The sequence below is a fragment of the Pyrus communis genome, chromosome 1 (assembly GCF_963583255.1).
Source record: "Pyrus communis chromosome 1, drPyrComm1.1, whole genome shotgun sequence".
Lineage (NCBI taxonomy): Eukaryota > Viridiplantae > Streptophyta > Magnoliopsida > Rosales > Rosaceae > Pyrus > Pyrus communis.
Window position 1 is genome coordinate 24,146,235 of NC_084803.1, and position 72,089 is coordinate 24,218,323.

A 72,089-nucleotide genomic window follows, 5' to 3' on the forward strand; every position below is an offset into this window, starting at 1 on the left:
TGTTGCGTGAGTATAACTTTTAAAAAGCTTTAGTTGCTTGACTTAATGGTTTTTCATGGCGTGTTGGCTTGGCATGGTTGCAGAAACATTGAACCATTTAGCAATTGGCTTAGCATTGATTTTGCATGGATAGGCTTTGGCATGTTGCGTGAGTATAGCTTTGAAAAAGCTTTAGTCACTTTACTCAATGGTTTTGCATGGCATGTTGGCTTGGCATGTTTGCATGAGCATTGAACCATTGAGCAACTGGCTTAACATTGATAGGCTTTGGCATTTTGCATAAGTATAGCTCTGAAAAAGCTTTAGTTGCATGACTTAATAGTTTTGCATGGCGTGTTGGCTTGGCATGTTGCATAAGCATTAAACCATTGAGCAACTTGCATAACATTGATAGGTTTGGCATGTTGCATAAGTATAGCTTTGAAAAAGCTTTATTTGCTTGACTCAATGAGTTTTGCATGGCGTGTTGCCTTGGCATGTTGCATGACCATTGAACCATTAAGCAGCTTGCATGGCATTGATAGGCTTGGCATGTTGCATAAGTATAGCTTTGAAAAACTTTATTTGCTTGACTCAATGGTTTTGCATGGCATGTTGACTTGGCATGTTGCATGAGCATTGAACCACTGAGCAGCTTGCATGTCATTGATAGACTTGGAGGTTGCATTAATATCTTTAGCATGATTTGCCCTTTAGGGCAACTTGCTTGGCGTGGGCTTTCCTTATAGCCTTGTCATGATTACTGCTATAGCTTGTTTAGAAGTAATCCTTCTAGTCACTCTTGCCTATGTAAAGAAACTAATGTACTAAAGATTTTGACAAAACACTCATTTATGTCATTAAAATTTGGGGTACATCAATCGTTGCATGGCTTTACAAGGCCTCATAGAGTAAGCAAAATGATCATTGCATAGAAGGAGCTTGTTCCTCTAAAATAAGCATGAGCCTTTTAGCCGTAATATGACTTTAGCCACTTTGCATTGACAGGTTTTGTTAGCATACATTCCTTGACCGAAGTCAAGTAGTAGTAACCGCTTCGAAGATCTCCTTCCTTGAGGTTGCGTGGCTTGACTGTGCAGTTGTAGAATTTGGTAACTTGGTGGTATAGAGCTGCTTTCCTAGCTGCTTTTGCCACTTGTTTTCCCCGAGTAACTCAAGGTCTTTCCACCTCTAACTTGCACATGTAGCAGCATCCTATTCTATATCGCTAAATGTTGAAACTTTTGCCATAGGCATCCTCATTTCCACAGGGAAAATAGCTTTGGACCCATACACCAAAGAGTAGGGAGAAAAACCCATAGTGTTCTTTGGAGATGTGTGATAGGCCTATAGGACATCTGGAAGATGCGTGCTCTAGCCCCCACTGTAGTTATGTACCATCTTGCTTAGGATTCTTAACAATGTCTTGTTTGTGGCTTCGGCTTGATTGTTTCCCTGAGGATAGTATGATGTGGAGAAGTGGTGCTTGATCCCGTAAGCATCAAGTGTGGCACTTACTTGTTTGTTTACAAAATGTGTGCCGTTGTCACTCACTATCTTATAAGGTATCTCGAAGTGGCAAACGATGCATTCCTATGAAATTGGATAATGCTACCTGTTGTTTTCTTGAGGAGGATTGCTTCCACCTACTTTGTGAAGTACTCCGTGCTAAGATCCATATGTAACCCTCGGAAGCTGGGTTCATGGTTCCTATCAAATTGAGCTCCCAAATATGGAATGGCTATAGAGTGCGCATGTCTTGCAATAACGTTGGAAGCTTGTGGATTAAGTTTCCATGAACTTGGCATGCATGGCATCGCTTGACCATGTTGTGCGTGTCTTCCCTTATGGTTGGCCAATAGTATGGTTGTGTAGCTTCTTCCTTCCTTAGTGCTCACTGCACTCTCCAACATGTATTTCTTGCATGACTTGTGATGATTTAGATGACCCAAGGCATCTCAATGGTTCCTTATTGAATCATTTTCTGTATAAAGTGCCCTATCCACGAAGTACCTCTTGGTTGTCCCTTTTAGCTTGCGTGCATCCCTGACATTGCTTGGCAGTGTTCCATGGATAAAGAAGCTCAGGTATAGGGACTTTTAATCATCAATGATGGAAAACTGCAAATGCCTCTGACAGACCTCGATCCGGAATGTCCACCTGGACTCCGAATCAAGCTGTGTTGGCCAACACTAGAAGGGTGACAAAGCCATAAAGTGTAGTGATGTGGAAAATGTGAGTAAATTTAAATCCTAAAAGTGCCTAAATGTAATAGTGCACTTGTGAATAGGAATAGGAATGAACCAATTTTATACGTGATGTTAGAGCATAAGTGAAGTATGGTAAGGTAGGATAAGATTTATAAGGGGCAAAAAATAAGAATGTGTGAGCCTGAAAATAAAGTTTTGTAAAATATTTTCGAAAACGTATAACCCCTCACCGTAAAACAAGTATAATTTCCAAATATATACACTACGTATAGTATGAAAATACTTACCGTAGCCTGCAATATGACTGGTGACACCTGTACCACACTCTATGGCACACACCCCTCGTTGTAGTAGACGAACTGGAAACTTTCAATTGCGTATAGAAAGACATGGAAGATGAGAGCTAGTCATCAGAGGACGAAGGCTTGACTGAATGCCATCCCTTATTTCTCATAAATTTTTTTATAAAATAATAAAAATCTCAAAATATTTAATTCTATTTTTTATTATTTTTATTATTTTTTTCTTATTTCTTATTAATTTAATAAAAAATAAGAATTCAATACGTCACAATGTTTCATAAATAAACAGCTAGTATTCGGTAATCACATAAACTCGCATAACGAACATATCATAACGAGTGCTCATCGACATATGCTGGCACATGAGTTTATGCAAAGATATTTTGACATGAACAAGACTAGGTGTAATACTGATATACGCTCTAGTACTACAATCACGTGAAGACTGGAGCTTTGAGCATCACATACGAGTCCTAATTGCCTATAGCAGTCTAGGACATGACTGACACCTACAATGGATCCAAAGTGAGCATACGGTGCGATGTGAACATGCATGTGAAAGATTGGCTCTGGCTCGGGTGAGTATTAACACCGGTGCAGCAATGATGAGCAGATCATGTAAATAAATTCATACAGCGGTAAATCAATAATTTACATCAACCTAGTACTATTCACTGTTGTAATATAAATAAGGTATCTCGTAATAATATGCGTACTTGTGCATCTCATGAGATTCGTAATAATCTCACAATTTTCATAATTGTAACAATTCTTATAACGTCAATTTAATTATGACATCACTTAGAAAATGCATTATTAACCTATATGAAAGAAAAGACACACTCACATATACTTGTGAAGTCGTAGCCATTTGGATGAGTAAATAAAGATTGCCGATGCTAATCATACCGAAATGGGACTTAGCCATGGTCGAAGTTGGCTGCAAAATGGCTCGAAAGTTGCTAGATGTTTGTAGAAAAATTGGGTAAAAACTTCCCGAGGTGTTTCTCCGTGTTAAACATCATAATGAGGCCAAAAACAACATGAAATTGTGATCGAATCATACTAGAAAAGAGTTCGTTGAGAACTCATCTGGGAAGACAATGAATAGTAGCCTAGCCATTGTTGGGACTCCATGGTCTTGGCATGGGTTCAAGACGTGGAAGATCAGACGATGGTGCAGGTTTGCTTGGGTGGTACGGTTTACTGGAAATGGCAAGGCAAGGTATGGGTGTTCGTGAAGGTCTCGGCATAAGATGTTGCAGACGGAGGAGTGTGAGAGATGAGATAGGGAGCTGAGAGAGATGAGAGAGAGAGAGAGAGAGGAAAAGAAGCTGAGAGTTTGGAGAGGGGGACATATAGCAAGAGATGAGAGGAGAAATGGGTGAGTGTGGGCCCCACGGGCCAGAAATATTAATAAAATAATAAAAATATCTCTAAAAGTTATTAAAATAATGATATAATAATACAAATTTTGAATAAATGTATCAAATATAAAATAGTAATTCTTACGAAAGTATTTTTCGGATTTGTAGTTCTGTAAAATTTTCGTCGTAACTCCGAATTCAATTTCACTTACTCCTATGTGTTCGTACCATCAAATATTTCGAGAATACAGTAAAATAATAGCTCATACGTGTCACAAAATGACAGTCAACAAAAGTCAACGATCTCGCCACTAAGGGTATTTTTGTCAATTCACTCTTTTAAAATTAATAAAATCATAAAATTAGGGATGGGTTGTTACAGCCTTTCCTGGGGAAAGCATTCTGTTACACTTTGGACATTTGACTTGGATGCATGTGGCTTGTTGCTTCATCTCTGGATAGTAGTGCAATTTTCTTTGTAGTCGGCGGTAGATACTCACAGCTTGGTCAACTTTGCTTGTGGTATCATAGATCTCGTGCAACTGCCTTTATGATTCTTTTGGTTTGAGGCATCGGATTAGCATTCCTCCAGGCAGATAGAATGTCCCAGTAACATTTATGTACTCTTTAAGGCATTTGATGCTGAATTCTCCACTATTCTTGGAAAGTTCTCTTTTGATAGTTTCCCTTCAATCGTCATCTTTTGACGTTTCCTTTAGAAAGACTGCATCAATGGTTGGGGCCTCCTTTCTGATCACAACAATGTTACAATCCACCCCTCTTAGGGGCCTGATGTATTCGTCGGCACACTTTCGGCCAGGGATTGGCTCTGATACCAAATTGTCACATCCTGGCCTGGGCCCCCACCATATCCCGAGCTCGACTCACCGTAGCACGATATTGTTTGTTTTGGGCCCCGACCATACCCTCACGGTTTTGTTTTTGGGAACTCACATGAGAACTTCCCAGTGGTTCACCTATCCTGGGATTGCTCTCGTGCGAACTCGCTTAACTTCGGAGTTCCTACGAAACTCGAAGCCAGTAAGCTCCCAAAAGGCCTCATGCTAGGTAGATATGGGAATATACATATAAGGCTTATAAGATCCACTCCCCTGGACGATGTGGGATGTTACAATCAAGGCTTGAACATGTAGTTGGCGTCAGGGGAATGGCCCATATTAATGAAACTAAAACTACTAATAAAATTTGAGGTTAAGTGAGGAATGAGAGTTAACTTTTATTTTATGGTGTTCAGAACCAAGTGGTATAATCATGGTATGGGATGTGCGGGTTTGGATGCCATAAATATAGGTTAGCGGGATTAGAAAGGAGTCATATCATTTGTATTTTACCATATTGTTTGATGCATGGCACTTTGATTAACTGTGATAAATGAACTTGAAGGGTATATGGTTCTTATTGGGCATGAAATGCTCACACCCTATTAGCTATTGCAGGTACCTTAGCGGGATTAGAAATGAGTGAATTCATATGTACTTCTTTGTCATATCATTTGTATTTTACCATATTGTTTGATGCATGGCACTTTGATTAACTGTGATAAATGAACTTGAAGGGCATATGGTTCCTATTGGGCATGAAATGCTCACACCCGATTAGCTATTGCAGGTACCAGTATGGAGGAACTTGATGATGACCTGTCTCTAAATGGATAGCCATATCATGTGTGTGCTTGTTTCCTAGTTGTACTTAGAATAAAGTGTGTTAGTATCTTAAGAGTATGTTGTAAGAGTTGAACTCTTTAAACTCATGATGTAGTAGATAAATAGGTTTAAGTGAACTTTTAGATGGCTTTAGTTCCATCATACTTTTGTTGTATGTGTGTGTGTATATATATATATATATTTTTTTTTTCTAAGATACAATTCATGCCCTAATTCGATTAACATCTTTATTCTCGAATTTTGGGTGTGACAAATAGCGAATTCGGAAAGTTGGTGCAACCAACGAGCCAAACGACCAGATAGTATAGATCTAGTGAGCAACTACCTTACAGGTTAGACTTTACTATAAAGTGCAACTTGTAAGCTAGGAAATAGTGGCCCAATCGCTGTGATGCATAGACGAGGGCTAGGCAAAGGCGTATCGTCTTCTCATAGCGAGTTTCGGTGCCTCATAGCTGTCTGCTGACATAGTAGATTAGTGCTTTTTCCTTGGCTGGATTGTACTGGGTAAGCAGGGTTCCTATAGTAGTGTTTGTTGCGGCTAGGTAGAGTTTGAGCGGAATGCCTGGGATTGGTGCCTTCATGGTAGAAATGTTGGTGACTAGTTGTTGGACCCATTGATAGGCTTTATCGCATTCCTTGGTCCATACGAATTCCTTCATTTTCCTGAGTAGCGGGGCGAAGGCTCCCGTTGCTGATGCTAATCCTGGGATGAAGTGCTGAATGTAGGATATCTTCCCCATTAATGTTTTTAGTTTATTTACTTTTGTTGAGGGTATGAGAGTTCTGATGGTGCACATCTTGTTTGGATCTACATCATGCCGCGCTAGTGTATCAGGAAACCTAAGAACTTGCTCGAGGAAACACCAAAGGCACATTTCTTGGGGCTCATGTTCAACCCATTTGCTCGGCATCTTTTCAGCACTTTCCTTAGCACTTCCTAGTGCCCTTCCTTGGTATTGGATTTCACGACGAGGTCGTCCACATAGTCTTCCACTTCATTCCTCATCGTGTCGTGAAAGACTGCTGTCATTGCTCGTTGATAGATGGCACTAACATTTTTCAGTCCGAATGGCATGACCGTGTAGTAATATTTTCCAAATGGCATGCGAAAATGTATCTTTTCAACGTCTTTGGTAGACATTTTGATTTAATTGTACCCATTGAAGCCATCCATGAATGACATCAAGCATTGCCCTAAGGTTGAATCGATCATGATCTCCATGTTAGGCAATGGAAACTCATCCTTTAGGCATGTTGTATTGAGATCTTGGTAGTTGATGCATATCCAAATTTGGGCGGTGTTCTTCTTCTTTACTAGGACGATGTTGGCTAGCCAAAAAGGGTGCTTTATAGGCTTGATAAAATTGGTCACCAAGAGCTTTTCTACCTAGACCTTGATTTTAGCCTCAATTTTCGGGTGGAAATTCCTCTTTTGCTGCACTACAGGCTTGATCCCAAGCTATGTATTTAGCGTGTGGCACACTAAATTCGAATCAAGGTCTGGCTTCTCTTCATAGCTCCAGGCAAAGACGTCTTTGGTCTCCTTCAACAGGCTGACTAGTTCTTTCTTTTCCTCAGCAGTTAAGTAAACACTAATAGAAATCATTTTTTGCATAGAAGGATTATCACTTAGGTTTACCTCTTCAAGCTTTTCTACCACTGCAATGGATCTATCTTGTATGAATTTTGGCTCATGCATGATATTCTATATGGATCTGTCCTTAGGAGCAGGTGCAGGCATGTCTTCAGTTTTCTTGGGAACCTCATTTGCTTAACATGCAGTGCCTCCATACTCGGGGCTTTCCCACACAATGTGGTCAGGCTTCCTAACCCGTAATAAGTGGTAAACAACATCGGGAAGCACGACTCTGGAACATTGAAGTGGAGTGTAGGCAAAGATATTAGCCTCTGCCTATATGCGTTTTCCTTTTTCCATAATGGCTAGGAATTCTTGGTCACTGAGATCTCAAACTTGTGATATCCCACCGCTGGCAGTTAAGAAATCATTATAGAACTCAACATTGGAATAGTGAACTTCATCTAGGTTGAATGACATTTCGTTTCTCAGGATGCAAAAGGCCTCAGACCAATCATTCCCTTGATGCACTGGTGGTAGGTGGAGGCCACTAGGCTGTGCTTGTTTATCCACGGCATTCCTAGTAGAGCGTGGTAAGCTACATTGATGTCCATCACATAAAACTTAGTAAAAGACCTGATAGAGCCGATCTTCAAGTCGATCTCAATGTATCCAACAGTTTCCTCACTGCTATTCCTAGACCTATTGATAGAGATTTGAGACCTTACTACCTTTGATGTTAGGACATCTACTGCAGTGAGTATTGATAAGGGCAAAATGTTGACAGAGGAACCAATGTCAACCAAAGCTTGCCTGATGAAGACGTCGTTGATTTGTCTTTCTAGTTATAGTGGCATCCGGTGGTCAGGGAAAGCTACTTCCATGTCTTCAGCAGTGAAGATGATGACATTGTTCTCAAGGAAAAACCTCTACGGTTGGGCAGCATAGCATTGAAGGCTACAGTTATCAGAAACATGCATGAAAGGTTTAGGAGTAGCAGTTCTTACTTCTGGGCTATATTCAAGCTGGTCAAAGAGGGATTTGAACTTCGGGTTTTCCTGGAGGACTTGCATTGAAGTTGGCCCTTGCCCTTGGGAAGGCTATACAAAGTCATAGCCGTCATTTCCTAGTTGAACAATTACTTTTTCGATGTTCCCTCGTTGTATTCTTGTGGCATATCAATGGTGGAGGCTTTGTCACTTAGGATTAGGGAAAAATCTACGAGATTTGCATCATCATCTCCTCATCCCTCAGCTTGAGGCCATGAAGTATCATACCTCTGCTGCTTGGAGTATTTGCACCAGTAAGCCTTCTCCAATTCCCGGAAGATTCGCAAATAGCTTCCAATGGCTTTGGATCATTGATTCATGAGTGGTAGGCATTGTCATCTCCGAAGCATATGGTGACAGCTGCTACCTCTTTCCTTTAGCGTTTCGATAGAGGGTCAGTGTCTATGGCTTGCATCTTGCATGGTAGCTCTAGCGTCTATTCACAGATTTTCACATAGAGAATTTTTCACAAAGCTTGCATACAATAGAGGGATGTCCCACATACTGATGGTAGCAATAGTACCTGGGATTTCTTCTATCTACCTTGGAAGGGGTTTTGTACGACTGGGCCAGCTTGATGACCTCATCTGTGAATATGGTATCGATGATGGCTTGAAATTCCTTATTGCTGCACACTAGTGGAGGATAGGTTTCCATATTACTCTCAATTTCCTTCATTTTTTGTGGCTTAAAATTCCTCATCGTTGCACGCTAGTAGAAGATGAGCTTCCTTCTTGTCAGTCTTCTAGCATTTCCTCTTGGAAGGCTTGATTATTAAGTTGGTCTTCATCACTACTTCCAGAAGCCTCGAGAATTGGCTAATTCTGATGTTCTCTAACTACACCATGTAGTCAGCGAAAATGTTGCTGATACAGATCTCCATAAGTGCTTTATCGTCATTCTCGTTATAGCAGTCAAGGGCGAGGTCTAGGAAATGTCTGACAAAAGTCACCAGATCTTCCTTGTGTTTTTGACGCGTATTGTTGAGCTGAGTTGTCGTGACCTTTTCCTTGAGCTGGAAGTATTTTTTTACAAAACTTACCGGCTATCTCTTCCCAGGTTCAGATGAAACCTGGTGCGAGGGTGGTGTACTAAGTATAGACGTGATCAGTTAGGCTTTTCAAGAACTCCCTCAGACAAAGATTGCAATCGTCGACATGAAGACCTAAAGCGTCAATGAAACGGCTTGTATATTGCTTAGGGATGCTGTTCCTCTTATAAAAGAGAACAAGGTTAGTGGTCTCGTATCTCTTAGGATATGGCATGTGGAGAACGCTAGTAGGATATGGTGGCTTAGGAACATTTTTCCAATCTTTCGAAATCCTGTGCAGCTTCTTTTCGAGCGTGGCTATGACGTATTCTTGAGTGACGAATGATGGTGCTTCTCAGAACCTTTCCTAGCAACAATAGCTAACTTCTCCTGAAAAGCATTTTCCCTAGGCGTGCAGTCCTTGTTACTGGCTTTCTCGCTTAGCTTCGGGATTGAGTTTTTCAACTATTTCACAAATGCAGCAATTTCTTTTTGGGCTTCACCCAAGGCATGAATGGTTGCGGTGATGTTTAGCATTTCATATTTGTCCAGGTTTTCCTGGCTCTCTTGGCATTGGCGTTCACGTTAAGACTCATCGAGCCGGGAAGTAGCCTCGCCTATGTCTGAGGCGTTGCCACTCCTGGTAGTGTTCCTTCTGGATCTTGGAGCCATTGAAGGAAGATTGCAACATGTCTTTATGTTGGGGGATTTTTAGGTCGAGGTGGACTTGGGCTTTAAGAATGTCCTCGTCTCTCTTGGTATGGATTTGTAACAAGTCCCAGGATATCTCAAAAGAATTAGCTTGTCTTCGAAAATACCTTAGTAACATCAACGACTCAAAGATAGCATGAATCATCAAGATAATGACTTGCTCAAGCGAAGCATGGTATAGAGAGCTAGAAGATTATCAGTTTACATGAGAGAGAAAGGATTGCATGGTTGCATGGCATTCTTTGCTGGATGATTTGGGCTTTCCTGGGATGATAGTAAGGCTTTTAATGGCTTGGATGTTTAATGGAAAGCTGTGAGAATTACTAAGGTTGCATGGATGGTGATGCTTAAGGCTTGGAGTATACTTCTGAGCTTCTTCCTAGGTGGTTTTCTTTCACTACGTTCTCTCTATTTCTTTCTGTGTTACTTTGCGTGTTCCTCTAATCCCCCTTCTAATGGCTTCTATCCTTTCTTTTGTAGATGAAGGGTTCTTCTCTAGGCTTCAAAGGAATCTTCCTTTATGGCTTGATTTTCCCTTCCTTTCTCCCTAGCCCTCTTATTATTCATATTTTGGTGTAAGATAACTACACCGTTGAGACTTGCAGTTTGCTTTTTCCCGAGACGAGGCTTTCCCAGGGCGGCCTTTCGCAAGCGCTACTTCTAGTAGCGCGCCTCATTGCTTTCTTGCGTTGGTTATCTATGCAGGCTAGGAAAGGAAAGTAAGCATTAAATGCCTGAATTGTTGGGCTTAACATGCATTTAATGCAAGAATCTAGTTTAGTCCTAACTAAGAGAGTTAGCTTGCTAGGGAAATGGGTAAACTAGGCTAATTCTCTCTCAATGAGGCCTGTGTGAAATACAAGGGGTATGGGCTTGGATCTTTGGGCCCCTAAGAAGCCCAAAGTCTTTCATAACCCCGATTCCACGTAGACCCAATAACCTTTCGTAACTATCCACACCACAATCCACTTAACAAGCCTTGAATATGTGACTTGGGCTTAGCATGGATAGTGACTAAGGAAGCATGGCGTGGTGAAATAGGCATGAGCATGGTGTGAATTTCCAGCTTAATCACCATGGAATGGCATGTTGGTAAATTTATTCCTCGTCAATCCCACGCCTTGGCATGTGTTTGGGCTTGAATGTAGGCTTTGCATGACAATTGGGCATTAAGACTTGATTAGATTAGTGTGTGACATTTTGGGCCCCAACATCTACTTAGTTACGATAACTTGCCAGTTAGATAGCTTTGACATCTGATTGTTCTTCAACCAAGTGAAAGCAGTGAGTTTTATGTTGATCGCTGTTCAACTTCCACTATCATTTTCAGATAGTTGGTAACCTAATCTTAATAGGTTCACTTAGATCCATAAGCCACTGAAAATTGAGTCTCTCCTATCGGTCTCTACTTGGTCGTTTGATATGCCCACAACATCTTTAACAATTCCTCCAGCTATTTTCTCATGCGGCTTAAGTCTATTCTTTAAGTAATCAAATATGGTTTGGTTTGTGTTCTTAGACCATTCATTTCCTTGGGGATACGAGCTGAGAATTGTTGGATAATTCCCTTTCAAAGCAGTAACTTCTAAAATTACTTTTCTTGAATTGAGATTCATTGTCTGATACAGTCGCCCTAGGCATTCTGAATCTCCATATGATGTTGTGTCAAATGAAATTCACCACATCATTCTCGATCACCTTTTTGTATTCTTCGGCTTCCACTTACTTGGTGAAGTAGTCGGTAGCGAGACAAAAATCTTTTGCTCAGAAGATTTGATCCAAAATATTCATCCCCCATTGTGTGAACGGATGTGGTCCCACGATTAGGTCAAGTTCTTCTGCTATCTACTTGATTTGAGGTGAGTGTTTCTAACACTTAATCACATTTTCTTGCAGACAGTTCAACCTCCTAAGCCATACAATGCAAAAAAATAGCCTTGCATTAGCACATTGTGCTTGACTTTTACCCTTAAGCCATCTCCAATGAAGAGGGCTAAATGGCCAAAATATGGCCTGATTTGGACAAAACCCAATTATAGCCAAATGCTTGGCTAAAAATCAATGAAGCCTATAAGACCAAAACATGATCTAAGGGGCATCGAGCTGGTTAAGCCAATACCTGGCCATTTATTAGGAGCAACAATAGCTATTGTAATTTTCCATTGGATCCAATGATCATATTTGAAAGATTCCAACAACTAGATTTGAATCCCAATGGCTAGCTGGCGCTAGCTAGGCGTACATATACATATATATATATATATATATATGTGCATGTGTGTTTATATACATTTTAGGCAGAAATTTAAAAAAATAGAAATCTTTTTATTTATTTATTTTATATATATATATATAAATACCTATCCAATTTCTATACTATTTCTCATATCCTCTTCATTCTTTTCACCTCAAAAACTCTTTTCATACACACACACCTCTCTTACCTCTTCTAATAATCTAAATTTACAATTGTCATTCTTTTTTAAATGGCCACATCTTCAGTCAAAAGAAAAGGTTGGACCCCAAAGGAAGATGAAGCTTGTTAAGGCTTATAGGTGGGTCTCTGAAGATAATGTTAAAGGTATTAGCACTAGGGGTATATCGAATTAGGGGCAAAGGGGTCAGTTGACCCTCTTAACTCCGGTGAATCTCTATGGATGACTTGGATACTACCCCTTTGAAAGTTAGAGTTGTCCTTCATATATGCCCTTCGATTGCTTAATAAAATGGGTTACAGAGGTGCTGCCCCTTTACAGTCTAGGCCTAATATTATTTACCTCTGGTTTGTTTGTTGATTGTGATTACAATTGAAGGAAGAAAAAAAAAAGAACCAAGTAAATGACTATCCAAAAATGCAAAGTAAATGAAATGGTAATCTCAAAGAATGAACAAAGCATCATCAATCTTGGACAAACATACTAATAGGACACAATGATATCAATCAATTTATTAGTGTGCTCAAGATAAGTGTGTTCCTTTGTTAAGCATTCATATGGGAGTAGCCTTGGAACATGTTAGTTACCCACGCAAATGAGGCATTAATAGGTGTGTAGTATGCCTTTGCAAATGACTTTAGGCCTACCAAGGCTCGATGAAATGGTGATATGCATCCTATTTCTGTTAAAAAAATTTTGCGCGATGCGTACGCTCTTCTTACTAACCTGTAATAATATTTCCTAGATCTGGCACTGATTAGCACTCAAGTGAAAGTGTTTGGACTCATACATCTAAAAAATACTACGAGTTTCACAAAGGTACATATCTTTGTAAATGTGAACAATTGTAGTTGACCAAGATTTTTAGGCATGTAGACTCAGACATACTATATATATCATCCATCTTATCAGCCAATTAGGCATAGGCCATCATTCAGAGTCCAATAGTTATCTTTTGGTGAGGCGAAAGACCAGGATGACCTGCTTTACAGATTGACATTTTGGACGTCATGGAGCAAACAGTCGAACAAGTGATGCCTCATCTAGAAGTGACGTCTAAAATCCTCTTCTGAAAGCACCGTATTGGGTTGAAGTAGTTGTGCATCAAAGTTTGATGCTTGACCTCTCTTTGTTGTGGTTTGTAAGAGCAACCACCAACTTAGCCACCTCATTCAGGTTGTTGAGTTTCCTCAAACTCCATGGTCACGACCATTGGCTCCATTTATCATCCAATTAGGAATTGGAATTATTACAAACTTGAATTGAAATGATAAAATTTTAGACAATGACAAGAGATATTGGAAAGGGTAAAGATGAAGGTATGTGAATTATACCAAATATCCAATCAATTTATTAATTAGAAGTAAGAAGTGCCATGTGGATAAGAATCCTATCGGAAATTTGCATAACCCGTTACATTTTGACATGTGTCACTCGAAAATCATATCCGAAAATTATTGAGATTATATAAAGATAGGAAATTTGGAGACTTACTCATTTGGCGACATGCGACACTAAAAAATCATGTCCGAATAACCTTATTTTAATATGTTACTAGTAGAGAGCACACACTTTGTGTGTGTGAACAATTTCTCTTAATAAGTGCATTTTTTTTAATATTACATCATTACTATTTGTCATTCTTATGTAAATATTGTGTATCAAAAGTGAGGGTAAAATTGGAAAAATAAGTATATGATTGTCATTTTCTAAAAAAATAGGGTAAAATAGGAAAAATAAGGATATGATTGTCATTTTGTCAAAGGGTACAAACTTACTATTTTGCCATCCTTTTTGTTAATAGTGTGTATAAAAAATGAAGGTAAAATAGGAAAAAAAAAAGGGAAAAAAGTTGACAAAAAGGGTTCTCTTAATAGTATAGATAAGAGCAGTTCCACCGGAGGTGAACTTGCCTAGCACCCTGTCCAAAACACAGGCCAGCACCCTGTCCAAGTGCTCCAGCCCGCAAAACAGCCTGGCACCCAGCCCAAGCCAGGCAACAGACTAGCACATTTCGGACAGACCCAGAAGCCCGCCTATTTGGTTGGCGCGTGTACAACACTCGCGACTGGGCGCGAGTAGGAGACAAGGTTGCAGGCAGCGGGGCTCGCTTGTCAGCCCACTTGTGTTTACCCGGATGAGGGCTACGTGGCCCTCCTCAGAGTCGTTGGATTTCCAACGGTAAAAAAAATTTAAATTTGACTTTTAAAATGGACCGTCCGATCACAGATCAATGGTCCACGTTTTTTTACCCCAAAAAAAATTAAAAAAAAAAGGCCCAACAGTTAGAATTTTGACCGTTGGCCACGTGGCAGCTCGTTGGCTGTTGGATTTGATTATTTTTCAAATCCAATGGTCCAGATTAATTACAACATTAAAATTTATTAAAAATTGTGAATTTTTTTTTAAAAAATACAAAAAAATTTGAAAAAATTAAATTTTTTTTTTACACTTTCTACATTTGAATATTTTGTATACTTTGAGAGAAAAAAATGACTTCGTGGAAGCTCATTGAAGACGTTACGTTGTGTGAATGTTGGGTTCACACTACTCATGACCCGATTACGGGTAATGAGATGGATAAGCGAGAAATGTGGAGTAAAATTACGAAATCGTTTTGCGATGTACATGGAAAAGATGCCAGATCTAGTCAAGGTCTTCAAGGTCGTTGGAAAAAACTCAACGCATCCTTTACTTGTTGGAAAAATGTCATCTCTCATGCTTCCGGTAATCTGCGTAGTGGGACAAGTTTAGCGGATCAGGTAACAATATTTTTATTTATTTATATGCATTCCACCCACATCAATATTTTAATTTATTTAATTTCTTATGTAATTTTTATGTAATTTCTTATGTAATTTATATGCATTCCACGCCCATCAATATTTTAATTTATTTATTTGTGTTACACCCGTATTTTTTAATACTATCTTATCCCACATTTCTATAGACATTACAAGCACAAGCATTCTACAATGCAAAGAACGGTAACAAATCATTCAACAAATGGGAATGTTGGCAAATTGTCAAAGATTGCCCTAGATACAAAATTGTGGCAACCGGTCTAAAAGTTGTCATGCACGTTATGGGTCTACACAGTTCACCAGAAGTAGACACGGCCGAACAAGAAGCCAACACATTTGAAGACACGGGAGGGACGCCTGAAGAAGTGCCGGAGACCCAACCGACTCGTCAGTCCCTCAGGCCTCAAGGTAAAAAGGCATCAAAGAAAAAGGTAGTTCTTCCAAAAATGACTACACTAAATATATGGGGGAACTTGCTCGCCAAGGTGAACTGAACATGGCATGAGAAAAGGCTAGAAATGAGGAAAAAGCTACTGCTATGGCAGCAATAATAGCAGCTACTGAGGCTCGTGATGCGGCGGCTGAGAGACAAAGAGAAATAGTTAATCGAGAGAACGAAATGATTAGAGAAGCACTTCATCGAGAGAATGAGATGCTTAGAGAAGAAAGGATGGCTCAAGCAGATCGTGACACTATGAATAAGTGTCTAGTAGGACTGTCTCCGAATTCAAAATATTTTTGGACATCAGAAAAAAGAGATGTCGTGCGAAGGAGGCGTGCAAGAGATGCCGAAACAAGTCAAGGGGGTTCCAGTTACAGAAATCCTAGCAATGAAGATCCTAGCACCATATATCCTAACTCCACAGACTTTGTATAATTTCGTATTTATTTGTACTACTTTATTTAATTTGTTATGTAATTTCTTAACATTTTTAGAACTTTATTTAATTTCTTATGTAATTTCTTATTTATTTTTAGAACTTTATTTAATTTCTTATGTAATTTTTGTACTTTATTTAAATATTTGAATAAGATTACATAAACTCACCAAATAAACATTAAAAAAAACACCAAATAAAATTACATAACCTCACCATATAAACTTGAAAAAAAAAACACACTAAATAAGATTACTTAAAAAACAATACACTTTATTCTTCAACCACAAGCCTTATTTTAATTATCTTCGCCTTCGTGCAATCCCCACTGGTGGTCAATCAAGTCATTCTGGCGGGTTATGTGCTAGTATGGCTCTTGCAATGAAGTGTACCACTGAACGATCAATTCATTGTAACGTCCATCCCGTTCCAACGGCTCGTGTTGCACGGGATCTTCGGTCCGGTCATGAGCATAGTAGATTTGTGTTCTTGAGTTGTTCATCGGATTCGGCTCGTATTCATCGACAGCATCATAATCATACTCGTCTTCAACAATCATGTTGTGGAGAATAATACACGTCATCATGATGGATCGAAGAGCCTCGACATCAAACATTCTAGCTGTAGCCTTGACAGTCGCCCAACGAGCTTGCAAGATACCAAAACAACGCTCGACATCTTTCCTACACCCTTCTTGACACTTTGCGAAGTGTTTTTCTTTTTCACTCTGTGGATGTGGCACTGTTTTGACAAATATTGACCACCTTGGGTAAATACCATCTGCAAGGTAGTATGGTCCCTCGTATTTATTACCATTAACCCAATAGGTGCATCTCGGCCCATTTCCTTGTAGCAGTTCGTCAAACACTGGAGATTAGGCAAAGACCTTTAGGTCATTCTGAGCTCCTAGAACACCAAAAAAAGCATGCCAAATCCATGTATCAAAAGAAGCCACTGCTTCCAAAATGATGCTTTTGGCTCATTTTCTGTCGCCATAAGCTCCTTGCCACGCATTTGGACAGTTTTTCCAAGTCCAGTGCATGCAGTCGATGCTTCCAATCATGCCAGGGAAGCCTCACATCTCACCCTTCCTTAGAAGCCTTCGTATGTCCCTTGGCGTGGGTTTTCGAAGGTACTCATTGGTGTAGAGGGCTTCAATTGCAGAGGCAAAACCGCATCAGGGACTCCAAAAATGTTATTTTTCCCATCCTTGCCATTTCATCCACTTGATCTGCAGATGCTCCATATGCAAGCATTCGCAAGGCAGCCGTAATTTTTTACTCATGAAGAAGACCTAGAACATGAAAAGCATCATCTTTTTGCACAAAATATGGATCATGGTTGCAAACAGCACTCATGATTTTATTGAACAAACTTCGTTGCATTCTAAAACGATGTCTAAAAACATGATCAGGGAAAACGTTGTTGGGAATAAAATAATCTTCCAAGAGATTTTTACCTCGTCATTTCCTTCTTCTATCGATGTTTGCCGCACGTCTGGATTTAGCTATCTGACCCACAACTTCCATGATACGGCGGAAATGTGAGGCCCTCCGCCTTCTATGGTGATCATCCTCATCCTCCTCCATTGCGAACGCCTCATCTCCACCTCCACCTTCGTCAAGATTGACCAATTCTTCCTGTTGTGCCAACAACCTTTTCTGCTGCTCTTGCAACTGTTTATACACTCTCCTTGAAGAAGACATTGTAAGAACTCAAGATTTGAAAACGATAAAGAAGAATTCTGAGCTAAAAAAAAGGATTGAGTTTAGTGTGAGGATGGATGTAGGGATGTAGGGTTTATATGGACAAAAAAAGAGAAGATGAGGTTCTGGACAATGCCACGTGGCACTACGTGATTGGTTGAAAATCTTATCGAAATCTTGGCTAAATTATTGTAAACAGGAAATGACACGTGACGTGTCGAGATTGATTGAAAATCTTATCAGAAATCTATCTACAAAATAGTACGTTCGGATAATGACACATGGTGTGACAAGATTGGTTGAAAATCTTATCGAAATCTTGCCTAAATTATTGTAAACAGGAAGTGACACATGGCTTGTCGGGATTGGTTGAAAATCTTAGCGGAAATCTATTCACAAAATAACACGTTCGGATAATGACACATGGCGTGATGAGATTGGTTAAAAATCCTATCCAAAATTAAAACTATTTTTTTAATTTATTATTTTATAAAAAAATTATTTAATATTTTAAATGGACTGGGTGCCAGCGCATTTTGTAGGGGTGGAGATCGTTTGTGCCAGCGCATTTCTAGGCTGGGTGCCAGCACATTTTTTTTGGGGTGGAGATGCTTTGGCCTATTACTGTTCGTTAGGGTCTATTACTGTTCACTGAAGTGGATAAATGGGCTTGGTGCTGGTGCAAAATCTTTAGGGGTGGAGTTGCTCTAAGGTAAATAGTTTTGATAGTTGAAGAAGATCAATAATACGTTAAAAGTGATTTCGGGTGTATTCAAGAAAATTTTATTTTTTTAAAACTTAACTAGCAGAGAGCACATACTTTGTGTGTGTGAACAATTTCTCTTAATAAGTGCATTTTTTTAATATTACATCATTACTGTTTTGTCCTTTTTATGTAAATATTGTGTATCAAAAGTGAGGGTAAAATTGGAAAAATAAGTATATGATTGTCATTTTCTCAAAAAAAAGAGAGGGTAAAATAGGAAAAATAGGGATTTGATTGTCATTTTGTCAAAGGGCAGAAAATTACTATTTTGCCCTCCTTTTTGTCAATAGTGTGTATTAAAAGTGAAGGCAAAATAGGGAAAAAAAGGGAAAAAAAGTTGACAAAGAGGGTTCTCTTAATAATATAGATAAGGTAGATAGTTTTGATAGTTAAAGAAGATCAATAATACGTTAAAAGTTATTTAGGGTGTATTCAAGAAAATTTTATTTTTTTAAAACCTAACTAGCAGAGAGCACACACTTTGTGTGTGTGTTATTGTTTTGTGTTTTTTTTATGTAAATATTGTGTATCAAAAGTGAGGGTAAAATTGAAAAAATAAGTATATGATTGTCATTTTCTCAAAAAAAAAAAAAAAAGGGTAAAATTGGAAAAGTAGGGATATGATTGTCATTTGGTCAAATGGTATAAAATTACTACTTTGCCCTCCTTTTTGTCAATAATGTGTATCAAAAGTGAGGGTAAAATAGGAAAAAAAGGGGGAAAATTTTGACAATGAGGATTCTCTTAATAGTATAGATAAGTAGTTGTTTAATTAAATTAACCAATAAACTTAAAACTTAGGTATATAAATATATGACCTGACATTATTTCAGAGTTATAATTCTAAACGGAACTATATTTAGACTCAATTGTCAGAGATGACTTTGGCGTTGATACCCTTTTAACTCCCCTCATGTAATTCCTTCATAACACATCTAACCTCGGATGACCTTAAGCGTGGGTAAGGGACCTGATGTGTACTCTCTTATCCTTCATTTTTTTCAACTATTTAAGGCGGAAAACTATAGGAAAATTTGGAGGTTCATAAGGGTCGTGCTTCACCCGCTAAACTACGACGACAACCCAAAGCCACAGGAACCCAACCCCTCCCATCCCATCCCAACCCAAGCACAGCCAGCCAGACATGGCGTGTATCACGATCCCTCTCTCTTCCTCCTCCTCTTCCTCTTTTATACTCTCACACACAACCCTCGTTCGGTTCCGAACCCCCAGAAATCTTTCCATCTCCTCCACACGAAAACGGCTCTCACTCTCAGTCTCGGTCTCAGCTTCCTCCTCTGCTCTCCAAGCTCTGATTTTCGACTGCGACGGCGTAATACTCGAGTCCGAGCACTTGCACCGCCAAGCTTACAACGAGGCCTTCGCTCATTTCAATGTCCGCTGCTCTTCCTCTGCCTCTCAACCCCTCAACTGGGACCTCCACTTCTACGATCAGCTCCAGAACCAAATCGGCGGTGGCAAACCCAAAATGCGATGGTCTCTCTCTCTCTCTAATTTTCTCCAAAGATTGAAACTTTGGATTTTGTTTTCTTCTTTGATTGAATTCGGGTTTGGGTTGTTTAAGGTACTTTAAGGAGCACGGTTGGCCGTCGTCCACAATCTTCGAGAAGCCTCCGGAAGACGATGAGGGCCGAGCCAAGATCATTGATACTATTCAGGTTCTAATTTTGCTTGTTCTAGTTGTTTGGCTTCTGAGAAAATGAATTTCCGGATTGTTTTCTTAGTTTTAAATTCCTCTAATCATTGGCATGTTTGGGTTAAACTTGTTAGAAATTTTGTAGCTCATCTAAAAATCCTTCCACTGTCAGTGCATTGAGATTGTTGTTACTTTAATCTTTTTGTCGTGAATTTGCAGTTTGCGTTTTCAAATCTTGGGTATAGATTGGTTTTGAATTTTATGTACTTTTATTCGTAGTATGTTGATCCTTTTATCGTCTTGTAGGATTGGAAAACTGAAAGGTACAAAGAAATTATCAAATCCGGAACTGTAAGGAGACATCTATACTTGCTGCATTTTGGTTTTCCTGTTGATCCTTGTTCTTTTCGAACAAATTATTGGTTTGTTGAAATTGAATAAATAACTCGTAGCGATATAGACTTGTGAACTTTGTTTTATTGTCTTTCTTTTTTGACCAGGTGGAACCAAGACCAGGAGTTTTAAGATTGATGGATGACGCCAAGGCTTCTGTAAGCTAATGTTTACTATTCAAAAGTTTAATTTCTTGTCACGGTACTTTTAAATCCACTTATGTTATATGCATCCCTTTATCCCCGATTCAGTTCCAAGAACATCTATTTACATTTTATGTATTGGTTTGTTTCTCTTCCGCTGTTGTTAGCATCTGCTTTCTTGCATTAAACTGCATTTTTTATGCTTGTACGAGTAATCTCTCTCTGATTGTTGTAGGGGAAAAAGCTTGCTGTTTGCTCTGCAGCAACTAAAAGTTCAGTAATTCTATGTCTTGAAAACCTTATAGGAATTGTAAGCCTTTTTCCTTAACATTTTCGTTAACTTAATACAGTTCAAACTTAGAACCAGCTGTATTTGCTTCTTTGTTAGTACCAAATGTGCTCATCAATTTATACATTCCTGACTGTAGGAGCGTTTTCAGGGTCTTGATTGCTTCCTTGCTGGTATGTTGATTACTTTTGAACTTCGAAATTCTTCTATAAATTGTTTCGGTTGAAATTTTGTCAGACATGTCATTACACATCAATAACCCTTATCTGGTTCTTCATATTCATGCATGGAATTCGGGAACATGTCAATTACCCTGAGTAAGGATTAGTTGTATGACAATATATGGTGCATTAACATATGGACTTAGAATGTGTTACAAACCGAGCTATAAAATATTACACATGTATTTATATTTAATAAAAACCGCCTAAGCCACTAGGCATCAGGCTCCTTCCTGCCACCTGACTACCGCCTTGCGATTTTAAGAACATTGCTTGCTGGTTTATCAAATCACATTGAACGTTTCATGTTTGAATTAGTTTATTAAAAAAGAATTAGACTTTTGAATTCCCTGTCTGATGTGGTTTTTGTGTGAAGGTGATGATGTAAAGGAAAAAAAGCCTGATCCTTTAATTTATATTACTGCTGCCAAGGTCAGTAATCTAACATCCTAAATTTAAACTTCTAAATATGAATTCAGAAGTCATTAATGATCAACAATTTATATTTTGTAAGGATTCTCCTCAGTAACATGAAAAATTCTATGGTGCTGCGCAGTATGGATTACTCTTCACTTTTAACTGTTAGATCTTGGTTTTTGTGTAACTACATTGTTTGCCTTCCAGAGACTTGGAGTCTCGGAGAAAGATTGTTTGGTCGTGGAGGACAGTGTTATTGGTCTACAGGTAGATCCTCATTTTTCTGTAATATTCAGTTACTAATTATTCTTAACCGTTGTGTTTACGCGTAATTCTTCTCTTTTTGTCATTTGTGTATTCAATTCCCTTCACTAAACATGGCTAATGCTTTATTTTTGGGTAATGTCAGGCAGCAACAAAAGCTGGGATGTCATGTGTCATTACCTACACCTCTTCAACAGCTGAGCAGGTGAGGCTTCCTACTCTATAGTCATCTTAAACGAAGGATTTCGTCGACATGATCCACGGTATGAGATAATTGACCCTCCTATGTTGTTATTCTATTAGGATTTCAAAGATGCAATAGCAATCTACCCTGACTTGAGTAGCATAAGGTATGGCAGTCATTTTCTTCTTTAGTGAATGCATTGTTTTCCTTATATTGTTTGGCATACTTACACATGGTTCGTACTTACGATTCTTTGCAGACTGAAAGATTTGGAATTGTTACTTCATAACGCTGCCATTGCCAATTAGGAAAGTTCTTGCACTTCTTGGATTCAAACAACTTGTTTAGCATCTGTAGAATTAAGGGGTGAAACCATCCGGCATGGTCTTTTCGTTGAACTTGTCATTTACAAATGGCTCTGTATGTTGTATTCATTAACAGCTTACATGTACAGATGGAAAATAATGAAGGGAAATATGGATTTCATTCATAGCAAGTCTCCGTAAACTGTAAGACAGTTGTTTATTTATAGGGCTTTCATGATCAGAGACACCAAACCAAACATAAACAAAGACAACATAAACATGAACTTAAATCAAATAAACCCTCATCAACAAACACATTTGATACTTCTCCATAAGGAACCAAAGGTTTGTTACTCACTGCCCACATTGGAGAGCCTCAATCAGTCTCTCGAAATTATTGTACGATGATCCTTTGCCGTGGATATCCATAGCTTCGACGTTCTTCCATTCCTTTGCCTTGACCCTCATCTTCATCCCCTCTTCTCCGTCAAGCATTTTCTTAACGGGGCCTTCAACTTCATCTCGCTTCACATCGGGGCTCACCTCTACTCCCATTTCCCAGGCAGTGCATGTGCATCGACAATTCGTTTGTTGCACACCTTCAGATATTGTCTCAAGAGTATAATTGCAACCAGTGATAAAAATGCCCCCAACAGATCGACCGGCCTACACTCGGTCCTGTGCACACGTTGCCGTGTAACCCCTACCTAAACCTCCTAAAAAATTCATTGGGTAAAGTAGTGGAGTCTCCCTGTACCACGTCATCCCTAACGATCCACAAAAACGGGTGCTTGCTATTTGCCACCCCCCACGAAACTCTTTGAGATGGGGGTCTGTCGTCGTAGTTACGCTGCCATAGTTTATATACACAACTTTTTTTTTTTTTTTTTGGGTCAAGTAAGATATCTTCCATTACATTAAAAACTAGTAAAAGGCCCAAAAAGAACTAGGTAAACAATTATATATAATGGAAAAGGTCCAAGCAAAATGAGAGCTGCAAACGGGAGGCCTACACAAGTTTAGGCATGAAGGCTGCAAAAACAAACAACAAAAAACCTAATCTCCAGCAGCAAAAACCACGCCGCCACCACAGTCAAATCCTTAGAGGAAGCCAAACTCTGAGTCGAGAGAGTAGACACCAGATCCAAGTCACCTTCACGAACCTCTGCATATACATACAAATAAAGTATCATACGGGTAGTGAGTGAGGCTAGGGGGTATGTAAAATACCCAACACTTGACCTCATTGGGGATCCAGCATGCAGGTTGGGGGTGACACGCCCCGACCCCGATATTCCCCGAATACCAGGATAGGCAAGTGCTGGCCGACACTCAAGGGTGACGAAAGCCATTTATTGAGTGCAAATGCTGAAAACAAGGGATAAATAAGGCTTATAAATATAAAAGAATACTGAATATGCAAATAAGGAACATGTTCAAAGCACATCTCTAATCTAGAACACTAAAAGAAAATAATATAAAATTGAATGAATAAAAGAATGGATCCTACACCAAGAGGTCTCGAAGATGCCGATGTGTAAGTGCCTTGACGTTGGGATTGTACGCCTCGATTCTAAGTCCTGAATGGGGCGCAAAACAAACATGAGTGGACCAAGTTGATATATATATATATATATATATATATATAATAAAACAGTTATCAACGTACTAACCCCCAGGCTTTATGAAAACACAAATATAATGATAAACATAGGTTTTCCGAAACCTAGCATGTCGTGCAATATCTCAAATCATAACTTGTATATATAATAAACACTAGTGAATGTCCGATATAACTCTCCAGGCCCCATGCTGGCTCCCCGTCTCTGAGCAGACAGTCAGAGGAAAATACACTTCAGGCCCCATGCTGGCTCCCCGTCTCTATGCTAAATAGCCAGAGGAAACACACTCCAGGCTCTATGCCAACACCAAACCGTTGCCCGGGACTGACCGGATCTATCCCTACATCTCGTAGCGGAAAGGACCACTAGGTAAGTACAAAACCAGTTAACATACATATATTGAAAATCAACTTCATAGTATAAAGTCATCCATCATCTATACTATAAAGAGGTGTTCTAATCATGTTCTAAATATCATATCGTCATCCATCAAATATTCTATAAGAACATGGGTTATAGGAAAAATAGTAATAATTCAAACTAGCCTCGGTAAGCATGTTATCTCGTAAAATGTTCATAAAACATAATCATCAAATCATGCTTTTCATGTATGCATTTCTACTATCAAAACATGCATTTTTAAAAGGGGTCCACTCACAGTACTTCGCCGTCGAAAAGTCACGCCATCTAGCGAAGAAGGAAACGTCACAGATAAACGCCCCTAAGCACATAAATGGTACATTTAGTCAAACTCTACTCAAACGACTGAATTTGGGAAAACAGACATCGGAAACGGGTTCAGGACGTCGAAATTAGCCTAGGAGGGGTCCCGCACGAAGTCAACGTCAACGCTGACCGTTGACCAGGTCCGGGTCAGCAGGTCAAACGGTTCTGGGCTTGGATCCGGATTGGGTTAAAGGGTTTGGACTTGGATTGGATCCAGGTTTGGGCCTAAAGGGTTTGGGTCTAATGGGTTTAGGGTTAACAGGCCGAAGGCCCTTGAGAGAACAAATTTACGTTTATTTTTCAACAAGTTGCAAACTGTCAGAATGCGTAATTCACGTTATTTAGACCAAGCTAAAATACATGGAAAACACCTCAATTCTTGAGAGACAAATTCACATTTATTTTCTAAACAAGTTGCAAACAGTCAAAAGCCGTTTTGGAGAATAAGAGGAAAGATGAATGACTCCCACAACATAGATGATTCTTCTCCACCTTCGTTTGTCATTTGTCTTAATCAAGTTTCAAAGTAAATTACAAGTTGAGAACAATAGAGACCTACAAACCAAAATTTACACGATGTAAGTGAAAATGTACTGTCTTGACTTAGACCCCATGCGATACTTCAAGCAAGCTCTCAAGAGTTGTAGGTATTTTGAATAATTCCACTATGACTGGGGTCTTTACAAATTTAGTCTTAAGAGTTACTAGATTAGAAGACACACAATAATTGACCGACTTATATGTATTTGCACATATATTATGCTAAATTGTTGTTAGTGAAGAATCATCACTGTCATTTGACCAAGACACTACTTTTCGTCTTTTAGCAACAGTTCCTTGCATTGTATTCACTTGGGACTGTTCGTTTATTGTGTGATTATTGTTAATGTGTGACTCAAAAACGTAAAATAACAATATGAAATACTAACTTAGACTCAAAAGAATGCAAAACTAAAAATAAGAAAGATTAAGACTAAGACTTAAACGAAATATGGGGGGGATTGATTTTGGACGAATTTAAACTAAAATGGATAGATTGTAAAGAAAACAAATTGTAAATATGAAATTGACGGAAATGAATGGATGGTATGGCTAGCTAAGGGGTTCATCTCCATACATGTTACACTTGCATAATAAAATGGTTTCCAATTGCATTTCAATAAACCATGAATTCTCAACACCCCGGGTTAATTAGGTCCGCTTAAATTAACCGTCAAGTTTTCCTTAAGTTAATGAATTGGATGATTGCATACGACAACCCAAAGCATTCCTCACAAGTTCCCTTCATGAATTGCATAATAGAGAAACAAGCAAGAATCATTAAGCATCATGAAAACTATAAGTGTTGACGAGGCATTCGTTACTATGATTGCATGAAACTTATGCCAAGAATTCGTTTAACGCGATTGTTTATAAGCAACCTCCACTACTTGTGAATATAAGTTCATAACGATTAGGTGAAACTCACTTATATTCTAGCGTCATATTCATGCATGAAAATTAAGCGTTCATTCTCAATAAACATACATAAATAGGATATCAATCAAATAGTTAAACAAATTGAATTCACAACTTATGAAACGTAATTAAAAGTAATCAAATCAAAATGCAAGCATAAACATATATTTCGAATCCCCCCCTAGCTAAAGGGGGGTTTAGTTCCTCATACAAAACAAAGAGAATTGAAATTAAACATTGAAATCAAAGAAACGCCTAAACATTCCAACAACTCAAACTTGAATTGTATGAACGTTTAGGCCCTCTTCTCTTCCTCTTTATTGTAGCATAAGGTCTAGGGATAATTGGTTTGGGGGATGGAAGTGTGGAATGGAGTGGGGAATTATGGAAATAGGTGAGGAGTGGTGGAGAAAATGGTGCAGAAAGTGGAGAGAAACTCACGGCTAGAGAAGGAATGGAGTGTTTGTGTTGTGGTATCTACAATGGAATGAGATGTTCTTTGAATGAATGAATGCAAGGGTATTTATAGGAGTAATGGAGGGAACATGACAGCTAGGAGGTGGGTGGAAATGTGGCTGCAAGTTTGGTGAATGATTATGAGTGAATGCATGTGAATGTGGCTAGGTTGGAAAGCTGGAAATCTGAAAATGCAAATGGGAATGCTGAAATGCAAAGGTGGCCACGGTTTTGAGTGTGTTTTGTGTTGGAAATGCATGTGAATGCATGTGAATGTTGTTTGTGTGAAGTGTGTGTGGGTTAAAGAGTGAATGGTGGTGTAATGATGAAGTGTGATGGCTGAAAATGTCAAGGGAAATGCATGTGATTGCAAGGCAAAGAATTTCAGGATGCATGTGTGTTGGTGTGTTGTGTGATTTGTTTTGTGGTTAATGGGAATGTGGTTGAATGATTAAATGGACATGTGGGTGAATGTGAAGGGAATGCATGTGTTGATTGATTTGTGGTGCAATGATGAAAGGCAAAGTGGAAGAATGTGGCTGAAATGGTTGAGGAATTATGCACGGCAATGGGTTGATTTTTTTGATGATTTAAAATGTTGATGCATGATGAAGAGTTAATAAATAATGCATGTAGGGTTAGCTAGGTTGTGTGATGATGAGTGTATGTGACATTGTTTTGTGACAAAGAATGGATAGGGTGAATGATTATGTGGCTACATGTTTGAATAATTAAAGTGCATGTGGGTTGATTGAATGAATGCAAAGTGAATGATTAATGAAATGGGAAAGCATGACCAAGGTGGAAATGCATGTGAAATGTTGGAAAGGGATTGGGAATGCACGGCTTTGGGGAAAGAATGAATGGATGTGCAAATGTGTCTTAATTAATGAAAGTGTTTGGAGAATGAATGCAATGATGAAGAGTGAATAAAGAATGCATGTAGGGTTAGCTAGGTTGGCTTTGTTTGGGTGCATGTGTGTTAATGGTGGTTTTGCATGTGAATTGATGGATTGGTTTTGATGGAATGGATGGTTCTTTGCATGGCTATAAGGGAGAGAATAAGAGAGAATGGGCTAGGCCCTTTGTTTTATGTCCAAAGTGAATACAAGGCCTTCAAATTCGTCCATCCTTTTGGCTCCATGGATAAGCTATCCAATCCATGCCCAAAAATGCTCCAAATGGCCTCAAAATGCACTTTCTTGCTCCCTAGGCCCTTAGAACCTGAAAACACACAAAAGAAGCATAAAGGACTAAAATAACTAGAGAAACATAACGTAAATGCACGAGAACAAGCCATTTAAGTCGCATGAATATGCTCCTATCAAATACCCCCACACTTATCTTTTGCTAGTCCTCGAGCAAAACAGAAAGAAAAACAAAACAAAACCAAACGAAACAAAACAAGTAAAACACAACCTAAACCTTCCAACAACTGTCTTAGGGATTTCCAATGCACATGACACGTTAAAAATCATCATTCCCACAGATTTTAGTCATCTTTACACTTAAGTACATTCTTAATCATAGTCACCATATACTAGTTCACAATTAAGCATTTAAAACCATGTTTTGAATGTAGTAACATGCCTTAGAGAATTTGCTCAATTCCTTACAAGATATGCACTCGATTTTCACTCAGATTTTCTAACTACACACCCTAATCTAGTCATATGTGAGAAGATTGATGTAAACATGTAGACAAACACTCACATAAGTTATAACAAGGAAAGCATTTTCTGGATTTACGATAATGACATGAATATGATCTCATGAATGGAATGCTACTACTTAGAATGAGAACCAGTGATTCCATAAGCTCATATCAATTCCAAACTCCACAAATTGAAACACATAACACTCAAGAGAGAAGCATAAGGGTTGAAACGGAGCTAAAGGTGTTTGGCTAACAAAGAAGGGATATGGAAAACAAAGGTTCTTAAAGAAATAGCGAGCAAAGCATTTGAATTAACGTAGAATTCACTTTTGAATGAAAACTCAACTTTTGAACAAGGGGGAACAAGCTCTTTTTCCTTTCTTTCTTTTCTTTTCTGTTTTTCTTTTTCATATGTTTTTCACAAATTTTTTTTTTTTTTTTTTTTTTTTTTTTTTCTTTTCTTTTGACTTCTCAAAGCATACATAAACACTTAAAAACAAAACATTCTCTCCCCCACACTTATTTTCTTTCATAATGTAACTCAAAAGGAATTCAATTAAGTCATGCTCACTATCTATTAAGAACAAGGGTGGGGATTGTCCTAAACTAGGCTAGGTGAGGAAAATGTGGGTAAACAAAGAATAAAGGCTAAACAAGGCTCAACGGGGTTAAGACTTACAACATATACGAAGTATGGGAAGTAAGGCTATTTGGCTATGGTGGTGGTCACTACACAACTTCTTCTTGAATATGTGTTATGCAAATCAATAACATGCTTTGGATATAAGTTCTAGCATTTAGTTCTATCATGATACAATTGCATTCTAAGTAGCAACCAAGCAAGGAATAATGAGATCATGCAACAACTTTAGAAAACAAAGAATCACAGAAAATAACTCTCCAAAGAAGGTAATGGCTCGAGTCTCACAGGGATGTAGCGTTATTATGAGTTCCTTCCTTCAAGCATGTTACAAAAACGAATTTTTCTTTTATGATTGCATGTGAAGTCATACATTATAACCATAACTAAACATATACCAAGAGTAAATCAAACTTTCATCCATGTTTATAACTCTTTTTAACAGTCATGCAATTACAAACCAAATCCTCATCATAACGTTGGAAGGTTTCCTAAGACACAAAAACAACTCAAAACACTCTTTTTAGGCTTTTCAAAAAAATGTTTTTCAAATTTTTATGTGATTTTCAGAGTTATAAAACAAAACACGCTAAAACAGTTTAAAAACACCTTAAAAATATTTAAAACAGCAAGGAACAACACTTGAAGTTATGGGTGATAAAATTCAACGAATTTGCATCAACATACTTAGCTACCCCCCCACACTTAAATCAAACATTGTCCTCAATGTTTTAAGCATAGATTCACACAAAGCATAAGTAAATACACAAAAAACACTTAAACATACTAAACATGGCAGAATGTAATTAACAAAGAGAAGAGTTTAGAGACGCAAATCTGGTTATAGAGTGTAAATTCCATCTTCTCCTTGGTAATTGCATTGAGGCTTTTGATCTTTGTGATTCCACAGGCTTACTCTTGAACTGGTTTCTGCCCATCGTTGATTTTCCTTTGTGCTACTTCTTGAACTGGGCAGCATGATGGTTCATTTGGTCTCCCCCGAAGGTCTGAGCTTATCCCTTTTATCTGTTTCTTTGTTCAATCTTTCCAATTCGTATTGAAAAGGGTTGGAGGATAACTCAGCCTATGTTTGTCTCCACATGCTTCAATGTATCATTTTCACTTGCCTTACTCGCTCCCCTTTGCAGAAGTGGTCCCTTCTCCGGAAGTGTATCAACCGTTGAAGATGACTACTCGAGAGCAACGCTAGGTAAGCAATCAGGAATAGATTCCAGGCAGTTGGCTCCAGATCGGAAGATTGACTCCAAGTGCCGACTGATTGCTTCTTTTACTTTGCCATGCGAGTAAGAACAAGGACAAAGAAAAAGACAGGGAAAGAGCATGATATGAGATACTTTTGCTTTTGACCTTGATGATATGAGATACCTTTGCTTTGAAGAAGCGGTGAATGAATTAGCACATGCTTCAATCCGCCGTTTCCTCCTGGGTCATATGTACTCCAGGCATCTGGTATCATCTTTGGGGAAGAAGAAAGAATTGAGTATTTTGAAAGGCTTTGCTGGGAGTGCGCCCTCAGAGGTGAGGGAGAGTTGGGCATTTTCTTCAGGTTTTCCCTGCCATAAAAGACGAAGGTCGACATACATAGAGATAATATCAAGTGGTGGTACTTTTTACCTTTGTCGACAAACGTTTTGATCCCGCAACTCCGGCTTTTTGAAATAGTGGTGCCTCTTCGATCTTTGAATTCGGCTCTTCGATTTCTGAGCAGGCGCCCCTTCGATTTCTGAACGACGCCCCTTCGCTTTCTGAACGACACGTGGTAGTGCAGATGCGGCTCCTTTTGACAAAGCTGCACGCGTTTTCTGAAAAGCAGAGAAAGCGTCGCCTAACTTACGCTTGTCGGCTAAAGACGTGTAGTTGCGATGATGGCCTCCACGTGTTTTCAGCTTTGTCAGAAATCTTTTGACAAAGTTGAACGCGTTTTCTGAAAAGCCGAGGGAGCGTCGCCTAACTTACGCCGGAAAATCCGGCTCTTTGAATCGGTGGACGCGTCGCCTTGGCATTTTATAGAGCTATCGATCACCGCCAACATACACACTCTGAAGATTTCCCATTCCTGAAACTCAACTCCGACCCTTTGAAAATTTACTCCATCAACCCCTATCTTTGAACACCTTTGAAAAAAATGGCAAACTCATCGAACCTTAGCTTGGAATTGAGCCTTAGCAGTGATACGGGCGCGCCGCGTCAAGGTAACGTATGGCGCCCTTCTTTTTTATCTTCTAACGGTCCTCTTTCAGGTGAAGACTCTGTGATGCAGGACGCCACAACAGCTACAATAGTAGCTAGGAACCTCCTCACTCCAAAAGATAGTAGGCTGCTGTCAGGACGGTCTGATGAGTTGGCCGTTCAAGAGTCCCTCGCACTTAGTGTTCAGTGTGCGAGCTCTGTGTCCAACATGGGCCTACGCCTGCTTGCCCGCTCTCGTCAGGTTGAATCGTTGATGGCAGAGGTGGAAAGACTTAAGCAAGAGATCCAGCAGCTTAAGTACGAGAATAGAAGTTTGCATGTGCTTGCAAATAACTATTCGTCGGGGATGAAAAGGAAGCTTGATGAGCTGCAAGAATCTGAGGGTCGAATTCACAGTGACCGTCAAAGGCTTGCGTCTTATCTCCAGAGGCACCTTTTTCCTGGGTCATCCAGCGCTTGGCCAAGTATTGAGGCCTGGAATGCTCTAGCTCCGATGCCTCCCGCTCCGATGGCTTCCGCTCCGATGCCTCCCGCTTCTATGCCTTATGCACCGATGCCTCCCGCTTCTATGCCTTCCGCTTCTGCTCCTCGTAGTGGGGCTTCACGCAAACAACCTTTGTGAAGCTCCACCTTTCTCTATGTTTAGTATCTTTCTTTTTTTTTTTTTTTTTTTTTACATAAATAAAATCAAACGGCATGGAATTTATCTTTGAATGGGCGGTGATACTTGAAATGATCCGGTAATAGTTTAAATTCCAGATTGGGTGCCTGAATCATTAACCACATGTTAGTATAAAAGAAAATTGAAATTCGGGGAGGCGGCTTACCTGTGTGCTCCAAAATGAACTCCAGAATAAACACCCCTTCGAAAGTTATGACTTGTCCCGTGTCATAAAATCCAACTTCCTTGGGAATTGTGGTTTCAAATATGTCCTCTTTGATGCCTTCTACATCTTCTCCAGCCACTACCTTTTCTTGAATCATTCTTCTTGGTGTACAAAGTCCTTTGAAGAATTCAACACCATCTAAAACTTGCTGTGTTGCACCAAGAATTTGAATAGCATTTTGCACCTTTGGGAAGGCTTCCACGATGTCCTTTTTACTCTCTTCTTGGTTGGGAATCAAAAACCTGCTAGGAAAAGGGACATTGGGTGGAATAACATCAGAATAACATGGAATTGGGACGTCCTTACTGGTGGTGGGTGGTTTAGAGGGCTTAGGGGGCTGCAGCAATGGTTGTTCTACCCTTGCCGTGTGCATGTCTTCTTCCTCCTCCTCAATTAGCAGCTCTTCATCCACTTCTAGGCTATGTTTGGACATTTTTAGGTCAGCTCCAACCTCCATAGCACTTCCCAAAGTGATAGCATTATGGATTTCAAAATCTTCCTTCGAGTTTTCAATAGTTGAGTTGGAAAGTTCACTTTGCTCTTGAATTTGTTTCATGAACTCCATAATCTGCCCAAATTGCTCGTCCAATTTACCCAACTTCCTGTCTTGATTTTGTTCGTCCTGCGTCAAAGAGGTTAGTAATTGAAAATTTTTATCATTATCCATGGACATACTTGAACTTGATTGGAATTGTTGTGGGGGAGGTTGTGGTGGCTGCATAGGTGTTGTATTGAACTCCTCATATGGTTGCCAATATGCTTCTTGTTGAGCCTCCTTGGCTTGATTTTGTGACCCCTGCGCCAAAGAATTTATTTCATTAAGAATTTGAATATAATCTATTGGCGAACTTGAATTTAATTGAGCATATTGCATATGAAGTTGTGGTGGCTGCATAGGTCTTGAATAGAACTCCTCATATGGTTGCCAATATGCTTCACGTTGAACTTGTTGATCTTCCCACCATATAGAGTTTGAATGATCCCTCCAATCTCTTTGTGGACATTGATTGGCTTCAAATCCTTGCCTATATGAAGCACCAAATGTAGGGACACTCTGCATTGTGGTCCTTTCGGCATACGGCGACAATTTAGAAGTAAGATTTGCCAATTGAGCTTGAATGCTAGCAAAATCCATATCTTACTTCTCTAGTACCTAAAATCAAAGAAAGAGAACTAAATCAAATATCAAAAGTAACAACAAACAAAGAAAACAACACTAAGTTAGAAACTAAAACTAAAACGAAAACAACTAAACCAAAAAAAAAGAAAAGAACCAAGGGATTAGCAAAGTTGCTAATCCCCGGCAACGGCGCCAAAATTTGATGCGAGATTTATACGCACACAAATTAAACCCTCTTTTTATCAATTGTAGTATAGGTGCAAGTAGGGATCGTTCTGGACCGGGGATTAGGAGGGATTGCAAATCTCTTGGAAACTGACTCAAAAACGTAAAATAACAATATGAAATACTAACTTAGACTCAAAAGAATGCAAAACTAAAAATAAGAAAGATTAAGACTAAGACTTAAACGAAATATGGGGGGGATTGATTTTGGACGAATTTAAACTAAAATGGATAGATTGTAAAGAAAACAAATTGTAAATATGAAATTGACGGAAATGAATGGATGGTATGGCTAGCTAAGGGGTTCATCTCCATACATGTTACACTTGCATAATAAAATGGTTTCCAATTGCATTTCAATAAACCATGAATTCTCAACACCCCGGGTTAATTAGGTCCGCTTAAATTAACCGTCAAGTTTTCCTTAAGTTAATGAATTGGATGATTGCATACGACAACCCAAAGCATTCCTCACAAGTTCCCTTCATGAATTGCATAATAGAGAAACAAGCAAGAATCATTAAGCATCATGAAAACTATAAGTGTTGACGAGGCATTCGTTACTATGATTGCATGAAACTTATGCCAAGAATTCGTTTAACGCGATTGTTTATAAGCAACCTCCACTACTTGTGAATATAAGTTCATAACGATTAGGTGAAACTCACTTATATTCTAGCGTCATATTCATGCATGAAAATTAAGCGTTCATTCTCAATAAACATACATAAATAGGATATCAATCAAATAGTTAAACAAATTGAATTCACAACTTATGAAACGTAATTAAAAGTAATCAAATCAAAATGCAAGCATAAACATATATTTCGAATCCCCCCCTAGCTAAAGGGGGGTTTAGTTCCTCATACAAAACAAAGAGAATTGAAATTAAACATTGAAATCAAAGAAACGCCTAAACATTCCAACAACTCAAACTTGAATTGTATGAACGTTTAGGCCCTCTTCTCTTCCTCTTTATTGTAGCATAAGGTCTAGGGATAATTGGTTTGGGGGATGGAAGTGTGGAATGGAGTGGGGAATTATGGAAATAGGTGAGGAGTGGTGGAGAAAATGGTGCAGAAAGTGGAGAGAAACTCACGGCTAGAGAAGGAATGGAGTGTTTGTGTTGTGGTATCTACAATGGAATGAGATGTTCTTTGAATGAATGAATGCAAGGGTATTTATAGGAGTAATGGAGGGAACATGACAGCTAGGAGGTGGGTGGAAATGTGGCTGCAAGTTTGGTGAATGATTATGAGTGAATGCATGTGAATGTGGCTAGGTTGGAAAGCTGGAAATCTGAAAATGCAAATGGGAATGCTGAAATGCAAAGGTGGCCACGGTTTTGAGTGTGTTTTGTGTTGGAAATGCATGTGAATGCATGTGAATGTTGTTTGTGTGAAGTGTGTGTGGGTTAAAGAGTGAATGGTGGTGTAATGATGAAGTGTGATGGCTGAAAATGTCAAGGGAAATGCATGTGATTGCAAGGCAAAGAATTTCAGGATGCATGTGTGTTGGTGTGTTGTGTGATTTGTTTTGTGGTTAATGGGAATGTGGTTGAATGATTAAATGGACATGTGGGTGAATGTGAAGGGAATGCATGTGTTGATTGATTTGTGGTGCAATGATGAAAGGCAAAGTGGAAGAATGTGGCTGAAATGGTTGAGGAATTATGCACGGCAATGGGTTGATTTTTTTGATGATTTAAAATGTTGATGCATGATGAAGAGTTAATAAATAATGCATGTAGGGTTAGCTAGGTTGTGTGATGATGAGTGTATGTGACATTGTTTTGTGACAAAGAATGGATAGGGTGAATGATTATGTGGCTACATGTTTGAATAATTAAAGTGCATGTGGGTTGATTGAATGAATGCAAAGTGAATGATTAATGAAATGGGAAAGCATGACCAAGGTGGAAATGCATGTGAAATGTTGGAAAGGGATTGGGAATGCACGGCTTTGGGGAAAGAATGAATGGATGTGCAAATGTGTCTTAATTAATGAAAGTGTTTGGAGAATGAATGCAATGATGAAGAGTGAATAAAGAATGCATGTAGGGTTAGCTAGGTTGGCTTTGTTTGGGTGCATGTGTGTTAATGGTGGTTTTGCATGTGAATTGATGGATTGGTTTTGATGGAATGGATGGTTCTTTGCATGGCTATAAGGGAGAGAATAAGAGAGAATGGGCTAGGCCCTTTGTTTTATGTCCAAAGTGAATACAAGGCCTTCAAATTCGTCCATCCTTTTGGCTCCATGGATAAGCTATCCAATCCATGCCCAAAAATGCTCCAAATGGCCTCAAAATGCACTTTCTTGCTCCCTAGGCCCTTAGAACCTGAAAACACACAAAAGAAGCATAAAGGACTAAAATAACTAGAGAAACATAACGTAAATGCACGAGAACAAGCCATTTAAGTCGCATGAATATGCTCCTATCAACCTACAAACCAAAATTTACACGATGTAAGTGAAAATGTACTGTCTTGACTTAGACCCCATGCGATACTTCAAGCAAGCTCTCAAGAGTTGTAGGTATTTTGAATAATTCCACTATGACTGGGGTCTTTACAAATTTAGTCTTAAGAGTTACTAGATTAGAAGACACACAATAATTGACCGACTTATATGTATTTGCACATATATTATGCTAAATTGTTGTTAGTGAAGAATCATCACTGTCATTTGACCAAGACACTACTTTTCGTCTTTTAGCAACAGTTCCTTGCATTGTATTCACTTGGGACTGTTCGTTTATTGTGTGATTATTGTTAATGCGAGGGCTTCCAGACTCGCATGAGGAATTTTAGCTAACTTGGTTTTACCATACAACCATATTACCGTGATGATAGTTATTTTGAAATTTACTACACGAAATGTCAAGGCAAACATTTCATTGAAGACGACCATTTTCTTACAAATTACTGATAGTGTATTTCATTGAAATACAAAGAAAAACAAAACAAAATGCCTAGGGTGCTTTCTATGTTCAGATTCAGTACAGATCTAAGGACTCTAACACGAGGAGAGCTTGGATGTGAAGTGCAGTTAGTCTTTGCTCCGGATCAAGAGTCGAACCAAACTGACCGGCTGCCCATAACAAGGAAGCAGATTTCTCACCCAAAAGACGTCTTATGTCCTCATGTACAGTTGCCAATGGGGGCGTTTCGGTTGAGTTTTGTAAGTAAGTTTAGCCATTGCATGCATATAGGATGTCTCACATCCTTGTTGCCTGCTGGTTACATGAGTACTATTTTTACTTAATTACTCACTTGGAACGAAACAAGTTTATATCTCGTTAGATGAGTAAAAGTCATCAATTTAAAACATTCACACTTGTGTGTCAGAATATTTGAAATGTGCAATCCAAATACATCGTAATTAAATTGCACATTTCAAATTATGTGATACAAAAGCGTATTTGGGGCCTTGAGTAAAATTAAAAATCGTTGTGGATTAATGCATGTTGTTTCTAAGGGTGCTTAAGTTTGTAAGCATGGTTGCTTATGACGTATATCGTAAGCAGTTTAAGATATTACCAAAAGGAAGATCTCATATTCAATTTTGTATTACTAATAAAAAAATATTAAAAACAATAGTACACACAACCTTAAATTTTAGCGAATGCATAGAATAACAATCACATTTGGGAGTGAGTAATCATATTAAATCGTAAACTTTTAATATGATTATCACGTCATGAGCATACAACAGATTGAAAGAAAGAAATTTGCACACTATCTGTAAAAAAAAATATTTACAGATTAGTGTGTTACTCGACATATAAATAGATTTCCACATGAACTTAAAGTTTGGTGTCAGTATAAAGAATACGGTCACTGTAAATAGCCTCAAAAACATGTTTTCTGAAACCTTTTTGGAGCTCATGCTTGTGTTTTTTGGTCAATTTTTGGTGTTTTGTTAATTACGTTGAAATTTCATTGCTTTTCTTTTCGTGTTTATACAACAAATTTTGTATTGAAATTAGTAACTTATATGTTCGCAAGGCCACTAGTTGCTGTGTTCAGAGGCTTCGCAACTGCACTTGAAGTTATACAAGCATGGATATTAATAAATGATTTTTTACTAAACCCTTTTGTTCAATTTGAATATTTGCATGCTTGAACCGTAAAGAATTAACATTGATGATTTGAGATACAGTGATTGAATTATCTGTCAATGTAATGTATGATGTTCTCAATGTTAATGTATCCAATCTTTTATTGAATTATCTGTCTGCTTGTTCTCTCTCTAACTTGATTAATAAGTTCTTACAAGTTTCTCAAGGAAATTTATTGAAAATGATCAACTGGTACACTTAGTAAAAGAGGATGAAAAGAACCTAATTAACCCCTCAAAGATAATCTAAGTAACGTCATTGCAAAAACAAAAAGGCCACTAAATTAAACACAACACTTTCACTAAATTATAACTTCAAATTGCACTCCTCAATCTCCTTCTTCTCCGGTTTAAGGGGAGCATTGCTTACCAACGGTAGATGCACGAGCTAAAAAGATTAAAAAAACCACAACATATATTAGTCATAATTTAAAGACAATTGTAGAGACCAAAATGATATTAACCATGATGGCAATGATGCCATATCGTTATAGTCAGTTTTCTATGTAAAAGTGCACTTAGCCAATAGTATTAATAGACTCAAAACTGCAAAAATATTATTCATTATGTGGAAGAGTACTTACAGTTTGCCCATCAATCTTCGTCGCTTGATCAACGCCACCCTCACATAAAGCTAATTGTACACACAGTTCAAGAACTTGTAGTATGTGTATCGCCATGACTTGATGAATATCAAACTCCCACAAACTCCCCAAAATCCAACAACAAAACCAAGCGTCAAACTCAAGTAAAATCCTGTTGTTATAAGCCCATCATTCTCTTTAACTTGATCCCCAAACATTGGTTGCTCCTCTGGACTTGTTTCCTCAGGAGAGCACAACTGTTGAAGTGGAATTCCACAAAGCAGAGGATTTCCAGCAAAATCAGACGAATCATAGGTTTGGAGCTGAGTCCCCATTGGAATTTTTCCAGACAAGTTGTTGTTTGACAAGTCCAAATCACCAAGACCATATATTTGAAAAAGACTTGTTGGTATTCCGCCATATATGTGGTTTCTTGACAGATCAAGGGACTCTAAGTACTCCAACTTCCCGATCATTGGAGTTATTTGACCTGTTAAATTGTTTCTTGACAGGTTTAAGGAAACCAACCCCACAAGATCAGTGATTTCCGTAGGAATCTCCCCCATTAATTGGTTACTCGACAGATGAATACTCTTTACAAGCCCCAAAGTACTTTTGTATTTGGACATTTTGCCTTTCCATATCAAGGATGCTTCCTCTACGTAATATTGTTGTCCGCCAATTGGGCTATCATAGAAATGATAGATAGTTATACTTGAACTTCCTTTTTGAGCCAAATTAGTCAAATTGTTGATGCATTTGGGTATATTTCCAGAGATGTTATTCATTGAAAAATCTAGAATTTGAATGTCTCTCATATTACACAATTGTAGTGGAATGCTTCCATAGAAATGATTAGAACGGAGGATAAGGATAGCCAAATTTGGAAGTCCAACCCCTAACCATTCAGGTATCAAACCTGATAAGTTATTTTCTCCAACATCAAAAACGCTAAGTGTGGTCAAGTTCTTCAAAGATGAAGGCAATTCCCCCACAAACCCATTCTTGTTTAACTTCAGCGTTTGAATAGAAGGTAACGAGCCCATTGTGGTGGGAATTTTCCCAAAAAGAGCATTATCACTCAAATCAAGAAAGGTAAGATTTTCAAAACGTGTCCAACAATTAGGAAGTTGTTCGTACAAATTGTTGCTTGAGAGATCAAGAAAGGCTAAACGACTAACCTTGTTCGGAGTCTTTGGACACATGAAAGAAATTAACCCTAAAAGCTTATTGTTGGAGAGATCTAGAGATATCACTGTGGAAAGGAATGAAGGGATTGGACCTTCCAATCGATTCCAACTCGAATTCACTTGACTAAAAGAAGATGAGGGAAACTCAAATCTTGAATTTGGAATTGTTCCTCTAATTCGGTTGTTGGAAAGATCTATAGAAATATATACAGGATCCTGATGAGAGAAAGGGCTCCAAAACCAACTTGGAAGGATATCAGAAATTCTTGCATTAGAAATATCAAGTTCCGTATAACTTTTCTGATTTTGAAGCCATTTCGGAAAGTGCGGACCCACCATGCAAGAGCTCAAATATATCAAATCCAATTGGAAAGGAGGAGTCCAATTAGAACTGAAGCTTAAAGATAGTGAGGTAGAGGATAGATCCAAAAGCCTTAGTTTGGAGAGATTGGAGAAGTGGCTTTCCGAAACCACACCTTCCAAAGCATTCATACCAAGGTTGATACTCTCGAGTCTAAACATATGCCCAATGCTTTCAGGTACTGTTCCACTCAATTGATTGTCATCGAGATATAATTCTTGCAATGATGAAAAGTTTGTGAGATTGGGAATTGATCCAGAAAGATGATTGGATGAGAGGTACAGAGTCTCTAATGAGTTCTGATCAGGGCATGCAGACATTAATATTTGAACCAACCAGGAAAGTTGTCCACTCAGAATGTTGTTGGAAAGGTACAATTCTTGTAGATTACATAACCCGGAAAAAGATTGCGGAATCCCTCCTTCAATTAGGTTGTAAGAGAGGTCAAGATAAACAAGGCTGGCATTGGATTTGGATAACCACACAAATATGGAAGAAGATGAAGAAAATGGGAGTTGGTTGTCCCTGAGATCAACATGAGCAAGAGATTTAGAAGAATTTATGTTAAAAAGAGTACTGGAATGAATTAGAGTAGATGGAAGACTACAATAAGACAGAGACAAGTTTGTAAGTTTAGGGAGCTTATTAACTGCTTCCATCCAGTCTGGAACATTACTGAGATTGTTGTAACTCAGGTCCAAATATGTTAAAGCAGAAAGATGAGGCAGCCATGAATTCATGTTTTCTACATTAGCAAAGTCATTGGACCTGAGATCAAGATATTGCAAGCGTGTAAGGTTTCCGACCTGGCTTGGAAATCGACCACCAAAAGAAGCATCAGAGAGATCGAGGTGCCTTAAGTTGGAAAGAGACCCAATGAAATCTGGAACTTGGCTTCCATTGAAGTTAATCCATGAAAGGTCCAAATATTTCAAATGCTTCAACTTAATCAGCTTGGGACTCATCATCTTACCTTTCAAATAATGAGAGAGATACTATAGGCGTCCTTTCTGTTGAAGTGCGTAAGCTTGATCCAAATAAGACCATCCAAGATGAAGTTGAGTAACATGGTTGGTTCGATTGCTGCAATGGACGCCAAGCCATTGGCAACAATCTTGCTTGTGTTCTTCTCTTCCCCACGAGGAGAGGAGATCATAGTCATCCACCAGGCCTTGTTTGAAAGCAAGGAGTGCTTCCCTTTCACTCTCTATGCACCTCGTCACCACCCGATGGCTAATTGCTCTGAAATCGACAGAAACATTATAGAATCCAGAGGATAGGGAAGGGTTGAAACATTGTAGAAAAAGTAGCACCACAATGGAAGTATGAAAGAGTTTCTTCAAGCACATGATTCCGTCATTCTCCATCTTAATTTAACAAAATCAAGGCAAAGACGATTGAAGAATGAAGAAGAAGTGTACAATCAGAATTGATTTAGGAGCACAAGGAAAGCTACGAGTGTTTTATAAGGCTGGGTGAGTACGTAATAGTTCACAATACAATCCACACACTGAGTTGTCTTGACTCAAATGGTAAAGTATGGAACACGTGTGAGTGGACCAGCTACTTTTCTGTAGGTAGGTGTAGTAATTAGAGGATGACTCGTCTCTCAAAAATAATGACAAAGCCTGCAACAATCAACACAATTACACGTTGATTGTTTCGTTCTGTTTACGTTTTAGAAGTCTTTTGGTTTTTCGTGGAATTAGAAAACAACATATATGCGCGTAATTTAAATTATTTGGACCAAGCTAAAAAATGCAGAAACCGTCTTAACTCTTGAGAGAACAAATTTACATTTATTTTCCAAACAAGTTGCAAACCATCAGAATGCGTAATTCACATTATTTGGACCAGGCTAAAATACACAGAAAACGCCTCAACTCTTGAGAGACAAATTCACATTTATTTTCCAAACAAGTTGCAAACTGTCAAAAGTCGTTTTGGAGGATAAAAGGAAGGATGAATGACTCCCACAAAATAGATGATTCTTCTCCACTTTTGTTTGTCATTTATCTTAATCACGCTTCAAAGTAAATTACAAGTTGAGAACAAAAATGGCCAACAAACCAAAATTTCCACGAAGCAAGTGGAAATCCATGTGATAGTTCAAGGTTATTGACTTAAATGGTCAAGTATGGAACATGTGTGAGTGGACCAACTACTTTTCTGTAGGTAGGTGTACTAATTAGAGGATGACTCGTCTCTCCAAAATAATGACAAAGCCTGCAACAATCAACACAATTACGCGTTGATTGTTTCGTTCTGTTTACGTTTTAGAAGTCTTGGTTTTTTGTGGAATTAGAAAACAACATATATGCGTGTAATTTAAGTTATTTGGACCAAGCTAAAAAATGCAGAAACCGTCTCAACTCTTGAGAAAACAAATTTACATTTATTTTCCAAACAAGTTGCAAACCATCAGAATGCGTAATTCACATTATTTGGACCAGGCTAAAATACACAGAAAACGCCTCAACTCTTGAGAGACAAATTCACATTTATTTTCCAAACAAGTTGCAAACTGTCAAAAGTCGTTTTGGAGGATAAAAGGAAGGATGAATGACTCCCACAAAATAGATGATTCTTCTCCACTTTTGTTTGTTATTTATCTTAATCACGCTTCAAAGTAAATTACAAATTGAGAACAAAAAGGGGCCAACAAACCAAAATTTCCACGAAGCAAGTGGAAATCCATGCGATAGTTCAAGGTTATTGACTTAAATGGTCAAGTATGGAACATGTGTGAGTGGACCAGCTACTTTTTTGTAGGTAGGTGTAGTAATTAGAGGATGACTCGTCACTCCAAAACAATGACAAAGCCTGCACAATCAACACAATTATGCGTTGGTTGTTTCGTTCTGTTTACGTTTTAGAAGTATTTTTGTTTTTGTGGAATTAGAAAACAACATATATGCGCGTAATTCACGTTATTTGGACCAAGCTAAAAACGCGGAAACCGTCTTAACTTTTGAGAGAACAAATTTACATTTATTTTCCAAACAAGTTTGCAAACAGTTAGAATGCGTAATTCACATTATTTGGACCAGGCTAAAATATACGAAAAACGCCTCAACTCTTGAGAGACAAATTCACATTTATTTTCCAAACAAGTTGCAAACCGTCAAAAGTCATTTTGGAGGATATGAGGAAGGATGAATGACTCCACCAAAATAGATGATTCTTTTCCACTTTTGTTTGTTATTTGTCTTAATCACACTTCAAAGTAAATTACAAGTTGAGAATAACAGGGACCAACAAATCAAAATTTCTACAATGCAAGTGGAAATGCACGCTCCATGCGATACTTCAAGGTTATTGATAGCAAGTTCTCAAGAGTTTTCGTATTTCGAATAATTCCACCGCCACTGGGATCTTTACAAATTTAGTCTTGGAGTTATTAGATTTGAAGACACACAATAATTGACCAACTTAAATGCATATGCACATATATTATGCCAAATTGTTGTTAGTGAAGAATCATCACTGTCATTTGTTCGAGACAATACTTTTGGAATATTATTAAGGAAAACGGCTTCAAAACTTTGAATTTTAATAATTAAAAAAAAAAAAAAAAAAAAAAACCTAACTACGACCGTGCAATTGCACAGCGTTTTTTCCCAGATTTTGTTTGGTTTGGTGTGCTGGTGTTTTTTCCAGCTTATGTATTTGCTTCAATGGAGTCTTTTATCCATTTCAAATGTATGCCGCAACTTTTAAAAAATAAAAATATTTATGTGGAGTGATTGATGGCAGGAGAAAGGGGGTTCATATAAAAATAAAAAAATAAAAAAACTTGCTGGAGAAGGGTTTTTTTTTTTTTTTGGAAGAAAATAAAAGCATTCTTACTTTCTTAGAGAGAACTTGTGGAGTTCATTAACATAACATAAGGAACTCCAAAAAAAAACTTTGAGTTGTGAACCATATGAATTTTCAATTACCTCCGATTCTAATTGGTTCTTTGTTTGATTAGAGAATATAAATAATTGAAAGTGTTCAATATAAAACACTGGACCAAGAAAGAGACACTATTTATGAAATTAGACTAAAAAAGAGACACTATTTATGAAACTGTATCAATTACTATACACTATTTATGAAATTGGACAAAAAACTAGACACTATTTATGAAACATGACCAAGAACTAGGCATTATATATGAAAGTGAACCAAGACCTAGATACTATTTATAAAACTGGATAAAAAAATGAGAAACTATTTATAAAATTGGGTCAAGAATGAGACACTATTTATGAAAATGTACCAATTAGTATACACTATTTATGAAACAGGACCTAATAACTAAACACTATTTACAAAAGTGAACCAAGAACTAGGCACTATTTATAAATCTTGACAATAAATAGTGTAGTATCGTTTAGTTTTATAAATAGTATAGTGTTCAGTTTCATAAATAGTATAGTACTGTTAAGTTTCATAAACAGTATAGTATTGTTTCATAAATAGTGTCTGTGATGGACGCAGGCATCTAGGCGAGTCAGGTTTTTTTTTTTTTTTTTTTTTTTAAATATTAAAATTATGTCATTTTCATTAAAATTTAAGTTTTTTTGTCCTCTTTATTAAAAGTTAAGGGTTTTTCATTACAGTTTAAGTTTTTTCATTAAATAAAGTTATAGCATGATTTTTTATTAAAATAAACTTAACCTAAGTTCTTTCGATGAAAACTCTCATATTATTATTTTCTGCATCGAAAGATTGCATGGATCTATTATCTTTTCCTATACATGTGAGTGCCCGTATGCTCAATTTTGGCGGAATCAATTCCGTACCTGATTGTAGTATGTAGGCATCCATGTCAATAGAATAAAGGTTCCCCAATTGTGGCAAAAGTGGCAGACGATAAGAGCCCAAACAGGTGTTTTTGATAATATTAGCTTCCAAGGAATGACCTTAACAGGCTCCTTAGATGTGTTTCCAGTTCCACCCATGATAAGTCCTTTTTCCTCTGCGCTAAGCTCTGGATCCTCTTTTGGTGTGCTATATGCCTAACGATACAACAATAAAGATGGTCTGGAGTTAACTTTAATGGATCAACATCAAAATGCAGCTCAAATCAGTTCATTCGTATATTTCATACATGTCATGTCTAATTCCGAGTATATTTTCATGGTATAAGGAGAAGATCACCAGTTAAGTACGACGAATGGGCATGAGAAACAGTTAGTGTAAATCATTTCATATTTCAAAAGACAAGTGACCTTAATAACAATAATTCTGTATACTTACACTTTTAAAAATGAAGATTCAGTACTACAGTTCATTCACACAATCCCGAAAATGAAAGGAAAAAAGTTGTCGCCCCGAGAAATCAAAGCAAGTCTATCCAACAAATTTTCGTCAAATACCATTGTGAGTCAAAGAATACATTAAACACTACAATTGCATATCACATCAAACTTTCCCTTCTAAATGAAAGCATTACTGGATATTGCACAGCTCAAACAAGAACATATTAACGGTCCGGAGATAGGATAATATTTATTTTTCTTTTGAAATAGTCTATCTTAAATCAAGAGTAGACAAGGTAATTCAAGTATTTCAAATGTTGAAGGAAGCAAGAACATACTTTATTCAGCCATAATGCCAACCAGATACTACCAAGAGAGCCAAATGAGTAAAACACAGACGGCCATTTGAACTTCTGGATTAGAATCGGAGAAACGGCCAACCCAGTGACAGAACCAAGGTACATGCCAGTATATACTAGTGAAAGTGCTCTGCTTCTCTCAGACACTGGAATCCACTTAGAGAGTATATTATTCATAGCAGGCATAGCGACACCCTGTGAAACGAACAAGGAATATCTGTTCAGCAATGATAACCCTTACTTGAATTACCAAGAGAAAAATCCTATTTCAGAAAGGAAGCTGAGATACAATTAAATATCAAATGAGAAAAAATTTAAATAATTATACATAAAACCTGAAGGAAAACTTCTGCGTGCTAAACTACAAAAGTGAAATGGGACAATTGGTGTTCAAATTAACTTGTCATACAAATAAAAGTCCCTCATTCTTTTACAAGTTTTAAGGGGTAATCATTTTAGGTTATTTATTTTACTCCTGTTTTGTTTCTTAAGCTGAATGATTTGTTCAAAGCCAATTTCTAAAGGAAAAGTAAGTGTCAAGTGTCAACTAATACAATGCAGAATCGGAGTAAAATAGGATTAGAGATCCAAAGCAAAGCACTAGAAAGACGAAACTCACCAATCCCCATGAAAGCACGCATGATAAACAAAAAAGGGAGGCTGATTTTTGCTGCAATAGGTGTCAAAATTGTCGCTACTGACCACCAGATCACTCCAAAACCCAATACACGCTTTCCACCAATTTTATCTGCCAAAATGCCTCCAAGAATCTATATACAAGAGCAATCATAAAATTAATATGATCATACAGGAGAACTGAGAGTAGAAATTGTAGCTTCTAAGCACATCTGTATGGGAAAAAGAGATAGCATATATCATATATGTATCTTGAACAACAAATATATGCTATTCTTAATAAAACAGTATCCTCTAGACCATAAAAGGACACAACCATGATTAGATGCCCACTAATGTGCTTAGGAGATTAAGAATGAAGGTGTGCTTAGGAGATTAAAGTTAGTTTATTTTTGAGTAATGCGCATACATTAGTATACTTAGTCAAACCTGAGTAAGCAGGTAACCCCAGAAAAAGGAGGACTGAATCAAGCCAACTGTTGCACTATTCCAGTTGAATTCCTGTGACATGGGAAGTATTGCAATGCTCATGTTTACCTACAATATAAAAATTTTACACTGTTAGCTGATTGAGAAGTATCACGTTAAAAACCCAACACATTAAAAACATATTTTCGAGTTGTGCAATGCTTATGTTTAACAATGATGTAACATCAAGGTTACTATGATATAGGAAATACTTTTATCTTGAAGAGAATTGCCTTGGTAGCTTAAGACATCTTGTAACTAATTATACAAGAGTATCTGTTGTGAGGAAAGAGGCTATATATGTATGTATATATAAGTGTGTCTATATATCTTGAACCTTACAAACAACATATATGCACAATGATGCAAAACAGAAAAATACTCACACGATCCATGTTGCACAATAGGAATGCTGTAAAACAAAGGAGTACAATCACCCAGCGCTTGGGAATCTCCCACCAAGAAGGTACTTTACGAACATTTCTGGCTGCCAAAACAGCTTCACCTGACCCCTCTATTGATGTGAGTGAGTCCACCTCTGATTCTGTTATGTCATTCTCCTCCGACTTGTAATAAGCACAGGTCCTGTTAACCTTAGCATGTTCATACTTATGATATTTCCCGTAATCAAGCTTATCCAGCTTTCTTGATTGAATACAACTTCTAAAAGAGTGATTCGAAGAAAGATAGCTTTTACATCTTCCTCTAAGTATTTGTTTAGTAATGGTGCTCTGAGACCTTATACCAGATTGCAAAAACATTAGATAAGGGTTATTGCCTTCATCACGCACCCTACCTGTTGCCTTCAGAACGTTTGTATCTGAAGAATCAATTGCACGCTGATAAGGGCTGTACGAATATCCAGATATAGAACCACTAGCCCTGGGAGTACATAAAGTTGGGTAAACTGTTTTCCCCTGATAATACAGACGCTCTCCCTTGTGATGCACAATGGCGTGGTTTGTTTGACGTACCTTTCCTGCCAATATCAAAGAGTCATAAAGTAACAATGTAACCGCCTCTGAAACATCAAAATTTCAACAGTATCAGCAATCCTAAATTGTCTCATTATCTATTTGTAGTCTCCTGGTATATAATTTGTCCAAATTTTGTTGAGCCAAATTAAGCAAGTCCTTAATGAACTTAGCAAGACAAAATTATTCCCAAATTTGCTCAGTGGCTGAGTGAAAAAGGTAGTTTCTTGCTTAGTGCTTACGTGCACATATTCATACATACATGCACACATAAATGTACATATCCATGTCTGTGTGAAAACAAGAAACCCATCTAAATTTATTGGCGGAAAAATTTACATGCACCGAAAACCGCAAATTGTATTGAATTGTTGAATTCAATAGTAGAATTCAATTAAAGAATAATACTTGCGTTCCCTCATGGGGAATGCGCATTTCCCACCTTTTGCATATAATTATCATAATCAGAACCATTCAAATTCTTTATCTTCATTTGAAGATTATCCCTATAAAAAATTTATTCAAATCGGAGATTGTTTAGTTATCGATATATTTGGATGACTAGATGTTCTTCGATTCGAATGATTGTCTATAGAGATGATCTTCAAATAAAGCTTAAGAAGTTGAACGGTTCTGATTATAAAATTCATATGGTGAATATAGGTTATTCGAAAGAAGTGGGTTATGTGCATTCCCCCATTGGGGGAACACAAGTATTATCCTCAATTAAATTACTACATTCCCATCAAAATTCATCACAAAAATCAATAATTTGCTACTGAAAATCTATCAACATATCCAAATTATCCACATAGAATGTAAGGCGGAAGAAGCAACATGCAACTAGATTAAGTAGTTCACCTCACAAAATTGGAAAATTCAAAAAATAAAACAATCAAATTCAACCGCATGCATGCAATAATTCCACTGCAAACAAGCAAGAATTCACAAAATGCAACCAAAAATAAAAATACTGAAAAAAAAAAAAATATATATATATATAGAACAAGTTAGAAAAGCCAAGCTACTATAACTGAAAGAACCGAAATTCCGGTTCGATATCAAACCTCCAATCGCCATTGAATTTATCTCCAACAAAAAAGAAGCTATAATCTCAGTGGATCGAACAAAATTCTTACTCCATTTCAGAACTCAGAGAGTCGAACAACCAGAAAGCTTAGAGGCAGTGACTGAGGGACGATTCGATGCGACGCCGTTTTGGGGCTCTCTCCGTGTGCCTCGTTGCTTCTCCGTCGTTTTCACTCTCTCCCAACGCTCGAGAGGATAACCAGAGGCTTTTTTCTCATACAAACATTTTGTGTAAGATTTTTTCTGATTTTTATTTTTATTTTTTATTATTTAAACAAGCAGGAAAAATTGGGTGGGCGTTGTACTCGAAGGAAGATCGGTCGACAGGCTGACACGTGGCGCATCATTCTCGTGAAGGGAAGAGGACAAAGTTATCCAAATACCCCTCCATGCAAGTTGGATATCCAGTGGATATGGATGGGTGAAAGGATAATTAGGGGGAAGGAGCATGGGTATTTTTGAGAATGGGGTTAAAAAATCTGGGTCCTCGAACAACGGAGATGATGCAAAATTTATACTTTCGTTATTCATTTGTTGTGTTTATTTTTGTTTAAATTTTCTCGCCGCGTAATTTAGCCGACGTGGAATATTCGTATACGTACCCTAAGGAATACGTGGAAAGTGAGGATGGTAAACGTCAGTTTTATTAGGCCTAATGTCAAAGAGATCAAATTTTGTAAATCAAATGTGTGGACGTTGATGATTTGATTACTATTTTAGTGTTAATTTTCTTTTGGTCAAACGATAGTTTTGTTAAATTAGCTACCGAAAGAGTTTGAATCTACACCATCATGTAAGGGCTTAACATATTTCCACCACTGTGGTAAACAGCCTCTTTTTACTTAGGTGTTGATTAACGTATTTATTTTTTATTGGTAACAGATCATTTGATTTACAAACTTAATTTAAAAATTTAGTCTCTTAGCATTACCCGTCTTATTAATGCAACACCCCCAAATAAAAGATCTAGTTAGTTGAAAAGAGATGAGTCTTTCATGCTCTTGAAAAACCAGGGAGAAAAGAAGAGATTTATGCAACTTTGAATAATTTGATTATGTGCACGAAAATAGAGTTTACAAGTAGTTTAAATTTACAGGATATAAATATTTTTTTTTTCTCAAAAGCGAGTCAGAGTAGTCACGTAACTCAATGTAACAGTAAAATGGATAAAAATTAACTGCAGCTAGTGCATTTTTATTAGAATCGATCCTACAATAAAATGTGCGTTGGCCACTATTGAGATGTATAAGTTCTTAAATTTTCATGTAAAAAAAGTCATGGGTTCAGTTTCGAAATAAGTTAAAATACAATTAAGTACAAGTCGAACTTCAATAATAGGTTAAAAAATATGTTTAATTTTCATGTATTGAAATAAGTTAAAATACTACATAGAAGGTGCTTGTTATATGTTCAGTTAATTTTTGAAACAGATAATTAAAAAATTTAACAATGTTAAGTCTTAGTTAAGTTGGAGGACACGTGTTGAAAAAGTATCAAGAAAACACATGAAGGAGACACATAGTTGGGGATAGCAGATTTGATTTGTCGACTTAGATTTAGTACGTTAATTTGATTTGATTCGTTGACTCTAATTTAGTTACCAATGTTAGTTATTTAGTTAAGTGGGTGAACACATGTCAAGTAATTAGAGAAGATGTACATAAAGGAGACACTAAAACGGTTAATGTTAGTTATTTAGTTAAGTGGGTAAACATATAACGAGTAATTAAAGAAGACATAAAGGAGGCACTAAAACGGCAGCTAGTACAAATCAAACTTCAATAATCTTTCCTTTTTTTTCTTAGTACAATAGTCTCTCTCATTTTTTTTTTAAATACAAACAATACAATACAACACAATACAATACAAATACAAATACAAATACAATACAATACAACACAAACAATAATAAAGACCTAGCTCCATACTCCAAAAGGCACCCCTATAGAATATTAGTGCACAAATGATGCATGCATGGCAACTTTGACTGATGACGGGAAGCAGTTGGTAATTTCCTCGATCAGAAGATATCAGGAGCTACCTAAGAGATAAAAGTAAACAAGCGGCGGTAGTTAAGTTTGATAACAAAATTACTACTCATATATGTGCGTGTGTCGTTTGAGATGATTTGAGCATCCACCGTTGCCTGATCAAGGCAATCCTCACATAAAACCAGTCATCTAAAACATTTAAGAAGTTGATGTACGCGTATCTCCATGACCTGATGAATATCAAACTGCCACAAACTCCCCAAAATCCAGCAAAAAATCCAAGCCCCGCACATATGTAAAATCCCTTGCTTATAAGTTCATCCTTCTCTTCTTCTTTTCTCATCCCAATGTTCTGATCTGGATGATCTGTTTTTTTTCTGGAATACACGGCTTTTGAAGTGGAGGTCCACACAACTGAGGGTTTCCAGCATAAGTAGAGGGATCAAAGCTTTGGAGTTGAGTTCCGATGGGAATTTCGCCAAACAAGTTGTTGTATGACAAGTCCAAGACACCAAGGCAATCTATTCGAGAAAGGCTTGTCGGAATTCTTCCATCTAACTAGTTTCTTGACAAATCAAGGGCATCCAATGACTGCAACCTTCCAATGTCTGGAGTTATGTGACCTGTTAATCGGTTTCTCGATAGGTTTAAAGAAACCAATCCAACTAAATGACTGATTTCTTTTGGTATCTCCCCGATGAATCTGTTGCTTGAGAAATCAATTCTCTTCAGAAGACCCAAAGTGTTTCTGTATACTTGCATGCTTCCCTTCCATATGAAGGCCGCATCATCCTCATACTCATCTGAAATCTCGGGCGCCTCGTAATAATGTGTGATCTTCATATTTGGATTTCCTTTCTGAGCTAGAGTAGTCAAATTATTGAGGCACTTGGGTATACCTCCCGAGATGTTGTTCATAGAGAAATCCAAAATCTGAATGCGTGATAGACGACATAACTGTGATGGCATGCTTGCATTGAAATGATTAGATGAAAGCATTAGTGATGCGAGATTTACTTGACACTCAAATTAAACCCTCGTTTGACAATTGTAGTAGAATGGATAAGTGAGGGATCGTTCTAGACCGGGGATTAGGAGGGCTTGCTAAAACCTTCTAAATTGACTTAAAAACATAAAAACTAAATTAAAATACTCTTAACAAGACTACTATGACTCAGAATGGCTTTGAAAAAACTCAAATTGTCTAAAACAATCAAATTGACTCAAATAGAAGCTAGAACTTGATTTAGACGAATTTGCAATTGTTTATGACTCCAAAAGCTTAAAGATACAAAAATAAAACAAATACGAATGATTAAGACTTAACAAAATAGGGGGGGAATTGTGGTTGGACGATATTAAATTAAAAAGACAGAATATAATTAAAGGCAAAATGTAAATATGAATGTGATAAAAATATGGATGATGGAATAGCCAAGGGGTTCTTCTCCACACATGTTACACTTGCAAACAAAATTGATTCTCAGTTGGTCTTTCGATAAGTTGTGAAACTCAATGCTCCAAGTTAATTAGATCCGCTTAGATTAACTTTCAGATTTCCCTAAATTCGTTGGATTGAATGGAATACGCATTACAACCAAATTATTCTTAATCAAAGTCCCTAACTATGGAATACGCATGATAGAGACATTTAACCAAGATCATTAAGTTCAACGGAAATCATAAACATCGACGAGGCATTCGTTACTATGGAATACGCATGAAACTTATGCCAAGAATTCGTTTAACGCGATTGTTTATAAGCAACCTCTACTACTTGTGAATATAAGTTCATAACGATTAGGTGAAATTCACTTATATTCTAGCGTCATATTTATGCATGAAAATTAAGCTTGCAATCTCAATGAACATACATAAATAAGTTATCAATCAAACAGTTAAACGAATTGAATCCACAACTTATGAAATTCCAACCAAACGTAATCAATTCAAAATGCAAATATAAACATAGTTTCGAATCACCCCCTAGCTAAAGGGGGTTTAGTTCCTCATAACTTTGAAATCAAAGAAACACCTAAACATTCCAACAACTCAAACGTGAATTGTATGAACGTTTAGGCACTCTTCTCTTCCCTTCTCATACGTACAAAACAAAGAGAATTAAATTTAAACTTTGAAATCAAAGAAACACCTAAACATTCCAACAACTCAAACTTGAATTGTATGAACGTTTAAGCACTCTTTTCTTCCTCGTTGTTGTAGCACAAAGTCTAAGGTGAGCTTAAGGGCTTTAGGTGTATGTGGAATGGAGTAGGGAGTGGTTGGAGATGGAAGAATGAAGAGAAAATATGCAGAAAATGAAGTGGGACTCACGGCAATGGAATGGTATTTGTGTTGTGTGAAGTGTTGTGAATGGAAATATGAGATATGAATTGAATGGGGAGTGAATGAATGAATGCTAGGGTATTTATAGGGGTAGTGGAGGGAACATATGGCTGTTTGTTTAAGCATTTGTGTGGAGGAATGATGGAAAAACAGCTAGGACACATGTGAAAACTGGAATTGCACAAGGGGAGCAAAGGGAACCCACGGCATGGATGGATTTGCATGTGTTTGGGAAGCTGTTTTGCTCATTTTCTGGATGCAATGATGAAGAGTTTAATAATTAATGCATGTAGGTGGTTGAAATGATGAAGAATGAGTGGTGGATGTGTGAATGATTGAATGTGCATGTGGGTGAATGTGAAGGGAATGCATGTGAGGATGCAGGAAATGCAATGGAACTCACGGCACAAAGGTTCTTTGGTGATGAATGTGGTTGATTTAATGGAGGAACAAGTGCATGTGTTGAATTGGTGGTGCATGTGATTAAAGATGGAGAAGGTGGTGTAATGATGAAGTGGAATGGCTGAAAATGCAAGGGGGAGTGAAGGCCACGGCAAAGGTGTTTTGGTGCATGTGTTGGCTGTTTTGTTTGTTGGTTAAAGCTTGTGTTTGCATGTGAATGTTGTTTGTGTGAAGTGTGTGTGAATGTGCATGTGTTTTAAAGAATGAATGGTGGTATAATGATGAAGTGTGATGAGTGATAAGTGTATGATATGTTGAGTGATATGTTGAGTGGTAAGTGAATGATAAGATAAGTGATAAGTGAATGATATGTTGAGTGATAAGATAAATGGTTATTGATATGTGGTTATTGATATGTAGATGAATGAATGATATGATAAGTAATAAATATATGATATGTGGTGATGATAAGATAAGTGTATGATATGATAAGTGGTGAATGAAGGAGTGGAATGTTGGAATGTTATGCACGACTAAGGATATAGGAAAGGTTTAAAAATCCTAAAACTAAAGGGAACAAGGTTCCGACACTTTGGTCTTCAATTAGGTTTTCAATTTCGTCCAACACTTTGGCTCCAAGCATAAGCTATCCATCCTTAGCCCAAAAGTGCTCCAAAATGCATCTTTTTGCTCCTTTAGCCCTTTCGACCTACAAACACACGAAAATAGCTTAAAGTACTAAAATAACTAAAGAAACATAACGTAAATGCACGAGAACAAGCCTTTTAAGTCGCATGAATATGCTCCTATCAATTAGGATAATCAAATCCTGAAAACTAACTCCTAACCATTTTGGTATAGGTCCTGATAATGTATTATTTCTAACTCTTAAACCTGTGCAGTTCTTCAAGGATGAAGGCAATTCTCCCAAAAACCTGTTGCTTCTTAACTTCAGCGTTTCCATCCGAAATAAGGAGTCGATTGTGGCAGGAATTTTCCCAGAAAAAGCATTGTAACTCAAATCGAGCATGATCAGATTGTCCAAATATGTTAAGAAATCTGGAAGTTGTCCATAGAGATTGTTACTTGAGAGATTAAGAAAGGTTAAACTTGTTGCAGTCAGTGCACGCAACCAAGTAATCGGCCCGAAAAAATTATTATTTGAGAGATCGAGGAATGACGCTTGTGATAGAAATGAGGGGATTGGACCTTCCAATTTGTTGGAACTCAAATGTAATTGAGGGGAATATGCAAACTCCAATGTCAAATTTGCAAGTATTGTTCCTCCAATTTGATTGTGTGAGAGATTCATGAAGGCCAAATTAGGAGACATTCCTCCCCAAAACCAACTTGGAAGGATATCGAAAATTCCAGCATTTGAAACATCAAGTCTAGAATAAAAGTTCTGAGTTTGAAGCCATTGTGGAAAATTTGGACCTACCTTGCAAGAACCTAGTATTATATAATCCAATTGGAAAGGAGGAATCCAATCCGAATGGAAGTTTAAAACTAGAGAGTTAAAGGACAAATCCAAATATTTCAATCTCGCAAGTCGTGAGAAATGGCTTTCGGAAATCACCCCTTCCAAATGATTCATACTAAGGTCGATACTCTCGAGCTTAGACATTTTCCCAATAGTTTCAGGAATAATTCCACTTATTTGATTGCCAGAGAGATCTAAATCTTTCAAGAAAAAAACTTTATAAGATTAGGAAATGGCCCGACAAGATGATTGTAAGAGAGGTCCAGAAACTTTAATGAGTTTTGAGCGCATGCAGACATTAATATTTGAACCAACTGGGAAAATTGTCCACTCAGTCTGTTGTTCCTGAGGACCAACGATCGCAAACTGCATAACCTAGCAAAAGAATGTGGATTTCATCCTTCAACTTGGTTAAAAGAGAGATCAAGATAGGAAAGCGAGGTCATGTTTCCAACAACACCAGGAATTGGACCAGTTAAATTGTTGCCAATGAGGTCAAGATGAACAAGGCTTGTACTATAGGTTGACAACCATACGAATATCGAAGAAGATGTGAGACGGTTCAAACTGAAATCAGCATGAGCAAGATATTTAGAAGAATTTATGGTAAAGAGAGTGGAAGGCATTGGAGGAGAATGAAGAGAACAATCCCTTAATGAAAAGTCCCTTAGCTTAGGGAGCTTATTAATTGCTTCGAGCCAGTCATAAGTGTTATTGAGATTGTTGTAACTCAAATCCAAATGTGTTAATGAAGAAAGACGAGGGAGCCAAGAATTGAGATTTTGCACAACATTAGTAGCAAAGTGGATGTAGGCAACATAGAAAAAGCAAGTTAAGATGGCCAACCAACCCACAATATATGCTTGACTTGGCTCAATGGAAGTGGCCAAGCCATTGACTAGACTTTACTAGTTGAATTGTTGACGCAAAATTAAATGATTTTTTGCCTTGATTTGGTTGAGTTTTGATTTTAATTGTATTTAATCTTGCAAATGCTGCAATCCACAAGGAGGCATACGCCCAATTGCCCATCCAACAAGACTATGCATACTGGTTTTATGTAAGTAGGAAAAAGGAAAAGAAAATTCATGTTTTTTAGTTTTTTGTTCTTTTGATATATGTTCGGAATCTGAATCAGATTGAACTAACATTATCATAGACTAAAGAAAAGACAGTGAATGGTGTTAGGCATTATTGCATGTATTTCAAACTTAGAGTGTCTTATACTTTATATTGCTTGGAAAAACTAGAGTAATAATTTTACAAAGATCAAAGATCAACACGCTACAAAGACTATATATATCTAGCAATCATGACTTTGTATGGGGCATAGAAAATGAACAACTTATTGGGGGAGTCAACCACTGAGTTCTCTATCATGACTTCATATGAGGGGCGTAGAAAATTAACAATTTATTCAGGGAGTAAACCATTGAGTTCTCTTAGTCTACCACCCGAGCTCAATCCAAAGATTACGATCCAAATTATGAGTTTGAAGCTATGAGAATTGCTTGCAAGACTCGCTAGGCATTTGGTATTTTTATCCCATCATCAATTCTAGCTCGGACCAACTTCTTAAAAACATATATATATATATATATATATATATATATATAGAAATTGTTCATTAAATCAACATGGATAACTCAAACAACGAATGACTTTTCCCTCCATTATCTCATCAGACATTTCTTTCCCATTTTACCCCTTTAACTTCAATGCCCATCAGTCATGTTCTTATTGTCGTTCACTTAACCAAAATTACAACTCTTTTTGGGACTGAAAAGGGAAAATTGCAGTGAAGCAGAAGCTTGGTCAATCTCGTCTGGGGACTGTTGTGGGACAAATTTCATTAGTTGTTTTAAGTCAAGTATAGTTCTAGTGAAACTATACTTGATGTTGCGATCATAATGCTTTACTTTGAGATAAATGTATGATGATAGTCCATTGGGAGATTTGATAAGCCTTAGCGATCTACACCCTCACTTGTAATTATATATATTTTATTTAGACTCAATGAATGAGGAAATAACTTCTTCAGCAAATACAATTTTCACATTATATCATGATGCTTGTTTGTTGTACAGATTTCTAGAGTGCTAATATCTAACTTAATTGATTTACAATTCTAATTCTTTTTTTGTTTTTTCGTTTAATAAAGGTATAAGTATAAGTATGGGCTTAAGTATTGATTTAAACTCAAATGTTGAAGATTGCGACGAGGAAGTTGATGTATGTGTTGATGAAGATCTAATGCTCTAATACATAGAATGGATTCATTGCCACCATGACGTCTCGTTTCAGCAAAGTAATGATAAGTAATTTTTTTCAACACATGTCATTCGTTTAATGGATCAAGACATTGCATGGCATTTAACCCATTTCATATAAGTTGCGACTTTGTAAGTGATGTTTTACCTCAATACTTAGACTTTGGTATCAACATCCACTATAGCTAGTTTCGAGACTCTGCCACCTCATTCTGTCATTCTGATATAGTTAAAATAAAATAAAAATAAAATAAAATAAAAACACTATTTGAAAGGAACTAGTTAAATACTAAATACATTATACATCAACTACAAGAAGTAGATGAGGAGCTCAATTGGAAAATAAAAGTGAAACTTGACATGAGGGGTAAAATGGGAAAGAAAAGTCTAATGAGATAATGGAGGGAAGAGTCATTTGTGGTTTGAGTTCTCCAAAGGAAACGGCCCAAATACCTTTAAATTAACAAAACAAAAAAATAAAAATAAAAAGGTTGGGTTGGGCTACCCAGGGTTTTGGGCTTGACAGGAAAGGATTGGGGTTTTGAATAAAACAACCTTTTCATTTTCAATTTTTTTTTCATATTGAAAAAGTAATAAGAATGAGAGGTGTTAAGCTTTTTATCATCTTGGCGTCGAGCTATTTTTCCGCAGGACCTCCCCTACAGTATCGTCACCGCAGTAGAGTTTAACCACCAAGTTCGGGATGGATTGGTGTGGTTCCTCTACGCCTAGGACACCAGAATATCGAACCATGAACGAAGAAAGGCATGAGAGAAAAGCATATTGGCTAGTGATTGTGAGGCCCAAATTCTTGATTGGAGGGGACACCAAAGGCCTCTGCCTTTCCATCCCTTGGATAGATAGAGGGGAGGGCAGAGCTTTTGGTTTGTCATGTTGTCAAAGAGTTGAACAATGGTTTTTCATGTTGTCAAAGAGTTGAACAATGAAAATAGATGGCGAGTGCCCAAAGGCCTTGGGTTTGGTGGTTCACCGGATTCCAAGGAAGGAGAAGGCCGGATTTCGGCCGGAGAATTCCTAAGCTCCGATGGAGCTCAAAACTCAACCAAAACATGCCATTCAATATAATTGAAGCCCTGAAGGTAAGCAATCGAAATATACCCTTGGTTCCCGTCATCGTGGCCGGAGTTGGCTGGAAAACAGCCTGGAAGCCACGGGTGTCCGCCGGAAACTGGGTAAGATTCAAATGAGTATAACTTCTTCAATACTCAATGAAATTGCATGAAACAAAAAGGAAAATTGTAGTACTTAGCGAGACAAAGAGATTGATACCTTGCACGCAGGCGAACTCGTCGTGGTTTGGCCAGAAATTGCCTCGAAAGGGGCGATGCTCGCCGGAAAATTGGGGAAATGTCTCCGAGGTGGTTTCTTCATGGTTTGACGTCCAAAACATAACCACGGGGTTAGAAAAGAATTATAGGGATGAAAAGAGAAGCATTTGGAGTGTTTTGAGGCTTACCCAAAACGAACGGACGAGGAACTCGTTCGAGTTTCTCTGTGTTCCACATAGCCGAAGAGGGAGAGAGCTAACGTGGTGATGATGGTGATGTTGTTGTCGTTAATGAGGTGTGGGCATGGGTGTGTGTGTGTGCGCGTTCTTGTTGGAGAGAAGAGCACCAAGAGAGGGATGGAGAAATCACAGAGGAAGAAAGAGAGAAGAGAGAACTGAGAGAGAAGAGAAACTTTTTAGAAGAAATAAAAGAAAGGGAAAGGGAAAGGGAACTGGGGAACAAAACAGGGGGTGGGCCCCTTGGGCTCACCAATTAAGACTCAAAAACAATTTTAAAAAGGAAAGTATCCCCAAACTTAGTGAAAATACAAAAATAGCATTTTCTTCCGTAAATCACGGGACGGGTTATTACAGGGGGGAAGGGAAGTGAGGGAGGGAAGTGGATCTGATATCCAATTTCTTATCGGAGCACGTCGATTCGAGCATATGGTGGGATGGGGATGGAGTATAGGGAGGAGGGAGGAAGGAAAATTAAAAGACATAAAGCAGTAAAAGCAGGCAAAAAATGCTGGACAAGGGGCATGAAGCCCAAATCTAAGACAAACTCAGGTGATAGTTAAGATCTGGCTTAGGAAAAACTAAGATTAAACTAAGGAAGAATCGAGAATGAAAATGAAAGAAGGAAACTAGAAAGGGGGAAAGAAGAAGACGTGGCTGCAGGAGAGGGGAATGGGCAGAGGAGATGAGAGGGGAGGAAAAGAAGGAAATGGCACAGAAGAGAGGAGGGAATGAGGAGTAACGGGTTACTGCCTACCCCGAGCAAAATCAAGGGGTGGCGGTTGAAACTTAGGAACTGAGGGGGTGCTTCTGGATCTGGGATTTAGAGTTCCCAGAGAGAAAGAAAAAAACCGCGATATATATACACAATTGAATCTGGTTTATTTTGGTCAAGACATTTTGTCATTAAAAATCTAGTTATGATCCTAAGGTTCAGTCTTTCACCTTCGCATATAGGTTTAAAGTTCCCTAGATAAAGTGTTTGGTTGGGTAAATTTTTAATCGGTAAGCTTTTGTAACTAAGTTTTCTTAAAGTTGAATGAGTTGGTCGATATGATGTAAGGGTAGTACAATAAAGTGGATCAATGGAGTATTCAACTTCCCGCTTCAGTGGTATCTCAGGTAAAATTTTGAGAAATGACGCCAGAGATATACGTCCTCAAAACGTACCATACTACTTCCCTTCACTAAGCTATGTGCTAATAGGTCTTCACTGCTTTCTCGATACTCAATTCGCTATTACAGTGGGAATTCCACTTGTGTTTCAATTCTAATGTTTGTCTTGTGGAGGTGACAAGAAAGGTAACTGGTCGAGAATGTTTTGGTTACCTAGATGGGTAAAATGGTTAACACAACTGCAAGTTTACAGTCCTCCTACAAGGTTTGCTCCTAAGTTTCCATGAATATAATTTCTTCGGCTCAGGTAGTCACTGTTAATCAGTCTATTAGTCACGCTGCTAAGTAATGCATTTAAGATATTTTGATATTGTTCGTTATTCTAAAACTGTGAATTGGCGTTTTGGCACAAAAGTATCCATCCCAAATACTAGCATGTTCCCGTATTAGAAATCATAATGCCTGAATATCTGGATATCGTACAGTATCGTCAATTAGTAGCACTATCGTAGGTTGATTACAAGTTAGAGCCTGCTCGAGTGGATGGTTTCGGATGATTGGTGATAGGAGCATATTCATGCGACTTAAATGGCTTGTTCTCGTACATTTACGTTATGTTTCTTTAGTTATTTTAGTTCTTTATGCTTTTTTTGTGTGTTTTTAGGTTCTAAGGGCTTAGGGAGCAAGAAAGTGCATTTTGAGGCTATTTGGAGCATTTTTGGGCATGGATTGGATAGCTTATCCATGGAGCCAAAGTTTGGACGAATTTGAAGGCCTTATTTTCACTTTGGACATAAAACAAAGGGCCTAGCCCATTCTCTCTTATTCTCTCTCTTATAGCCATGCAAAGAACCATCCATTCCATCAAAAACAATCCATCAATTCACATGCAAAACCACCATTAACAAACATGCACCCAAACAAAGCCAACCTAGCTAACCCTACATGCATTTTTTATTCACTCTTCATCATTGCATTCATCACCAAACACTTCCTTGTTGCCGTGCCTTTCCCTTCCACTTTCCAACCTTTTCAAATGCAATTTCATCAAACACATGCATTCCCTTCACTTTCACCCACATGCACATTTAATCATTCATTTCCCAACATCATTGCCGTGCACATTCCCTAACATTTCTAGCCATTTCACTTCATCATTACACCACCATTCATTCATTAATCCACATGCACATTCAATCATTCACTCAAGCACCCTTGTGCCTTGTTTCCCCCTTTGTTCCCACCACTCACATGCATTTTCACCACCATTCAAACACACATGCATCCTGAAATTCTTGCCGTGCATTTCATACCCTTTCTAGCCATTTCATTTCATCATTACACCACCATTCACACCCTTTTAATCCACATGCAGCCACATATTCATTCACTTAATCATTAAGCCACACATTCACACACACACACCCAAAACACATCCATGCCGTGGCCTACTCACAATTCCAGCATCTTCACATGTCTTTCTAGCTTTCCCTTTCATTTCCACCACTCATTCTTCATCATTGCAGCTACCTACATGCATTATTCATTAACCTTTCATCATATAGCCAGAAAATAAGCAAGAAAACACTCAATGCCGTGCCTTCACACACCATTTCAGCACATTCCAACACCTTCACATGCAATTCCAGCTTTCACATGTTTTCCTAACTGATTTTCATCATTAATTAGCCACTTGCATCTTAAACAAACAGCCATATGTTCCCTCCACTACTCCTATAAATACCCTTGCATTCATTCATTCAAGATATCTCATATTTCCATTCACAACACTTCACACAACACAAACACAACCCTTGTGCCGCAAATCATTTCCATTTCTGTGCAGTTTTTCTCCTCCATTGCAGCCACTATCCAACCACTTCCCATCCCTCCAAAACACTTCACATAATCCCCAAAGCTCACCTTAGACCTTGTGCTACAACAACGAGGAAGAAAAGAGTGCCTAAACGTTCATACAATTCAAGTTTGAGTTGTTGGAATGTTTAGGTGTTTCTTTGATTTCAAAGTTTAAATTTAATTCTCTTTGTTTTGTACGTATGAGAATGGAAGATAAGAGTGCCTAAACGTTCATACAATTCAAGTTTGAGTTGTTGGAATGTTTAGGTGTTTCTTTGATTTCAAGGTTATGAGGAACTAAACCCCCTTTAGCTAGGGGGTGATTCGAAACTATGTTTATATTTGCAATATGAATTGATTACGTTTGGTTGGAATTTCATAAGTTGTGGATTCAATTCGTTTAACTGTTTGATTGATAACTTATTTATGTATGTTCATTGAGATTGCAAGCTTAATTTTCATGCATAAATATGACGCTAGAATATAAGTGAATTTCACCTAATCGTTATGAACTTATATTCACAAGTAGTGGAGGTTGCTTATAAACAATCGCGTTAAACGAATTCTTGGCATAAGTTTCATGCGTATTCCATAGTAACGAATGCCTCGTCAACACTTATAATTTTCATTGAACTTAATGATCTTTGTTGAATGTCTCTATCATGCGTATTCCATAGTTAGGGACTTTGATTAAGAATAATTTGGTTGTAATGCGTATTCCATTCAATCCAACGAATTTAGGGAAATCTGAAAGTTAATTTAAGCGGACCTAATTAACTTGGAGCATTGAGTTTCACAACTTATCGAAAGACCAACTGAGAATCAATATTGTATGCAAGTGTAACATGTGTGGAGAAGAACCCCTTGGCTATTCCATCATCCATATTTTCATCACTTTCATATTTACATTTTGCCTTTAATTATATTCTGTCTTTTTAATTTAATATCGTCCAAACACATTTCCCCCATATTTCGTTGAGTCTTAATCATTCGTATTTGTTTTATTTTTGTATCTTTAAGCTTTTGGAGTCATAAACACTTTTAAATTCGTCTAAATCAAGTTCTAGTTTCTATTTGAGTCAATTTGATTGTTTTAAGCAGTTTGAGTCTTTCAAAGCTATTCTGAGTCATAGTAGTTTTGTTAAGAGTCTTTACATTTAGTTTTTGTGTTTTCAAGTCAATTCAAAATAGATAAGCACCCCTAGTTAATCCCCGGTTAGAACGATCCCTACTTACATCATTACTACAATTGTCACAAATAGGGTTTAGTTTGTGTGCGTATAATACACGTATCAAATTTTGGCGCCGTTGCCGGGGATTGGCAAAGTTGCTAATCCCTTGTCTTGAGTCTTGTTTAAATTGTTTTGTTTCTGTTTTGTTTTAATTTTTTTTGCACCGTGTGTATGTGTTTTTGTGCCGTGTGTGGCAACTTGTTTTCTTACTTGTGCCAAGTCTATTAAGTTGGTTACTTATCTTGTTTACTTTTGTGTGTAGGTACTAGTTTATGACCCGTAGCTCACAACCTGTTCGTGAGCATATCTCCGACTTTGACGGTGATTTCGAGAGGACTTTGAGAAGGAACAAGAAATTGCAAGAGTCTAATCCTCCTAGTCCCGAACCTGAAGTAGAAGAGGAAGCCACGGATTGGGTTAAAGAGGAAGTACCAACCATGGCCGTGGACAATCGAACCATTAAAGAGCTTTCTGCCTCAGGTTTGGCCAATGCAGCCCCTCTTTGCATTCAATACCCCGCGGCTACCCAAGGCAAAATTTGATGCGAGATTTGATGCGAGATTTACTTGACACTCAAATTAAACCCTCGTTTGACAATTGTAGTAGAATGGATAAGTGAGGGATTAAAGCCCACGGATCAGATTTTTGAAGAAGAACAAGCCATGGCAGCAGATAATAGAACCATCAAGGAGCTTTCGGCCTCGGGTTTGGATAATGCATTGCCTCTTTGTATCCAATACCCCACGGCTGCAGAGGGGAAGACTGAGGAATTTGAACTCAAATCCAGTTTGTTACACCATATTCCGAAGTTCCATGGCTTGTCTATGGAAGACCCCAACAAACACTTGAAGGAGTTCGAGGTGGTTTGTTCGAGCATGACCCCCGTCAATGTGGATGGGAGTATATTGAAGATGAAGGCCTTTCCATTTTCACTTATGGACAAGGCCAAAGATTGGCTCTACGAACTAGCCCCGGGAACTGTGACTTCGTGGGAGAGTATGAAGCGTGCTTTCTTGGAGAAATTCTTCCCTACTTCGAGAGTGATTCTCCTACGGAAGAAAATTAGTGGTATTCAACAGAATCATGGTGAGACATTCCCGGCTTATTATGAGCGCTTCAAGGGCCTTGTAGCTTCATGTCCTCAACATCAAATGAAGGAGGAACTTCTCCTTCAATATTTCTATGAGGGCCTCCTTTCTATCGAACGTCAAATGCTTGATGCATCAGCGGGAGGAGCATTGGTGGACAAAACACCAAGGGATGCCAAGATTCTCATAGCCAACCGAGCGCTCAACGCTCAACAATATGAAGGAGTGGGCCAAAGGGAAGCCCCACGGCAACAAAGTGTAAATGAGGTGAGTGCTATTTCTGAAATTCAATCACAACTTGCTAATCTTACTTCTCTTGTTTCTCAGGTTGTGATTGGTCCAAAAGCACAAGAACACCAAGTTTGTGGCGTGTGCTCAATTCAAGGGCATCCATCCGACAAGTGCCCTCAACTAATCGAGAATGGTGGGTGGGAATCTGCCAATGCAATTGGTTTCCAAGGATAAAATCAAAACAACCCATACTCGAACACTTACAATGTCGGATGGAGGGACCATCCAAACTTCAAATGGAGGGAGCCACAACAAGCTGCCCAACAAGGAGGATTTAGGCCAAACCCCCCTGGTTTTTATTCCAAGCCGTATGCACCCCAACAACCCCAACAACCCCAACAACCTTCAGCATCATCTCATTCAGGTACGTCCTTGGAAAGTGATCAAGCTATGCAATTACTAACCTCTATTTCGCAGGGATTGCAAAATCAAAACAACCGGATAGCAAATAACGAGAAGGAGATGATGGACATGAAGAAACAAATAGGGCAGATTTCTGAGTTCCTTGGACAGATTAGAGAGCAAGGAAAGCTTCCTAGCTCAACCACAGTCAATCCAAAGGGAAGATTCGAATCCGCCAAGGCCATCACCCTAAGGGGTGGAAAAGAAGTTGGGACCGAGCCAAACAATCCCAAATCTGCCCAGAAAGTAGATGAAGAGACGACACAACCTGAGGCAGATCACCCTAACTCGGCCAAATCAGGTAATTTAAGTTCAAATTCATGTACTTCACGTCCTAATCTGCCCAATGTACCTTTTCCTAGCAGGTTCATGCAAGAAAAAAAGGAAGAAAGCGAGGACATTCTTGAAACGTTCCGAAAGGTGCAAGTGAACATACCGCTTCTCGATGCAATCAAACAGGTTCCAAAGTATGCTAAATTCCTCAAGGACCTATGTAATACAAAGAGAAGAAGGGCAAACAAAGAGGTAGTGAAGGTAAGCGAGAATGTGTCCGCTGTTTTGCAACGTAAACTGCCTACCAAGTGCAAAGACCCCGGTAGTTTCACGATTCCTTGTGTGATTGGACATAATCGTTTTGAACATGCCATGCTTGATTTAGGTGCATCCATAAATGTCATGCCTTATTCTATTTATGCATCTATGAATTTGGGTGAATTAAAACAAGATGGTGTAATTATACAATTGGCCGATCGTTCTAACGCGTATCCAAAAGGAGTTTTGGAAGATGTGCTTGTGCAGGTGAACCATTTAATTTTTCCGGCTGATTTCTACGTCCTAGACATGGAGGATTCAGCCCATTCTACATCTTTGCCGATTCTCCTTGGTAGGCCATTCATGAAGACGGCCCGAACGAAGATTGATGTATACAAAGGCACCTTGACAATGGAATTCGATGGGGAAGTGATTGATTTTAATATTTCTGAAACTATGAGATATCCCGTTGATGACCATTCTTGTTTTTCCATTGATGTTATCGATTCTTTGGCGCAGGTATACCTTGAAGAATTGAACGAGGACGCCCTGGAAACAACCATCACTAAGGCCATAGAGCGCAAAAATGAAGGATTTGGGCCAATGCAAGGCCACGGCAAGGAGGAGGAATTCTTTGCAATGGGTTCTAGTGAAGAAATAATTGAGGTTGTGGCAGCCCTTGAGTCATTGCCACAACAATATGGTAAGGTTCCACTCTCACTTTCAAATTCAGTTTCCACTAAGATGCTACCTTCTGTTGTTCAGGCACCATCGCTTGAACTTAAGCCGTTGCCGGACCATTTGAAGTATGTGTTTTTGGGAAAAGGCGAAACATTGCCCGTCATCATTTCATCAAGTCTCACGGCAATGGAGGAGGAGAAGCTTGTGAGGGTGCTGCGAGAGCACAAAACGGCCATAGGGTGGACTTTGGCCGACATTAAAGGAATAAGCCCTACCACATGCATGCACCGTATACTTCTTGAGGAGGGGGCTAAACCAACTCGAGAGGCTCAGCGCCGTCTCAACCCTCCAATGATGGAAGTTGTGAAAAAGGAGATTATCAAACTTCTTGATTGTGGAGTGATTTATCCGATCTCTGATAGTCGTTGGGTGTCACCGGTGCAATGTGTTCCAAAGAAGTCCGGAGTGACAGTGGTGAAAAATGCTGAGAATGAGCTTGTGCCAACCCGCATTCAAACAGGTTGGCGAGTATGTATCGATTACCGGAAGCTAAATGCCATGACTAGGAAAGATCACTTTCCTTTGCCATTCATCGACCAGATGCTCGAAAGGTTAGCCGGTCATGCTTTTTACTGTTTTCTTGATGGATACTCTGGATATAACCAAATTGTGATAGCCCCGGATGATCAAGAGAAGACCACATTCACATGTCCCTTTGGAACATTTGCTTATCGTCGCATGCCATTTGGCTTATGCAACGCACCGGCCACTTTCCAAAGGTGTATGGTAAGTATATTTTCCGATTTTGTTGAAAAGATCATTGAGGTTTTCATGGATGATTTCAGTGTATTTGGGAGTTCATTTGATAATTGCTTGGATAATCTGACCTTAATTTTGAAACGATGTGTTGAAACTAACCTTGTCTTGAATTGGGAGAAATGTCACTTTATGGTGAAACAAGGTATAGTTTTAGGACATATTGTTTCAGAAAAAGGAATTGAAGTAGATAAATCGAAAATAGACCTTGTACGTCACTTACCCTCTCCTACTTCGGTTAGAGAGGTACGTTCGTTTCTTGGCCATGCAGGGTTCTATAGGCGTTTTATCAAGGACTTCTCCAAGATGTCCAACCCTCTTTGCCGATTGCTTCAAAAAGATGTGCCATTCAAGTTTGATGAAGAGTGTAATTCGGCATTTAACCAACTCAAGGAGAAGCTAGTCTCGGCCCCCATTATTGTACCTCCAGATTGGAGCCTTCCGTTCGAGCTCATGTGCGATGCATCCGACTATGCATTAGGAGCTATTCTAGGACAAAGAAGAGACAAGCGGCCGCATGTCATATACTATGCCTCTCGGACTCTCAATGATGCCCAATTGAACTACTCCACGACGGAAAAAGAACTTCTAGCTGTGGTTTTTGCTTTAGATAAATTCCGTTCATATTTAATTGGAACTAAAGTAATCGTTTATTCTGATCATGCAGCTTTGAGGTACTTGCTCACGAAAAAGGAAGCAAAGCCGAGGCTTATCCGATGGATGCTTTTTCTCCAAGAATTCGATATCGAAATCCGGGACAAGAAAGGAAGTGAAAACGTGGTGGCTGACCACTTGACCCGTATGGTGCATGAAGAGGATGTCGTGCCTATCATAGAGACATTCCCAGATGAGCAACTGATGTCCGTCAAGGTAAGTGAACCCTGGTATGCTGATTTGGTGAATTATTTAGTGTCTAAACATGTTCCTAGTAAATTACTTAAACACCAATGTGATAAATTGAAGAAAGAGGCACGGTTTTATGTGTGGGATGACCCGTATTTGTGGAAATATTGCCCTGACCAAGTTATACGTAGGTGTGTGCACGATTCTGAGTTTAATGCTATTCTAACCTTTTGTCACACTTATGCTTGTGGGGGATACTTTGGCACTCAAAGAACAGCACTTAAGGTGTTAGAATGTGGTTTCTATTGGCCTACCATCTTTAGGGATGCTAGAACATTTTGCATGTCTTGTGATAGATGCCAAAGAACGGGCAATATTGGTCCTAAACAGCAAATGCCGCAAACCCCCATTTTTAGTGTTGAAATCTTTGATGTTTGGGGTATTGATTTTATGGGTCCCTTTCCTTCGTCACATGGGTTTATTTATATATTGCTTGCTGTGGATTATGTGTCGAAATGGGTGGAAGCAAAAGCCACCCGAACTAATGATTCTCGAGTGGTTGCAGATTTTGTGAAAACTAACATTTTTGCAAGGTTTGGAATGCCACGAGTGCTAATCAGTGATGGAGGTTCCCATTTTTGTAATCGAACCATCAAAGCGTTGCTCAAGAAATACAATGTCACACATAAGGTGGCCACACCTTATCATCCTCAAACGAGCGGGCAAGCCGAGGTTTCGAATAGGGAAATCAAGCAGATTCTTGAGAAGACCGTGGGGTCTACAAGGAAGGATTGGAGTTTGCGCTTAAACGATGCATTGTGGGCGTATCGCACTGCCTACAAAACCCCCATTGGGATGTCACCTTTTCGGCTCATCTATGGGAAGCCATGCCATCTTCCCGTCGAACTAGAGCATCGTGCACATTGGGCCGTCAAAACATTCAATATGGACCTTGATGCCGCAGGTTTACATAGAAAGCTTCAATTGTGTGAGCTTGATGAAATCCAAAATGAAGCATATGAGAATGCCCGGATTTACAAGGAGAAAACGAAGGCATTCCATGACAAGATGATTCGTGCCAAGACGTTCTCTATTGGGCAGAAAGTGTTGTTGTTCAATTCTCGCCTTCGGTTGTTTCCGGGTAAGTTGCGTTCCAAATGGGTTGGTCCTTTTATTGTCATTAATGTTTTCCCTCATGGTGCAGTACAAATCAAAAGTTCAAGGACGCAACAAGAATTCAAAGTGAATGGGCATCGATTGAAGCCCTATTACGAGACGTTTGAGGAGCATGTCGTGGAGGAGGTACCCCTCCATGCCGTGGAACCTAGTCAAGCTTAAACGGAGGTACCGTCCGGCTGCAAGACGTAAAAGAAAGCGCTACTTGGGAGGCAACCCATGCATTCAACAAAGGAAGACTTAGAAAGCACTCCAAATCCAGATTCCTAAAAACTCTTCTCTTTGTTGATATTTCGTTTCTGCCTTGTTAGGTTGTTTAGTTGTTATTGTTTGTTTGTTTATTAATTGTGTGAGTCTATGATTGTAACATTAAGAAAATGTTTGGTTTATTGATAGGCACTGCTAAACAAAGAAAGATGGAGCCTTCACAAAGGGCGTTTACTTGAAGCCCCACTACTGGGCAAAACTCTAGGAGCGGAAGGCATCGGAGCGGAAGGCATCGGAGCGGAAGGCATCGGAGCGGAAGGCATCGGAGCAGGAGGCATCAGAGCTAGAGCATTCCAGGCCCCAATACTTGGCCAAACGCTGGACGAGCCAGGAAAAATGTGCCTCTGGAAGTAAGCCGAAAGCCTTTGACGGTCACTTTGCATTCGACCATTGGATTCTTGCAGCTTATCAAGCTTCCTCTTCATGCCCGTTGAATAGTTGTTTGCAAGCACATGCAAACTTCTATTCTCATACTTCAGCTGCTTGATCTCTTGCTTGAGACTTTCCACCTCTGCCATCAATGATTCCACCTGACGGGAGCGGGCAAGCAGGCGTTGGCCCATATTGGACACAGAGCTCGCACACTGAACACTAAGTGCGAGGGACTCTTGAACGGCCAACTCATCGGACCGTCCTGACAGCAGCCTACTATCTTTTGGAGTGAGGAGGTTCCTAGCTACTATTGTAGCTGTTGTGGCGTCCTGCATCACGGAGTCTTCACCTGTGAGAAGACCGTTAGAAGATAAGAAAGAAGGGCGCCATACGTTACCTTGACGCGGTGCGCCCGTATCACTGCTAAGGCTCAATTCCAAGCTAAGGTTCGATGAGTTTGCCATTTTTCAAAAGTGTTCAAAGAGAAGGGATGGAGTTAAATTTCAAAGGGTCGGAGTCTATTTTCAAGAATGGGAAATCTTCAGAGTGTGTTTGTTGTGGTGATCGATAGCTCTATAAAAAGCCAAGGCGACGCGTCCACCGATTCAAGAAGCCGGAATTTCCGGCGTAATTTAGGCGACGCTTTCTCGGCTTTTCAGAAGACGCATTCAACTTTGTCAAAAGATTTCTTCTTTTCAGACAACACGTGGAGGCCATCATCGCAACTACACATCTTTAGCCGACAAGCGCAAAGTTCGGCGACGCTTTCTCTGCTTTTCAGAAAACGCGTGCAGCTTTGTCAAAAGGAGCTGCATCCGCACTACTACGTGTCGTTCAGAAAGCAAAGGGGCGTTGCTCAGAAATCGAAGGGGCGCCTGCTCAGAAATCGAAGAGGCGTTTTCAAAGATCGAAGAGGCGCCACTATTTCAAAAAGCCGGATTTGCGGGATCAAAACGTTTGTCGACAAGGGTAAAAGAACAGTACCACCACTTGATATTATCTCTATATATGTCGACCTTCGTTTTTTTATGGCAAGGCAGACCTGAAGAAAATGCCCAACTCTCCCTCACCTCTGAGGACGCACTCCCAGCAAAGCCTTTCGAATTACTCAATTTTTTCTTCTTCCCCAAAGATGATACCAGATGCCTGGAGTACAGATGACCCAGGAGAAAACAGCACAACAAATACATGTGCTGATTCATTCACCGCTTCTTCAAAAGCAAAGGTATCTCATATCATCAAGGTCAAAAGCAAAAGTATCTCATATCATGCTCTTTCCCTGTCTTTTTCTTTGTCCTTGTTCTTACTCGCATGGCAAAGTGAAAGAAGCAATCAGCCAGCACTTGGAGTCAGTCTTCCGAGTTGGAGCCAACTGCCTGGAATCTATTCCTGATTGCTTACCTAGCGTTGCTCTCGAGTAGTCATCTTCAACGGTTGATACACTTCCAGAGAAGGGACCACTTCTGCAAAGGGGAGCGAGTAAGGCAAGTGAAAATGATACATTGAAGCATGTGGAGACAAACATAGGCTGAGTTATCCTCCAACCCTTTTCAATACGAATTGGAAAGATTGAACAAAGAAACAAACCAAAGGGGTAAGCTCAGACCTTCGGGGAAGACCAAAAGAATCCTGCTGCCCAGTTCAAGAGTAGCACAAAGGAAAATCAATGATGGGCGGAAACTAGTTCAAGAGTAAGCTTGTGGAGTCACTATGATCAAAGCCTCAATGCAATTACCAAGGAGAAGAGGGAATTTACACTCCATAACCAGATTTGCGTCCCTAAACTCTTCTCTTTGTTAATTACATTCTGCCATGTTTAGTATGTTTAAATTGCTTTTTGTGTATTTACTTATGCTTTGTGTGAATCTATCCTTAAAACATTGAGGACAATGTTTGATTTAAGTGTGGGGGGGTAACTAATGTTGTTAATGCAAATTCGTGGGATTTTATCACCCATAACTTCAAATGTTGTTCCTTGCTGTTTTAAGGTGTTTTTAAATTGTTTTAGAGTGTTTTAGTGTGTTTTGTTTTATAACTCCGAAAATCACATAAAAATTTGAAGAAAATGTTTTGAAAAGCCTAAAAAGAGTGTTTTAAGTCGTTTTTGTGTGTTTGTGTCTTAGGGTACCTTCCAACACAATGATAAGGATTTGGTTTATAATTGCATGACGGTTAGAAAGAGTTATAAACATAGAGAAAGGTTTGATTTACTCTTGGTATATGCTTGGTTATGGTTATAATGTATGACTTCACATGCAATCATAAAAAATAAAAAAAATTCGTTTTTGTAACATGCTTGAAGGAAGGAACTCAAACAAACGCTACGACCCTGTGAGACTCGAGCCATTACCTTCTTTGGAGAGTTATTTTCTGTGATTCTTTGTTTTCTAAAGTTGTTGCATGATCTCATTATTCCTTGCTTGGTTACTACTTAGAAGGCGTTTCATCATATAGTTCCAAATGCTAGAACTCATGCCCATTTCATTCAAAGCATGTTATTGATTTGCATAACATATATCAAGATGAAGTTGTGTAGTTGCCACCATAGCCAAATAGCCTCACTTCCCATATTTCGTATTTGTTGTAAGTTTTAACCCCGTTGAGCCTTGTTTAGCCTCTATTCTTTGTTTACCCATATTTTCCTCACCTAACCTAGTTTAGGACAATCCACACCCTTGTTCTTAAAAGATAGTGAGCATGACTTAAATGAATTCCTTTTGAGTTACATTATGCAAGAAAATGAGTGTGGGGGAAGGAATGCTTGTTCTTAAGTATGTTTGAGATTCAAAAGAAAAGAAAGATAGAAAGAAAAAAAAGAGAGCTTGAAAAAAAAAAAAAAAAAAAAAAAAGAGAAAAGAATAAGTGATTGAAGAAAGGTTCCAAAACACCAATTCTGGGCGTAAATTGTCTAAATTCTCCCTTTTTGTTCAAAAGTTGAGTTTTCATTCAAAAGTGAATTCTAAGTTGATTCAAATGCTTTGCTCACTATTTCTTT

At 38.4% G+C, this 72,089-nt stretch overlaps 2 protein-coding genes and 2 pseudogenes across 2 annotated transcripts; 1 reads left to right on the forward strand and 3 right to left on the reverse strand.

The window, feature by feature from the left end:
• The first annotated feature begins 19,530 nt into the window (after positions 1-19,530).
• LOC137739923 (haloacid dehalogenase-like hydrolase domain-containing protein At4g39970) lies at positions 19,531-22,559 on the forward strand. The gene is made up of 11 exons (XM_068479675.1): positions 19,531-19,998; positions 20,087-20,180; positions 20,465-20,509; positions 20,659-20,709; positions 20,930-21,004; positions 21,123-21,156; positions 21,581-21,636; positions 21,829-21,888; positions 22,031-22,090; positions 22,189-22,235; positions 22,329-22,559. The coding sequence occupies exons 1-11, from the start codon at positions 19,646-19,648 to the stop codon at positions 22,375-22,377; spliced, it is 924 nt and encodes a 307-aa protein (XP_068335776.1). The 5' UTR covers positions 19,531-19,645; the 3' UTR covers positions 22,378-22,559.
• A 13,691-nt stretch (positions 22,560-36,250) lies between these two features.
• LOC137737250 (receptor-like protein EIX1) lies at positions 36,251-41,164 on the reverse strand (annotated as a pseudogene).
• Positions 41,165-42,297: 1,133 nt separating this feature from the next.
• LOC137737258 (ascorbate transporter, chloroplastic-like) lies at positions 42,298-48,616 on the reverse strand. Its single transcript, XM_068476693.1, has 6 exons — positions 48,456-48,616; positions 46,729-47,321; positions 46,304-46,411; positions 45,858-46,008; positions 45,218-45,433; positions 42,298-44,636 (listed from the first exon to the last, which is right to left on the reverse strand). Exons 2-5 carry the CDS (start codon positions 47,101-47,103, stop codon positions 45,408-45,410), a joined length of 660 nt encoding a protein of 219 aa, XP_068332794.1. The 5' UTR covers positions 47,104-47,321; positions 48,456-48,616; the 3' UTR covers positions 42,298-44,636; positions 45,218-45,407.
• A 1,886-nt stretch (positions 48,617-50,502) lies between these two features.
• On the reverse strand, positions 50,503-56,480 carry LOC137725012 (receptor-like protein EIX2; annotated as a pseudogene).
• Between the last annotated feature and the right edge of the window lie 15,609 nt (positions 56,481-72,089).

What these genes read in the sequence shown, in the direction of transcription:
- LOC137737258 (XM_068476693.1), bottom strand. Translation starts at nt 47,103, where the DNA reads ATGTTTTTGCAATCTGGTATAAGGTCTCAGAGCACCATTACTAAACAA. An exon ending in TATTGTGCAACATGGATCGT is followed by an intron (nt 46,412 to 46,728) that starts GTGAGTATTTTT and finishes TTTATATTGTAG; the next exon opens with GTAAACATGAGCATTGCAAT. An exon ending in GGGGTTACCTGCTTACTCAG is followed by an intron (nt 46,009 to 46,303) that starts GTTTGACTAAGT and finishes TCTTGTATATAG; the next exon opens with ATTCTTGGAGGCATTTTGGC.
- LOC137739923 (XM_068479675.1), top strand. Translation starts at nt 19,646, where the DNA reads ATGGCGTGTATCACGATCCCTCTCTCTTCCTCCTCCTCTTCCTCTTTT. An exon ending in TTTATATTACTGCTGCCAAG is followed by an intron (nt 21,637 to 21,828) that starts GTCAGTAATCTA and finishes TTTGCCTTCCAG; the next exon opens with AGACTTGGAGTCTCGGAGAA. An exon ending in ACAGTGTTATTGGTCTACAG is followed by an intron (nt 21,889 to 22,030) that starts GTAGATCCTCAT and finishes GGGTAATGTCAG; the next exon opens with GCAGCAACAAAAGCTGGGAT.